Source organism: Cupressus sempervirens, chromosome 9 (assembly GCF_028749045.1).
Source record: "Cupressus sempervirens isolate cs-2001-9-10 chromosome 9, ASM2874904v1, whole genome shotgun sequence".
Lineage (NCBI taxonomy): Eukaryota > Viridiplantae > Streptophyta > Pinopsida > Cupressales > Cupressaceae > Cupressus > Cupressus sempervirens.
The window spans coordinates 52,954,973-53,027,061 of NC_143126.1; the positions used below are offsets into that span (position 1 = coordinate 52,954,973).

At 34.7% G+C, this 72,089-nt stretch overlaps 1 pseudogene; it reads right to left on the bottom strand.

Annotated features, from left to right (window-relative positions):
• Positions 1-27,431: 27,431 nt before the first annotated feature.
• LOC149537585 (phospholipase A1-Igamma2, chloroplastic-like) lies at positions 27,432-34,564 on the bottom strand (annotated as a pseudogene).
• Between the last annotated feature and the right edge of the window lie 37,525 nt (positions 34,565-72,089).

The window sequence follows — 72,089 nt, forward strand, 5'->3', positions numbered from 1 at the left end:
TGTTACCCTCAAAAGATAAGGTGATTGAACTTCCATTGTAACAATCATCTCAAAAAAATTCTATATGTGTGAATCAAAAAGATTAATAAAAAGGTTGACAAATTTTTGGTGTGAATTACTTTTTGTTGCAGAGACAATTAAATGGTATTTTTTGTCAATCATTTTCTATTCTAGTAGGTATTGTATTTAGTTCATGTTTCCTTTTCATTTTACTAAGAACTAAGGAAGAATAGAGCTTCACTTCCCCTATTTCAAGGACACGAATGAATGTGATAAGTATTATTACCTTTCATTCGCCAAAAAGATTCTATTAGAATTCCCAATTTTTCAGTTACAATTTAGATTTGAATTTGTCTTAGCTTAACATTAGTTGATTATGCACAGATGGATTTATGGACTCATAAGATGTGTGGGTACATGAATCTGTTTCAGTATTGAGAAGTTTTTATCTGCCTGAGTTGGATTTCATTTAAGTCTAACTCAGTTATTCTTGTACTTTTCTCAGGTTAAGAACATACCCCAAAGTAGTTTAGGAAGAAAACAAAATTCATTGTAAATTTATTTCGAGCTGTACCTACCAATTAAGAGGAAAGCTAAATTATCCACAAAGAGCTTTCCAACTATTTGTGATCAGATATTGTTCTTGATTGGGAAATAAAGAGTAATAATCTAAAAGAAAAAATCTATTTACCAACAAAGAAAGCATGGATGTTTAATGGAGCCCACAAAGAAGTAACTAATAGTTGTAGAAAATGTTCATGTCAAGAGACACCCAAAAATAAAATTATAATAAGATTACCTATGCACATGTATTTTTAATAGTTTGTACTTATATTATTTTTCTAAAATATGTTTATTGATAATAATTTAATTTATTTACAATTCAAGGCATTTTTACATAAGTATAGATAATTTCTTCGTTTTTTCTTTTATCTTCAAATATTAATTTCCATGTGAAAGACTTTAGTTTGATGTTATCCTTGTACTTATCTTGCATCTTGAATATGGCTAAGATCAATTATTAGAGAGAAAATGAAGAATATTGATATAAATAATTAATTAATTAATTGTAAACAAAAGGGAAATAATTTCATAATTTCTTCTTAGGAAGCCTTATAACCTCTAACTATCCATGTACAAAAAAATTTGATTTTATAAGAATAAATGAATTGACAATGTCTTTATTCAATCTTCCTTTTATTAACATGAGAAAAGATAAAAAATCAATTTTTTGAGTATGCGACTCTAAATCAAATAATTCATCATATGGATTATTAGGTTTAGTATATTCAAGGGTAATGTTTTCACTATCTTCACAAAGGCCAACATGGTCCTCCTTCATAAATTTATCTCTCATGTTATGTCCGAGGGCATGTTTGACATGCATAAAATACATTTGGAAGTCTATGTTTCTTATAACAACTGATTTTCATTGGTTGAATAACATATGATCTTCAATAAATAATATGGGAAAAAGGGGGAACATTGTCTTTGCCCAATATACTAGTAACATAATTACATGGCCTTGGTATCATGCAACCATCATTTATATTAATCAACGCCTTCTCTAGATCTTTTCTACATCTATTGAATGAACCATGGCTATGAACATTGAAGTGATGTTAGTGTGAACTTTGTATCTATCTAAGTTAAAGATGAATTCTTTGCCCAAAATTTGATATGATGCCCGTGTAACCAGAAAATGTGTTGATAGTAACATATCCTTGATTGTGGTACTTGATACAAGCCCAAAAAAAGTTGTTTGAGTTGATGGTTTGCCATGTTTGATTATAGTTTCCATAAGGAATCCTAGAATCAAACGAGCCAACACAAATCTAGTAACCCATAGACTCTTTTATTGCTATGAAAAAACAGGAATATGAAAGGACAAAGGCACAAACAACCAAATTGTTTACAACGTCAAAAAATTAAGAGTCATAAAATATTAAAATGATTTATTGATATTTTTTATTGTATTGTTCTTATATTTTCCATAGGCTATACTATTGCAATCACTTGTGCCTAATTAGTGATTAATAATTTTGATTTCAACCAATTATATGCAACTATTTTCATGTTTTGTTGTCACTTTGCATTTTTATAAAGCAGATATGTAATTTTTTTAAGCTTTTAAATCATTCAAATTATTTTAATCCATTTTTATTTGCTAATACATTTGAGTGTTATACGAGAGAATTTCTAGGAAACACTACACATATTATGATGCAATATTTTACACTGCTATATTAAAATATATCTATACTTTCTTTTTTAGGTTAATTATTTCTCTTCTATTTATAAGTTTAGCCACCTTAATCTATATTTTTATATTCAACTATTTTAGAGACTTAAAGGTTTTTTTTTCTACAAATAACACACTAATTTATTTATTTTAGTAATTATATTTTATTTATTTATAAAAATACATAAATATTTTGAATACAATATTATGTGTTGCTCTTAGACTAATTTAATTATTTCACATTTTATATTTTAATATTATATAATTATTTTATTTAAATGAATTATTTCATCAAAGTTTTATTACTTATATTCTACTTCTATTTATTAATTTTATTTAATAATTTAATAAACTTTCAATTGTTATAACTTGTGACAAATATAAGCCACTATGTGGCACTTGTTTAAGAATGAATGATTATATTAGTAACATAATAAATCTACTACATACTAAACTAGTAGCATTTATAAATCTTATTTTAATGAGTAGTTTCATCCATAATTAATTGGAACACCCAAAATCTATATTGGAAAGAGAAGAGGGAACTAGCCCAAAACCTAAGATATAAACACTAACTAATTAGAAATCTTCAGGAAAATATCTAAGCCAAAAGAAAAGAAAAAGTAGATGATAAAATCATAAAACAACTAAAAGATCAACACTAATAAAAGAGAAACAAAGGAATTAAAGGGGAAGAAAAAGAGGAAAGATGTTTTAGGGGACAGTGTAATGTTTGAAAAATGCATTCTTGAACATACAATGTCCTATAAAATATTCTTCCAAACAAAAGGCTTAGGAACCAAAGCCATGAAATGTTAGATTTATTTGTAGCAAATAAAGAACATCCTTCAGTAATATGATTTCTCTTATGAATTCTACTTGCTTCATCAAATTAAAAAAAACTTATTATTTCTAGGCTAGGATTCATTTTGTTCAAGACAATATGATCAAAACTTGAAGACATGCTACTAAGTAGGATTGCTTTGGCATCATCATCATATGCAACCCATCCTTATCTTATTCCTGATAAAAAATAAATCACAGTATATTCATTGACTCATAGGCTAGAAAATATAAAATCTACCCAATACATCTCAAACCTCTCTTTACTAAAAAAATTGTAGAAGATCTCCTCTGTAGAAGTTAGGGTCTGGTCATCCAAAATCTATTAGAAGCACTTATATCCTCATCGATCAACCTACTTTGATACCAAATGAAAGTGCTAAATATAAAAAATTTGGGTATTATAGATTCAAATTTTCATTGGATACATTCAGATACAAACTTAATAAATCATATTGATATTTGAATAGCTTTATATAGCTTTATTTTCCCTTTTTAAAACTACTTACGAAAATAACTTCCTAGCAACTAAATTTTTGACTAATTTATTTCTATAATCTAAACTTAGAAACTAACCTAACTAATGTAATAAATCTAATAGAAAAATCAAAAGACTAACCAATTGGACAAAGACAAATGAACCATAGAAGCACAAATTGGAATATAATAGAAAAAACAAAAAAATAAATTACTCATTTAATATTGGACTTTGTTTTTTGTGTGACCTCATAGATGAGAACAATGATTGAAGTTTGGAAAATCACCTAGCTTTCTCTTATTTTTGAAATTTTGAGTCTAGTTATTATTAACGAAGCCAAGTAGTTCAAAAAATATAAGAGAAGTTTTAAAGGAAAAGACAATGTTAGTCTAGAATGTCCATGACCATGAATCGATTAAAATGAGGTTTTCAAATCAGGCCATAAACAAACTTTTTTTTTTTCGATGAATAGTCCTTTTCAATTAATAAAATTTACTAAGAATAAAATTCACAAAAAAGGGGCCGGGGGATACAAGATCACCCCGCGAATGAGTTCAAACGGCCGAAGCTAGAATAAACATGGCCTCAGCCAGAAACTATAAACTATTCATAAAAAAAAAACATTTTTAAGCTGCCAAGGCAGTACTAGCAGAGGGAGGAGGATCATCTTTATCAGGAAATCCCCATGCATCGATGGGATTGTGAGGTGGATTGGGAATAGTCCAGCCATCAGCAGCATCAACAGGGTCTGGGGTAGTCGCAGTCTCCGCATCCATCTTGTCTAGCCGCGGAGGAGAAATTGCCAAGGCCAGCCGAGGAAACTTGCCAAAGTGTGCCCATCAAGGGGGACGAACCAGAGACCGGCAAGAAGCCCACCCAAGGGGGAGCCGAGGACCAGCTAGAACCACCACATGGTGGGGAAGCGGAGCGGCACCTCCAACCGCCATGACCACCGCTGGGAGAGCGATGGTGAGGACCCTGGGAGTGCAGCATGTGTGAATGGTGGCCAAAGCACTGGCTTCAGGAATGATGACCACGAGATGAGGAGGCATCAACCGAGGCATCCAGAGGCACTCTGGCAATGGTGCAAGGAGCATTGCCCCAATGATTTAACAATTCCTGTAAGTGTGCAACCTCTAGCGAAACTTTATTATCTTGCACTTGTATCTGCATAATGACATTGTTACAAATGCATACCTTAGTGTATATTTCAATGTTAACATCCAAAAAAATGTGAGTGAATAAAACTGCATTCCTATCATTCCATAGAGAAAATAAAATTTCCATCTTGAAAGTATGCCAAATCTGGGAGAACTTCTAAGTAAATTTGGGGGAATCAGGTCTAGCAGGATCATGTGCCATGAAAAAGGTTCAGGCCTAAAAGGCTTGAAAAAAGCATGAATCCAGTGCCAATAATTTTGAGCACGCTTGCAAAACCAAAAAATATGCAAAGAGGACTCAGGTTGGCCATAGAAGGGGCATTTGGGATTAGGAACCCCAATGTGCTTGAGCCGAGGCCCCAGGGGAAGACCTTGGAAGGCAAGGCACCAAGCAAAGTGTGCAATCTAAGGTTCTGTAATGGCACTCCAAATGGTGTCGAACCATTTTCTCCATTGAGAAAGCGAAGAGTGCAAATGCCATCATTGATTAAGTGTGTCCACCATCGAAAGGTGGGGCGAAAGCCATCTGTATCCCATATTGGGCTTATAATTTGTAAATGGAGTGGTAGAAAACCACTTCCAATCATACCACCAAGGACGAATAGACTGAATCTCCACTTTATGGAGTAAGTGCATAGGGATGGAAGACAACAGAAGGTCATAAGTCTGGCAATCAGCACGAACAAGGTGGTATTGAACTTTCATATCCTTCCATGACCTAAAATTCATGGTGACTCTTGAAAAAATGTCCTTGGTAGTGTGGATGCCACGTTTAAAGAAACATAAAGCACTAGCACCTTGAGTCTTGGCAAGAGGAGTACCCTAGAAGGAAAACAGGGGAGACTACAAAATGTTATGTTGATTTAAGGAAAACCCATTGTGAAACTCATCAGTAGCCCAACGAAGCCAAGGTTTAATAGCTTCTCAGGCTTTCCAGATGCTCTTAATAACAAAAGAGCCCTTTATGACCACTGGTTCACGCATAGTGAGAAGGGTCTGAAAACCAATCCCCTTCCACGTCGGTCTGTTAGCAGGGAAGCCTGAAGAGATGCAATGCCTAACAAGAATTTTCTAGGCTTCATCTCCAGAAATAGCTCTGATAATCCATTTAGCATAGAGGGCAAGGCCTTGCTTCCGAGTGGAAAGCAGGCCGAGACCCCCAGATTCCCTTGGGAGACAACGAAAATCCCAAGCAACTTTGTGAAAACCATGATGGTCAGAACTAGAGGCCCAAAGAAAATCTCTAAGAAAACGTTCTAATTTGAGATAGGAAGCTTTGGAGGGAGCCCAAAAAGAAGAATAATACACATGGGTGGCAGCCAAAATCTTAGAACAAATCTGGAATTTACCAGCAAGAGAAAGCGGCTTAGTGATCCAATAATCAAGTTTTTTTTAATCTTTGTAAGCACAGCATTCCAAAGTTCCATAGGGGAAGCCTGGAAAGCAAAAGGAATGCCAAGAAAGTGGAAGGTTTCTCCATGAGTAACCCATTTCTATTGGAATTGTCTGAACCAAGGTGGAGCTGGCAAAAAAGACTGTCGGTAGCAGAGCGTTTTATGCCATTGAATGGTAGAGCCAGAGGCTTGACAAAAAGTGTCCAGACAAATTAAAGCATTTTTGATGTTTTCTTCGTCTTCAAGAAGAGTAAGAAAAGAATCATCATCAAAATGCCCATTGACTAACTGGGAGGAAGAATCAGGCAAGGAAATGCCCCGGACCAGTCCTAAAGACACAGAGTGAGCAAGTAAATAACCAAAACCTTCAACAGCAAGGACATAAAGTGCTGGAGCTAGCGAACAACCTTGTCTGATGGAATGAAAAAGTCCAACAGCTTTAGATTGTGAATTATTGATGGTGATGCAAGCATTAGCGTCACCAAAGAGCATCTCCACAGACTGAAGAAAATTGGGACGAAAACCCAGAGCCTAAGGCATAGCCAAAATGAAAGGCCATTCAATGCGATCATAGACTTTAGCAAAATCTATCTTTAAAAAGATAGCCTACTGCTTGGACTTACGAGCCCATTCCATACCTTCCCAGACAGCAATGATGTTATCAAGAATATACCTGGATTTGATGAAGCCAGTTTGTTCAGGCTGCACAATTAGAGGAAGCATATGGAAGATTTTGAGAGAGAGAACGCCTTAGCAATGATCTTATAAGACACATTCATGAGGGTGATGGGCCTCCAGTTACAGATGTCCTCACGATCACCAGCTTTAGGTATGAATTTAATATTGCCTTTATTTACGATCGCTCCTAAGCTTTTAGAATGGTATGCTTCAAGATAGACTTTGTGCAGATCAAGACCAATTTGCTCCCAAATATGTTTGTAAAATTCACAGGGAAATCCATCACACCCAGGGGATTTGTCATCCGCCATGGAGTAAACTGCCTCTTTAAGGTCTCAAAGGGAAATAAGTTGCTCACAGAAAGCGCATTTCTCAACCGTGAGGTGGTTTGGAGTAACAGTAATAAACTTTCTGAGAGCCTCCTCCTGAGCAATCGAATGGCCCTGTGAAGCAAAGAAGTTCTCATAGTGAAGAACAAAAGCTTGTAGGATGTCAGGCAGACTAGAAAGAACATTAGTTCCCTGTTTTATCTTTTTAATCCCAACACTGGTATGATGGGCTCGAAGAGCTTGGAAGAACTCCTTCGAGGCTTTGTTGCCAACCTCCAACCAGTGGAGACGGGCTTTGATTTGAGCTCCTCAGGTAGCATAGTTATCAGCAATTTTCTTTCCATGGCGAAGCTTGGCAAGCTAAATTTGAAGATCCACATGAAAGGGGTTGAAGGTGAGAGCTTCATAGGCTTTTTTGAGGGCAAGGGTGTTGGCTTCATAAGACCGTTTTCTAAAAATTGCTAGCTAACGCCCGTAGATGCGCAAAAATTGAGCCATTCTAGTAATGGCATCATTCCACCATTGAATCCAACCTCGATGGGAATATGGACGTGGTTCTAAATTTTAGACACATTGTATGTGGGAGATGGTGGAAGCATGCACCAACACAGATGTGTTGAGGAAGAATTGAGACTTGGCCACTTTGGGGACAACTATTTGCCAAAAAATGCCAAAAAAAATGGGATAGTGGTTTGACAATGTCACATCTGTCAAGGGAATGACAGGTAGATCACGATCTTCAGAAAAGGAAAAAAAAGATTGCATCGAGATCATAGCATGATCAAGACGTTTCAATATGCGTTTAGGACTGGCTCAAAAATTGGACCAAGTGTGCCAGGCCCCACTATCATGATGGCGGCTAGTATTGGGATCAAAAGGCCCAATTTATGATGCATGTAAAACCAGGCTTCTCTTTCCCTAGTTGTCCAATGGAAAGGCAGAATGCTATCTTTGTCAGAGGCCACTTCAACCATATTAAAGTTGAAATGTCCCTTTTCTGATTTTTCATGATATTTCCAACCTCTAATCAGATCTTTAAAATCAAACAACTGCTATCACAAAGATCCACCAAATTCCTTAAGAAACCCCAAATCGGGTATGTTGAAAATAGTGCTAAAAGCTTCACAACTTCACAAATTATTAATGAATCTGAAAATGGAAATTTTTACAGAACTTTCAGCAGCATAACAGCCTACAAATTGATATTTCTAGATCCGTATAGCCTTTACACAACAACTCGAAAATGTAGGACCAAAACTATGCTCATCGGGCTCCCGAAATAGCACAAAATATGCTCGGAAACACCACAAGAACACTAATAATCTATCTCAGAAGTTTAATCACGTCCCAATATATATATTCAGCTCTATTTTAACAGCTTAAAGTATAAAATACAGCAGCAACCAAAACTGATATGAAATACTCAACCGGAAACACCAAACTCTTACAAAAATACACCCGGAAACTCACAAATCTGCACTGTTCAGCACAAAGGCAAACTCTGTATGAGCATGCACATGGAATGGCTTCAAAATCTCGTCCTTAGCCTTCCTGGAAACCTGCAAACTCCCGTTCTTGGGTCTCCCTGGAAACCTGCAAACTCCCGTTCTTGGGTCTCCTTCTCCACAGGTTTGGCAGCCTCTGAAGAATAACAAAGAATGAGTGAAAATCAAGTCTGGAATCCCCCCAAAATGCCTCCAAACCTCTTTAAAAAGGGCATAACTGTAACTCACGTCCAAGAGAGGTTAATGAAACATATTTTAATAATAATTATCATTTATTAGTCCAACGGTTTCCAAAGATTAACTCCCTTTTTCCGAAACTTCACTTTCTTGGGCCTGCCTGTCTTAGCAAAGATTATTATTTTTTTAATTATTTGAAAAGGGGACATGACAAGTCCTCCCCTCCCAAACATTGCTTGTCCTCAAGCAATGGCTGAACAATAAACCAATCAATCCTCCTGGATCCCAAATGTAGTCATGAACTATACTACTACCAATTAACACAGACTCCTGCAAGATCCTCTGCAATATGACCAAGAGGAATCCATAATCAAACTGGCAATTATAGCTCAACCAAACTCCAAAATCACCATTACCACAGTCAAAAAACCATGAGATACAAACTCTTAGAATATCAAAACCCAAGTAAAGTGGACTACCAACATAGTAAATACCATCAATGCATTCCACTGGCCTATATGGAATGTACAATCCAACTCTGCAACAATGGTGAATTCTCTCAAATGAAACTATACCAAGTATGGAGAATCCACACACTATACAACTCCTGCAGTCAACACAACTCTGTAGATCATTGGCCACTGTCTCATAACCATAACTCCCATGCACCCCTGATGGTGAAAAGCCATCACAAGATAAACAACAAGAAATGGAACCCAAACCAATTTTTCCTACCATCAACTCCTCAGCATAAGGATCAATTGTTAACTGATGTACATACCTTGCAATATATTGTTGATTAAAAAAACCAACCTCAGTCAACAACTCACCATGAACAAGTGATACAACCCACTGTGACTGATCACTAGCTAAGTCAGGAGATGTCATAGCCAAAGGAGTAGAATCAATAACAACACTTGCTGAAGCATCACTCCAAAACTCCTGCTCTAAGTCATGTATTATCAAGCTATCAACTACAAAACCTATCGCCATGTCGTGCCCATCACAACTCTCATCTCGAGGCATCAAACTATTCCATAATTGATGATAAGCACTAGGAACCAAAGTACATCTCTGTATCATAATCTCATCAACATGGTCATCAAAGGTAAATTGATGAGCGTACCTCACAGTGTAATGCCGATAGAATGCGCCAATCTCAGTCAGTGGCTCAGACTGTAATCCAGATGAAACTAACTGCAATTGATCATCAACCATGTTGGAACTGACTACTACCTCCAAAGATATCACCAAGGGAGTAGTATTACTATCAGGAACCATGCCAACTGTCGACTCACCAACATCACACATGACCTTTGATACATCTCTAGTCTCTGTACCTTCAGTACTAGAGGCCACCACCCTGTCAGGCATACAATAATCTGCTACAATACCCAACTCAACTAAACCTGACTCTAGTGGGAATGAACCTGATATGCCAATGTTAGTATCAAGGATGGATGCATCCCCATCTCCATTGTCTCTGACAATCTCAGTCATGGACATCCTCGAATTACCAAACACCATAGCTTGTGACTGTATAGAATCAGATAAAGACTGTAGTCACTCTAACTCCATGGTCACCTTAGCCAAATGAAATTGTGACTCCTTGAAAGCCAATTGTGTACTCTCAAGAATCTCAAAAGTCACCTCAAGCTGCTCAGTAAGCTCACTCACCTCATCTTCCTTGGCCAACAATGCATCATATGTTGTACTACCCCACTCCATAAGATAATCTCTATCAGCTACCAACTGCATATAATTCTGTCTCAAAATCTGAATAGCCTCCCATAAAGAGTGGATCTTTGTCAAGGAAAGATAACTTCCTTCCTGCTCATTACTAGTAGGAGAACCCCATCCATAAACTGCTAATAATTGACGAGCAGCATCAAAATGTTGGCAAGTGATAGCAATGTCTCGGTCACTAACTCTCAACTGATTAGACACATGATGGCATTGGCTTGACTGTCTCCTACAAACCTCCTTTGATGCACTGTCTAAAGGAGTATCCTCAAAGTTACTAGTCTCTAGAGTATTACCATCCATGTCCTGTGAATCAACTCTAAAGCTCATATCAACATACAGAGTATCAAAATTTGTAGCACTGCTGTCCAACTCCTCTGTACCCAAAGAAACTAAGTCTTCAAAATTGCCCACTACATCCTCCTGGATGTCATCGATGCCAATATGATCCTGGGACTCATCTGTACACACTGCCAAATATGAAAGATCATCAACACATTCCAGCAAGTATGGTCGACTGGATATATGAACAAAGCCCAACACCGGTGTATAAAAACTAATACCAACATCAGACAAGATACTGGCACAAGAAAAGACAACACCGTGTAATCTGCTAATCAAATCCATGATAGCACCCAAACAAACACTGCGACCAAAAAGTGTTAAAGATCTCCAGTCAACTGAATCCCAAACACCAATATAACAATCTCGTGTCCATATCCGTAAACTAGAATCAACTGGTAACTCAAGCAAACTCCTCACCTGAGTAATATGACCAATACCAACTAACTCCACATACCTGTCATGATAAGGTAATGAAGTCACAATACTATCTTCACTCACCTTCAGCTGGCGGGATAAATCATGTGAAGTACTACCTGCCTCAACCTCATGTGATGAAGCATCTAACTGCGCCTGGTACTCTTTCTCAGCAAATTCATGAATGCTCAATGTCTGCTCATCTCTACTAGGTATCTCACCATCCTGCACAACAACATCCTCATAATCATCATCTGAACCCACTACACTGTAGTCACTGCCTGTTGTAACTATACCATCCTGAATACCTGTGGCATCACCCTTTGACAACCTGTAAACAATTGTCTCAATTTGAGTATCAAGTTGACTGTTACTATCAATCTGTGTAATATCCTTTCCCACCACCTCCTGTGGCAAGGTAGAATCTGAGACCACTACCTAGCTATCAGCTAGTTTCTCAAACTCCTCATGCAAGTTCTTGGGAATTGTGTCATCTGTCTTGTGAGAAAATCTGCCAAATAGAAATCCAGTCAACTTATCCACCTTAGCCGGGTCAGATAACATGTCATTTATACGGTGGTGCTCAACCAACTGTTTAGACATGTCATGGCTTATTTTCATAAGTTTATCTCGAATGTCTAAATAACCATCCTTTCTACTATTTTGACTCTGGCTATCAATTGTCCAAGATCGTTCCCTCTGAGACTCTGTACTATACCTGTCCATTCTGGATAAAGTAGAGTGTAACCCCAATAGGATATAACTTCTTCAAGCACCAAGAACTAACATGCAAATTATTAGAAGTAGCATGCAACCATAGATTTGGACATGCAATTGATTAGAAGCAACATGCAACCACCAAATTATGACATGCAAGATCTGGGTAGTTGTCAAAACTGACATGCAAACTTCTACAACCGCCAAATTCACCAAGAACTAATAGGCAAATGATTAGAAGTAGCATGAAACCATAGATTTGGACATGCAACTGATTAGAAGCAACATGCAACCACCAAATTATGACATGCAAGATCTGGGTAGTTGTCAAAACTGACATGGAAGATCTGGGTACTTGTCAAAACTGAAATGCAAACTTCTACAACCACCAAATTCACCAAGAACTAACATGAAAATGATTAGAAGTAGCATGCAACCATAAATTTTTACATGCAGCTGATTAGAAGCAACATGCAATCATAAATTATGACATGCAAGATTTGGGTAGTTCTCAAAACTGAAATGCAATATCTGGGTAGTTGTCAAAACTGACCTGCAACTTCTACAAACCCTCAGGCTGGCAAGATCATGGCTCTGATACCACTGAAATGTCCCTTTTCTGATTTTTCATGATATTTCCAACCTCTAATCAGATCTTTAAAATCAAACAACTGCTATCACAAAGATCCACCAAATTCCTTAAGAAACCCCAAATCGGGTATGTTGAAAATAGTGCTAAAAGCTTCACAACTTCACAAATTATTAATGAATCTGAAAATGGAAATTTTTACAGAACTTTCAGCAGCATAACAGCCTACAAATTGATATTTCTAGATCCGTATAGCCTTTACACAATAGCTCGAAAATGTAGGACCAAAACTATGCTCATCGGGCTCCCGAAATAGCACAAAATATGCTCGGAAACACCACAAGAACACTAATAATCTATCTCAGAAGTTTAATCACGTCCCAATATATATATTCAGCTCTATTTTAACAGCTTAAAGTATAAAATACAGCAGCAACCAAAACTGATATGAAATACTCAACCGGAAACACCAAACTCTTACAAAAATACACCCGGAAACTCACAAATCTGCACTGTTCAGCACAAAGGCAAACTCTGTATGAGCATGCACATGGAATGGCTTCAAACTCCCGTCCTTAGCCTTCCTGGAAACCTGCAAACTCCCGTTCTTGGGTCTCCCTGGAAACCTGCAAACTCCCGTTCTTGGGTCTCCTTCTCCACAGGTTTGGCAGCCTCTGAAGAATAACAAAGAATGAGTGAAAATCAAGTCTGGAATCCCCCCAAAATGCCTCCAAACCTCTTTAAAAAGGGCATAACTGTAACTCACATCCAAGAGAGGTTAATGAAACATATTTTAATAATAATTATCATTTATTAGTCCAACGGTTTCCAAAGATTAACTCCCTTTTTCCGAAACTTCACTTTCTTGGGCCTGCCTGTCTTAGCAAAGATTATTATTTTTTTAATTATTTGAAAAGGGGACATGACAAAAGTCCCCACATAGGACCCAAGTAGCTGGTGGCAAGTTGTCAGCAAGCCAAACCCACATTTGTGCCCTTTCCACAACATCATTGGAAGCATAAACATTAATGACTCCAAAAGAATGATTGTTAATGGAAAGAAAAAGCCAAATAATATGGTGAGTGGGGTCAGAACCATGCGAGATAATAGCAGAATGAAGGTGAGGTGATAGGAGAGTAACTACACCACCTCGGCCAGTTTCATGGTGAGAAGAAAACATGATGCTATCCTGCCAAATGACACGGCATGCAGCAGAAAGCATGAAACTAGAAATCTTAACTTCTTGCAGGCAAAGAAAATCTAAATTCCCAAGTCTATGATGGGTATCCCAGACATAGTACTTTCTGGGGAGGTCTGTAAGACCTCAAACATTCCAAGAGAGGAAGTTCATGAGAACTCTTCCATACCATCCTTGTCCTCTAGAGAGGAGTAACTATTCTGCAAAAAGGTAGAAACCGAGTGGAAGTCAGACGGAAAATCCTCTGAACTTATAGCCTGCCATTTTATCCCTGATATCTCTGGACGTCCAGGAGGACTGCGAGAATGCCTTGTTGCTAGTGGTACTATGGAAGAGATTGCAAGAGGAGAATGAGCCCCAGCCAAGGTTGAGGCCCTGGCGGCTACCTTAATCCCCTACGAACTAGCAGGGTTTGAAACCTGCGAAATCGGAACAAGTGTAATGGAAGCCGCTGGCGTCTCCACGCTAGCAGGCGCAGACACTTTGATGGAAACATGAGGAATCATGGTAACTGACGCATAGGATGGCTTGGGGGCCAAAGGATTCAAGGCAGGCTTGCCCTTGCGCCCAACAGTAACCCATTCTTCTTTTTTTCCTTTGACCTATTTGACAGGCGTCGCTTTAGGCTGGAGTTTGACCCTAGGGGTAGCCAAAGGGCAATCCCTGATCTTTTGTTCTGCAGACTGGCACCTATAACAAGTGTTAGGTAGGTTCAAGTAAAGCACCTTCTGTGAGAAGGTTTGAGCACCAATCTAGATTTTCACAGAATCCTTGAGATCTTTAGAAAGATCAACTTCAATGCAAACACGCCGCTGAGGGTGAGCATTAAAAAAATTCTCTGGCTCCTTGGTAACAACTTTGCCAAGGGCTTGGGCAATAGACTTAATAAAAGGCTAGTAGGGCAAGGGTAGACCTAGGAATTCGACCCAAACAAGAACCCTAAAATTTTTATCATTCGAGATAGAGAAGTCTCGGGACCATTTTTGAAAAAAAAAGCAGAGAGGAACGCACAAACCAAGGGCTGTTGGTAAAAACTGCGTCTGCTTGCAACGGGTTAGCAAAGCGAAATAAAAAAAAACCTTTGGTAAGGTTTTGCGCAGCGTCAAGGTGGACTCCATGAGGAGTCTAGCTTTTGTTGACCCATTCTCTGAGCATAGCTTCAGGGGGAGTCCTACCAAAAAAATACCCTATCAATATGTTGTTCTAAACAGTCACATGCAACATCAAATTCTTGCAAAGGAAGGACAATATCAGGATTACCTCATGGAAGACCTTCGGGACAAACTTGCGCGGGCGTTTGTTCAGTGGCGGCGCCATGGCAGTCCGAAGCAGCAGCGTGAATACTAGAAACAATTGGTTCACCGCAGGCCAGAGCCATTATATCCTAACCTAAAGCTTACGTAGTAAATGTGGTATGACAAGTGCCAACAGAAGGGGAGTGCAAGCGAAGGGCTGTACGCAAAAAACTAAAAGTTTGCATGAAGCAAGAAAACCCTAGCAGAGCGAGAAAAATCCATCATTTCCTACTTCTAAACAAACATTTCAATATTAATCACATAGTAGATTCTGTTCTACACTCAACTTTTTTAACATTTGTACAAATTAAAAATATGTTAATATTTTGACCCTCCATTGGTCATTGACAAAAGAGTTTTTTGAAAATTTTAAGCATTCAATATGTCATTAGACTGAATACTATTTTACGGTGGAGACAGAGATCACAATAAATTAATTTGCTAAGTTCATGATATATGGAAACTTTGTACATTTTAAACATTATTTTGGGGAAAGAATTACGTTTGAAATATTATTTTGGGGAAAGAATCATGGGACAGTTGTAAGCAGATGGATTTCTTATGATTTATATTAAGAAGTAATATTGTATTAAATCAATCTTGTTTATTAGAGATGAATTTGTTTGAAAGTAGATGGATTTTTTTTTTAGTTTATATTATGAAGTTATATTGTTTAAAATCAATCTTGTTTTTTAGAGATCAATTTGTCTGAATTATTTTTTATGAATATAGATCAATGAAATTGATTTTAAAATTATATGTGAATTTTAATAAAATATTATAATTATATATACTACAAAAATATATCATTAGATTAAATGAATAAAGGACCTTCTTCAATGAATGATTTATAAGATATAATAACATTAAAAGTTTTACAAATAAATGAAAAACTTCATGAATAAGTTTGTTTAAAATAGAACAATATTAGATTGAGAGATCTTTCAAAAAGGCTCAATGTTGAAGATATATTCATTAATAAAGATAGCCATTTTAAAACTCATTTTGATGACACTCCAACCTAAGCAAAATTCATAAATAAAGAAAACCATCTCATTTTCCAATTTCTCTTATAATTGTCAATCCATGTCATTTGAATTGTCGTACATGTTGTCGGCTTGGTTGTTTGAAATGCATAACAATCCATGCCATCCCTAGATATTAATTATTAAATATTAATTATTACACCTAGGCTGCATGGAGGTATTCTAAATCATTGAGAAGAGTAATCAATTCAATAAAATGATGAAGGTCTTGTTTGATTCAACGACCTAAATAAGATGTATAATTTAAGTGGAAATTAAATGTCGTATTCATTTTTAAAGAATGTGCATTACGAAGGAGTTATATTTATGTGTACGTACTATTATTCAAATAACAAGATAAGTATTAAATATTGTTTAAATAGTTTATTATAATTAAAAGTTCACTTATAAGTCATATAAATTGATTTTTTCAATTAATAATTAAATTAATTTATTTGATCAAAATCTATAACAATACAATTTCAACTTCATGTTTTTTATATATTATAAATCTTCTATTTATCAATCAACTTTTTAAAAATTATCCATTTTCAATCGAACTAAAATTATTTGGAAAATAATTAATTGAATAAATATATTAGATTAAAAAAATTAAGTGTCCATAACTTAAGAAAATCAAATATCTAATCTACCTTAACTTCGTACTCTTAAAAAATTTACTCTATAAATTCTATCAAAGATAAATTCCAAAGATTAATAGTTCCTATCTCGTGCATGTACCATTTAGTTGTTTTTCCCCCTTTGAAAAGTCCTCAAGATATGGGCCACATTGAGATGGTCTCAAATGCCATTTTAAAATAAGAATTTACGCTTTGTTTGTTTGCATAATTTTTTTTTTTGAAAAATGGCAAATTCAATGTCAGGACTAACGTTAACCTGCTTTGCACGCCTACATTTAGTTATAAATGGAATCTTGTCTTCTTGAAATGATAATAGCACTACGGTGAAGGCATGCACATTTCTATAGATTCGTTTGAATTATATGTAGGTAGTTTTGTTTTTGTCAGCAAAATATTTTATTCAATTTTTTTATAGCTTTTTTATTATAATAGAAAACTTAAGAATATGAATTCTAATGGTTTCTTTTACAGAATATGTTTATTTACATGTAATATTGATATTTTATATATAGATTTTTACTTTCGAGAATGATTATGTCTGATTATTTTTATTTATATCTGATAATTATCTTAAAAATTTTAATATAGAAAATTAGAAGGAATGTGAAACTCAAGATATAAGTAACATTTAATCTTAGATAATAGTTCTTGTTAATGATTATAAGAGATTTTTTCTTGAAGTTTTTTAATATTGTTCACTGTGAGACAAATTGATATTATCTTCTACTGAATTATATATTAAACTTTATAATAATTTCTTTTAGTAGTATAGATTTGTTCAGTATGTAATCAATATTAAAATGCTTACAAGATTCCAAGTACTTCCTTGAAAATGACTCCAACTTTTACTAAATTACATTCATATTACATTATAATTAGACAATTTTTAACAAGTGAAATGACAATTATACATTATGGAAAATTAACTAGTGTAGGTAATTTCTAATACAATTTTTTTTCTATTAGATATAGAGAGATCAAAAAAGGTTACACAGAACTTCGAGCGCTACAAAAGAGGCAAAGCCTCAAACCAGAGTCAAGGTAACAAAAGATCAGCTAAAGAACATAAAAGAGCAACAAAAGCCGAACAACACAAGGCTAGTACAAGATATCACAATAAAGATCAACCCAAGTGGTCCAACCGAGAGGGCCTTCCATCCAAACAATAGTTTTTTGTTCCTGAATCTGGGACAACATATAGATATCCTCCTTCTTGGCATTATGGTTCCTCTTAATAGCTTGGACCAGCTTCCAACATGTGTGCTCAAACATTCGCAGATTATCCATATTCCTTCGCCACTGATAGCCATACTTAAGATCCTGAACAAAGAAAGAAGCCTGCCCATCTTTGTAATATGCCCTCCTTCTACAATTACTAGTGATTATTTTGTAGGCTCTATTAAACATGCATTCTTTATTATGTTTTGAGTGATTTACATGGGTGTTTTTAATAATTAACATAGAGATTTAAAAAAGTGTACATTTTTATAATTTTTATATTTTATTTTAGTTAGTAAATTAAAAAAAATTCTTTAAATCATTTTTTGACCAAAGGATCAACTAAATTCATTACCACTTAAAATGATAGTAATATGTTGAAGTTAGAACATTCACCAAACATGTAAGTGGAAAATTCATGGCAAATTCATTATACTAATCAGATCCTAATGATGTTATTGTGAAAATGAAAATATTATGATAAAAAAAATTTGTGTTCATTCCAGCACAACTTAGCATAATAAATAACTTCACCTTAGAATTAGAATGCAATTTTTATTTGTACAAAAAATCTATTATGCAGCTAAGCTTATCAAGATTACTACAACATTCATGAAATATGATTGGTGTGCTCTATTCTTATTTATAATTAATATATTTGCTTCCTATAATATGCATGCAGTACCTATTTCTCTTAGTAGTGATATGTTGTTTAATCTACTTTTAAAAATTTGGACACTTTACTTTGAATGGATTTTTGAAACTCCAATAAAATATACTAGCACTTGCACCTTTTAAGGGTGCAAGGGTTGTGCTGATAGTCTTATATATCAAATGTTGCCACTATAGTACATTGAAAATTTTCTTATAAAATTTCGTGTGTAGAATAAGAAATTAGTATATCTCTAAGAAATTTTGTTAGGGAAAAATCACCCAAGATCAAGAAGCTCAAGTACTAGTACAATATGGACTAGTAAAGTATGATCAGAATAATAATATGAGAATGAATTGATGTCATACATACACAATAGGAATGCCTATATATAAAGGCCTCTAGAATGACTAGGAGTCAGTAAAGTGATAAGCCTCACAACTAAGCACATGTCCACCAAGAGTGGATTATCCTCCATTGAGCACAAAAGTTAGTGCGATGATGAGAGGATAAGCTTACATAGGTGTGTCATGTAAAAAGATGTTGTAGACTCCATGTATTTAATTAGAGTGCGAGAAAATGTGTTGTCTACATCACAACTTAGATAAATATACAAACTCATGTGTTGTCAACAAGACAACTCATACAAGCACACATACTCCTAGGTGTCTAAGTAATAAATAATAAAATAATACATTAACCTAAGTAAACTTAAGTAAAGTGTAATAATTAATTATTTACACAAATACCCCCCCTTAAGTGAAACTCAGGGGAATGTACTTAAGCTTACAAAAGCTAGAATGAAAATGCATGATGGTTCCCGACTACTAGTCCATGTTACGTACCCATGTACAAATGCAATGCAATCTCTCTAAAAATAGAGAAAGAGGGAAAACCACATGGGAAAAACCCTCCCTCAAAAAGAGAGATGAGAAAATAAGATGCATGGATGGATGGAGTAATTAAGACACCCAATTACAACATACAACATGTATATACAATAGAGAAGTATGAGAAGGAAAAAATCCCATAAGAGGGAAAAGTCCCCCCCATAAGAGAGAAGAAGAAGAAGAAGAAGAAAGGAGACAAGGGTGTCTCCTCTCCCCAATGTAGAATGTCGATCAGTGATAGCTGCTCCAAGATTAATGTGGAAGCTAATCCACGATTGCTAAATAATGTTCCTCCCCTTAGGAAGAAACAATGTCATAGGTGCATATGAGATGCTTCCCAAATTTGTACAAAAAATCTTGAAGATGAATGGTATCTTTGAAACCTGCTCAGTTGTCCTTGTGTTAATACTGACAGTTGCACCTTCCAATTTTGCTAAAAAGAACATGTTCAAATCTAGGAAGGATTGATGTGGAACATAGTCGAAAGAACCAACTATCTTCTCAATTGATGAAGAGAGCTCCAACAACTATTTTACATAAGGATCCATAATCATATCAGCCATGTAAGACTAATCATCTAGAGAATGGACAAGAGGTCGGAGTGTTCCCTCACAACAATTGAACAAGGATCTTCTTCAACAAAGAGAAGATGTATATCATCAATAATATCTCCTAGATCTACTATGTTGGACTCAACAAATAAACCTAGAATATCTATCATGTAGTCATCCACTGATGCTACAACTAGAAGACAAGGTGTACCCAACTGCACTAAATTACATGGACCTATCACTATAGCAATGTATGCATGTGGAATGTGCTGATGCTATGACCTTGTTCTACATCTATCAATAGGATCCCCATATCTGAACCTGTTGAGTCACTATCAGTTTCCACAATGTATGAAGTATGGAGAGGATTAGACGATAAGCTAGGTGAACTTTCCTCAAAGTGAACATTCCTCTCTATAAATATCTCATGAGTCTCAGGATCCACAATTCTATATGCCTTAAAACTTTCTTTATATCCAATGAAAGTACAAGGCCTTGGTGGTAGAGCCTTGCATTCCCTTGTAGATATGTGTGCTCATGTTGGACAACCAGATACTCTAAAGTGTTTTGCAACTAGTTTTCTTTCGCACCATGCCTCTAAAGTATCATTCCATCTAAGACATTATGAGGAGATCTATTCAGGATGTGATTGGCTCTACTTATGGCTTCTACCTCAAGTGATGGATCAAGAGACTTAGCTTGAATCACACAACTTGCCATTGCTGCAACTTGCCATTGACTTAAGAGTTCTAATCCTTATTACTGCTACACTTGTCTTTTGTGGACTAAATGCTATAGGATTCTAAAGATCAACACCCTCAAGTTTACAAAAGTCTCTAAGTCTTGAGTTCACATATCTACTTTCATTGTCCATATGAAGAACCTTGATGGCTTGACTTGATTTTTTCTCAACATGACTCTTGAAGGCTAGAAACTTATCGAACACTTCATTCTTGTAATTAAGAAAGTAGACCCATGTGTAGCATGAAAAGTCATCAATGAAAGTGAGGACATAGCAACCCTTGCTAACTGATGTCACTGAAAAAGGGACTGCTAGAATAGTGTAAACCAATTCAAGGACAATTGATGCTCTCCAAGACTTCCCTTTGTCAAACTTCTCTTCTAGATGCATATACATTGCACAAGTTGAACATTCAACTATAGAAAAGTTTATTGTAGGTAGACCTTTGACCATATTTTTGGAACTAAGTTGATGAGGATAGCAGAAGGCAAGATGTCCATACTGCTCATGCCATAATTTACTTTGTTATTATGAATGTGTCAACAAGGCATGTGAAGGAGTCTTAGGCATAAAGTTGGAGAAAGAATAAAGCCTTGTGCCATGATTAACTTTACACACTATAACCAATGAATCATCCTTAAGATTGAGTGATTAATTGCCACCTCCATAGTGAGTGATTTGGTAAATTGAAAGGAGATTAGTGCTAAGCTTAGGATCATAGAGAACATCTTCAAACTCTCCATTTTCCATCTCAACTTGTCCTTTCCCTTCAACTTCCACTTGTGTATCATTCCCTACAAAGATGTGAGGTACCTTAGACTACTCCAATGAAGAAAAGTGTCCTTTTGAAGAACCCATATGTTGTGAGGCACCCAAGTCAAGAATCTATTTCCCTAAAGAACTTGAACTTTCCATAAATGCTTTCCCTTTTCTCGATGAAGTGGATAGATTTGAATCCTTGGAAGCATTTGGCATATTGATTTTGTTCTTTGTAAGTAAATTTTCCAACTCATCTATTCTCTTAGTCTTGCAATGATGCTCATCATGATTAGGTTCCTTGCAATATGCACACAATAGTTTTTCCTTCTTTTTGTTGTTTCCCTTATTGTTTGAAGAAGAATTGCCTTGTTGTGAGGAGGAAGATTGTTGTATCTCTGATTTTCATTTTGGCTTCCATTGCTTTTTCGTATTTTTGGTGAAACTATTTCCACCTCAATTTGTTTGGTTCTCATTACTAGCCACCAATATTGTAGACTTGAATGACTTGAGAGTTCTTATATCTATCAACTTAGATTGTTCCAACATCAACATTTCTAAAAATGCATCAAATGAAGGCTTAGTGAAGGCACTTCCCATGGTCACCTTGTAAGTTTTGTAGCTCAAAACAAAAGATGCATAATTTGAAGGTAGCCTCTTCAATATGTGATGAATAAAGCTATCCTCCTTCATTGAATTATGACAATCCTTAAGCAATGCTCTCAATTCGTTGGCTTTGTTGACATAGTCTTGAATTGTATCAAAATTCTTAGAATCCAATAGAAGTAGGTCATCCTCAATTTGGAATCCCTTTTCCTCATCCACCTTACCATACAACCCTTCAAGTTTCTCCCAAGCACCCTTGGCATCCTTAAAGCTAGAAATATAGAAGAAGAGATCTCTATGAACACAATTCCTAATAATTCCTAAAGCCTGGTTGTCTTTAACTTGCCAATCAACTTGTGTATCAACATCAGTGGGTTTTATAATTGTACCATTAATATATAGATTTAAACCTTTTTCCATTAGTCTGCTCCATACAATATATTTCCATGTAGTATAATTGTGTGAAGTTAAAAGTGGAGTTTTAGGCGAACCCATGATGCAAATTTAAAAAAAAAAAAACACAAGAGAGAAAGAGAGACACAAGAACACAAGACACCCCCTCCCCATTCACTCAATCAACAAACACCCCAAAAAGTGATGCGTTTGGAACTTTATATGTAGTGCATTTATACTAGGCCACTTGTTAAAATAGATAGAAACAACCTTTTGATTTTTCTATTTAGAACCTCCTTCTGGAGTTCAAATCTAGTAATAAGAAATGTAGCTCAGATATTCAACAATTTTGAAGTCTAATGAAAGGAATACAATGCAAAAAAGGACTTATTTCTGAAAGTGGGATTTTTGTCCACACAAGCCTATAATTTGATTGCAAATCTAGAAAGTAGACAAAAAAATGCACGTTCAAAAAAAATTGGAACTTGAAAATGTGTCCAGTGGAGCTCGAACGAGGTATTTGAAGTTGCATAATACAGAATTAGACAAGTAAAGTCACCAAAGACTAAAATTTCTAAAAAATGCATCCACCAAAACAAGGAAAAAATAGCACCACTAAAAAATTTAGGAAATTGTAGCCAAAAAAAAAAATTTGCACGTAATTTGGATACTGAATGACTAAAATATGGCCTCCCAAAATTATACTGTCAAATCAAAACTGCATATGGTGAGGGGTCTAATCAACAAAACACTATGTTAAATTTGACATCTAAATGACCATCGTGATAGTGCAATCTAGCTTGCTAGTGATGGTCAAATGATCGTCAATTTTAAGAAGGTAAAATATTGACATTAGCAAAAAAAAGGCTAGTCCTGATGGTGTGGCAATCTGTATGGTATGACTAATGATGTTAGTTGATGATGTGGATTGTACAAAATTGTACAGACGCATTGATAGGGTAGTGATGTGTCTATTGATGAGGTGTCTGCATGTTCAGTTGATGTGGTTGAGGACTTGTCAAATGATGTCGGACCTAACTGGGATGCTAATTGTACTAGATCATGGATCTGACATGGCACTAGGTGGGTCTACATTACATGGCCACTACATTGATACTGAGATGGTGGTGCCATGTGTCGCTTCTTTGGTGGGTTTTGTGGCACCAAAGTAGAGCCATGTGGGTCAACAATGACTATGATGTCTCCACGGATGTGGTAGTGGAGGTGCCTACTATCATAGTGCTAGAGGTCCAATGTGGCACTAATGGAGAGGGTTCTTTGCTAGCATTTGAAAAGGTAAAGGACCGGTGATGAAAAATGGGCTGGTAGAAGTAGTGGAGTGGTCGGTGGAAGATTGCTTGTGGGGGAGTTAAAAAGTTGATAGGAGTTTGAAGTGGGTTTTAGTCCTACATGCAACACATTTGTTCCTAATTTTTTTTGAAAATTGCCAATTGTAAGAATTTGGTATAGCATTAATACCATGTAAGAATTTTCCTTACGGAAAAATCACCCAAGATCAAGAAGCTCAAGCACTAGCACAATATGGACCAATAAAGTATGATTAGAATAAGAATATGAGAGTGAATTGATGTTGTACATACACACTAGGAGTGCCTATGTATAAAGGCCTCTAGAATCACTAGGAGTTAGCAAAGTGATAAGCCTCACAACTAAGCACATGTCCACCAAGAGTGGATTATCCTCCATTGAGCACAAAAGTTAGTGCGATGATAAGAGGATAAGCTTACATGGGTGTGTCATGTAAAAAGATGTTGTAGAAACCATGTGCTTAATTAGAGTGAAAACAATTGTGTTGTCTACATGACAACTCAGATAAATACGCAAACTCCTATGTTGTCAACAAGACAACTCATATGAGTACGCATACTCTTAGGTATCTAACTAATAAATAATAAAATAATGCATTAACCTAAGTAAACTTAAGTAAAGTGTAATAATAATTAATTATTTAAACTAACAATATCTTTACTATTTTATCATCCTTGGTACCCACGGAATGCACCTTCTTAGGCTTTTCCTTCCTCATGGTTCATCTTGTCTTTTAAAGAATGTATATTCTTTGCATTTGCCAATATCTTTGCACCATGTTTCATTTTTATTGAACTTTATGGGCTCGTGTTTAGAGTGGATTGTGCTTTGATAATCTTCCAACAAAAGAATGAGTGCTACATGAACATTGACATTGTTTTTAAAGAAGTACAAACTATTATAGTGGTTTCTATAATGATATGCAATATGGAGTGTACGAGTATCTAAGCTATCAACATTGCAGATATGGGATACTTGGCTCTTCAAGTATTGCACATGAATGTTAGTTTGGATGACCATGGAGACTGCATAAATCTCACAATGGTTTATCCAAACTCAATCTTCTCCTATTTTATCATAGTAATCTTTAAAATTCATTTCATGTTTTTGAGAAAAGAAAGGCCCAAAGTGTGAATGATGCTCCATAATGTACTTCATTAAAATACCATGATACTTAGAGTGTCTGTCCATGTACATGTAGTGATGAATAAGCACTAAGGCCAATCAAAATGGTGGCTACTATAAAATCAACTTGTGATAATTGTTTATTATTATTTTTATGATTATTTAATCATTGGTTGGCGAAGAAACATGTATACAAAAAAGAGAAATTCTAGGGTCAAATAGTAATGATTCTTCAACCCCCTTAAGAGCCCTCATACATGACACTCCTAGTAAACAAGATCAATTCCTCCCACTTAAATCCTAATCTCCTAAAAATTTAGACACAAAGCTTGCTAAGTGCAAATAATAGATCAAAATGAACTCAAAAACTTTAATTGAGAATTGTGCACCCACTTAATATTTTGATTCACCCACCTAATATTTCATTTTGGATTTGTGAATGCACTTTCTATTTCAATCTTACCCACCAAACCAAATGCTCTAGTCAACTCACTTATCCATATAAAATACATAAATAGCACTTGTGTGGGTATGAAGAAAAATAAGTTTCAAATTCCACTTTCAATGGAAGATGACATTTATTTGTATGGATTAAAGCTCGCTTATCTTACAATATGATTGAATAGTTCCATATATATGCTATTCATTAAGTCTTCCATTTTGCAAAGAATATTTAAATTATTCAAGCACATTGAAGTAACAACTGGGTGTATGATATGTCTTAGTGTATTTTAGATATTGGAGTAAGTTGCATGAATTGATTGTTGCAAAAGTAAATATCATGAGTAGTGTATAGGGAGGTGGGCTCAAAGAAGAGGACAAACATGTTCCATCTATCACACATCCTATTTAAGTGGGTATCACTTGATTAAGAGAAAAGTGTTCATGTAAATAAACTTAGGCCTTTGAATCATGTGTACTTTCCACCAACAATGACTATCCAACCATATCATTCGATATGGATGGATGCATCCCAAAAATCCCATCTCTAGCAACTATCCTCCTAAAAATCTATGAACAAACATGGTACATTTTCTTATGTCTAAGAAATCTCATTTACTTTTAAACAATAGAGAATATTTTTTACATTTCAAACCTTTTACACTTATATTGCATATTTATGGAATTTCATGTAACATAGTTTCTTTATTTTATTTTTTTCCATTTCTTATTTATTATTTCAATTATATTTTCTATGTCATTCAAGAAAATATACTTGTTTATTTTTCTTATAAATGTATCATAAAAATATTATCTTTCAAAAATTAGTGCATTTTAATTTTCATTATTAAAATTCTCATATAAATTAGTGATTTAAGTTTTTTATTACTTAAGTTTTAAAAATACAAAAATAATATTAAGTTTTTGAAGTATAATTATCTATATATTTAAATAAAGATATATATAATCATTTTTGGTCTTCCATTCATTTTTTTTTTACTATCACTTTTAGAAGATAAAGATGTATTTAAGGTGGATAATTTTACTTGAGTGCTTTGTGTCATTCTACTTGATTAGTCCTAGGTAACTCAAATAAAAATAGATATTTTAATAGAATGTCCCATAATTCCAATTCTAAGAAATCAAAACATTTATCAAATCTTCACCAACTCTATCACATGTATACTAGTATTTACATCCAATCCAATCCTCAATACTAAGCTTCAATGTCTATTTCTTAATAGCCATATTCGCCCATTTATAAAGCCCATTTAGTTCCCTTCCCATATGAACACATATGTAGTCCAGATGGTACTACTGACCACAAAAATGAATCGTGAAGTACATAAAATCAAAATCCTTATTGGGCCATTGTGTTTTTTTCACATTTTGAGAGAATAGGCTTCACACGACATAATGAAAACCATGATCTCAAGTGTTTACTAAAGTTATGGCTAAGCCAAACAAATGCTTGATCCATGATTGCACTCAAGCAGCCACATCACATATCATTAGAGTTTTACCCGAGCCATTGCCTATAATCCATGCTCCCATCTATCAGTCCTATTCAAAGTGCATTTGTATCACTCTAAAAATGGTGACGTTGAAGGCACTTCTTGTACCAACATGACATTGACAATTGTTTGGACACTGCTTCAATATTGGCCAACGTAAGACTGCCAGATTATTCAAACAATCTGACCATTATTTTAGAAGTCGCCTATTAGCATAATAAAGACATTCATAAACTGGTGCCTTATTTATGTCATGACAAAGTATTATTTATAAAATTTGAATTGTATTGTAAGGCTTCGTAATTAGGGCCTTATTTCAGCTGACTTAATTAATTAATAATAACTATCTAAAATAAACCTGGACACAAATAATGGCATTCTCTGTGATGGAAAAAGAAAGGAAGTGACAATGAAATTGAATGGAAGTGATTAGAGGGGAATCTATGAAAGAGGGGCTAGGGTTAGAGTTGTTGGAGAATATACTAATGTACCATCTATATATCTCACCACTTCTTTATTTCTCCTTAGCCTCCACTTTTGAGGGATCTGGAAGCTCTCAATTAATATATCATAATGTTTATTTACTAGAGCGAGATATCTTCCTAAAGGCTTAAAGAGCAACTTGTGGTTCCCTTGAAACCCATCAATCATGTGCAAATAAACCCCCAAGTTGTGGAAATTCGTAGGATTGTACATCTGCTTTAGAAAAGGTGATCTACTACTATATAAACTGATCTCTACTCCAACATGAACAGACACCCATGGAAACCACCATAGAAGCTTTGTCAAGAATCCCATCTTTTCATTGAAAACAATAATTTTTGGAACCAAGTCTTTGTGGTTTGCCACACACAACACTTTGATGCCAGTCTCCTCGATATGTTGGGAAATTGAAGAAAAGAAGAAAAAACAAGATTTTGAAAACAATCTTTTCTCTATTTTAGAAAAAGAACAATTTTTTTCTTCAAAAGGAAACTTTAACTTTTTGAGGAATAATAGAGTTTTATTCTATGTTGAGAATATTTTCTCTTATCTTCAAGAGGTCATATATCTTACTTCTTTGTGAAGATATAATAAATGTCTGAATAGAAATATTGCAGCAATGGTTCTGTGAAGTTGGAGATGTAATGAATTTCTTCTGACCAATAAGAATATCAATACTTGCCCCATGGATGTTTCCCTTACATATTGTCAAGGTTTTACCATGTATATCTATGTATTATCATTTCTCTTGTTATTGATATTTATTTCTCTTAATATTTCTTTGTATCTAATTTCTCTTAATATTTCTTGTTCAACATCCATAACAAGTGGTATAAGAGCAATTTCTTTTTATAGCAGCTATGTTAGAATTTGGTGTTGAGTTTTTTTGCAGCATTAAATGATAGAGACATCAAATGCAAGATTTGAGGTGGAGACATTTAATGGTAAAAATAAATTTGAGCTATGGAAGCTCAAGAGATGTGATTTGTTAGTGCAGTAGGGATTGTAGAAGGCATTAGCTAGAAAGTCAAAGAAATTGATAACTATGATAGATGATGATTGTGAAGATTTGGATATGAAAGCCCTAAGCATAATCCAGTTGTGTTTTGAAAATGAGGTTATTTTTAATATTTTTGAAGAAGAAAAAAACTATAGGTTTATGGGGTAGAATGGAGAGTATTTATATGAAAAAATCCTTGACAAATTGAATCTACTTGAAGAGGCAAATATATAATCTATGAATGAAGGAAGGTATAAAAATTATTGATCATTTAAATGTTTTCAATACTCTAATTTGTCAATTGGGTAGTATGGATGTAAAAATCAAAGATGAAGACAAAACAATACTCTATTATGTTCTTTTCCTAAATCTTGGAATCACTTAGTTCCTTCTATTATTTTAGTACAATTGACTCCTTTGAATTTGATTCTATTGTGGGAGCTTTGTTTTTTGAAGAGGTGTGAAGGAAGTTTAATATAGAAGCCTCTACACCAGAAGAAATGGTGGCTAGAGGTCATTCCACAGAAAAAGGGAAAGGTTTGAGAGATAAATCTAGATCCAAGTCAAGAGGCAAAAGGAGTAAGGGAAAATGTTGGTATTGCAATAAAGCAGGGCATCTCAAGAAAGATTGTTAGAAAAGAAAAGAGGAGATTGATGAATCCAAAAAGGAAGCAAGTCTAGCTGAGGCAAATTTAGGTATGGTTGGTGAAGTGTCATTTGTTTGTAATATCTTACAAAATCAAAATAAATGGATTTTAGATTCTAGTGCTTCTGATCATAAGTGTCTACATAGGAGTTGGTTTTCTTCTTACCAACCTATTGATGGAGGTGTTGTTTTAATGGGAAAAAATGCTTCTTGTAAGATTGTTGGGATTGGGAATATTAGAATCAAGATGTTTGATGGTATTGTAAAGACACTAACAAGGGTAAGATATGTACCAGAACTAAAAAATAATTTAATTTCCTTGGGTGTTTTGCATTTTGGTGGTTATAAATTATCTTGTCAAGGTGGAGTTCCTAAATTGTCTAGGGAAATTTTAGTAGTGATGAAGGCTACAAAAGTTGAAAACCTTTATAGGCTGGAAGGAAGTACAGATGTAAATCATGCAATAGTGGTACGTAAAGAAAGTGATGAATTATGGCATCAGCGATTGGGTCATATGAGTGAGAAAGGGCTTAAGGTACTGGTAAATCGTAAGTTGCTTCCAAACTTAAAATATTTGAATTTGAATTTTTCCAAGCATTGTATCTTTGGAAGCAATGTAGACATAAGTTTAAATCTGGTAGTCATACAAGAAAAAATAGACGACTACTCAAGAAAAGTATGGGTCTTTTTTTATCAAAATTAAAGCTAATGTGTTTGGTGTATTCAAACAATTTAGAGTTTTTTTTTGAAAAGAGTATAGGAAGATCAATCAGGTATTTGAGAAAAAATAATGGAGGTGAGTTCACATCTTTAGAGTTTGAGAACTATCACAAAGAAGTTGGGATCATAAGACATAAAACCACAGTTTACAATCTTCAAAAAAATAGTGTTACTGAACACATGAATATGACTCTTCTAGAGAGAGCAAGAACTATACTCAGTAATGCCAAATTGTAGCAAGAGTTGTGGTTAGAAGTAGTTAATACAACATGTTATCTAGTAAATTTGTCACCATCAATTGCAATAGATTGCAAGATTCCTGAAATGTTATGAATAGGTCATTCGTGTGATTTTTCAAATCTGAAAATGTTTGACTATGATGCTTATGCTCTTGTTTCTAAAAATCAGTGTTCTAAGTTAGACCCTAAATCCAAAAAATACTCCTTTTTTGGCTATGCTGATAGAGTTAAGGGATATTGATTGTGGGATCCTACTACCCATGAATCATCATTAGCAGAGATGTAGCATTTGATGAATCCTCTTTAACAAAATTGAATTTTGTAGAAAATAATTTGGAACAGAAGGAAGTACCACAATATCAACAAGTTTAGTTGGAAACTTATCCATTTACAAAAGAAAAAGAGCAAGAAGATCTCTTCAAAGAAGTTGTAGATTTAGAAAATATACAGGAAACTATGGAAGTACCACAACCATCTCTTAGAAGATCTACACGAGTTAAGATTCCTCCTAAAAGCTATGATGATTTCATTTCATTACTTTCTCTGATTTCTAACGATGGGGAACCAAGTTGTTATCAGGAAGAAATGAGTAATACTAAATGGAAAATAGAAATGAAAGAGGAAATGGATGCCTTAGAGAAGAATAAGACATGGGACTTGGTAGAACTTCCAAAGGGTAGAAAGATTTTTGGCTGCAAGTGGGTCTCCAAACTGAAGAAGGGTGTTGATGATAAAATTGAATGGTACAAAGCAAGGCTAGTAGCAATACGATATTCTAAAATAGAAGCTATTGATTTTCATGAGGTTTTTTCACCAGTTGTTATGCTAGTTTCTATTCAAATTGTATTAGCATTAGTTGCATTACTTAATCTTGAGTTAAAGCAAATAGATGTTAAAAAGGCATTTCTACATTGAGATTTGGATGAGGATATATATATCTAGTACAACAGGAAGGGTTTGTTCAAGATCACAATAGAATTTTTTTTGCAAACTCAAGAAATCATTGTATGGCTTCAGGCAGTCACCCATGCAACGGTGCAAGAAGTTTTATTCCCTCGTGGTCAGCCAAAACTTTGTAATAAGTGAGTATGACCATTCTGTTTACTTTAAAAGTTTAGAAAATGGCTTATTCATTATCTTGGTATATTATGATGATGATATGCTTGTAGCAAGTAAAAGCATGGCTGAAATTAATAAGTTGAAAGCTTAGTTAGCTAGCATGTTTGATATGAAGTATTTAGGACCAACAGAGAAAATTTTGGGTATAGAGATATATAGAGACGGGGAACATTGTAAGCATTGATTATCACAGAAGAAATATGTGGAGAAGATTCTCATCAAATTTGGTATGCAAAATGATCCCTTTGGCTTCCCATTTTAATATTTCTTCAATTTTATGTCCAAGCACTAAGGAAGAAAAGGATTATATGTCTTATGTACCTTATGCAAATGCACTAGGAAGTTCAATGTATGTGATGGTATGTATAAGACTAGATATTTCACATGTAGTGGGTGTTTTTAGTAGATACATGGAAAATTTAGGTAAAGAGCATTAGGTAGCAGTGAAATGGGTGCTTTGGTATCTTAGAGGCACAAGTAATTATGGTATAATGTATAATAGTTGTAGAAATTCAATGTGTGGTTATGTTGATTCTGATTTGTAGGTGATTTGGACAAAAGGAGATCTACATCAAGTTATGTCTTTACTCTTGTAGGTGGAGCAATTATTCAGATGTCAAAACTCCAAGCAATGGTTGCTCAATCTACAACTAAGGTAGAATATATGGATGTCTCACATGCATGTAACGAGACAATTTGGTTGAAGGATTTTTCGGGTGAGTTTGGAAAAGAACAGGATAATGTGATTATATTTTGTGATAGTCAAAGTGCTATCCATTTGGCTAAAAATCCAGCTTATCATAGTAAAACTAAGTATATTGATATTAAGTACCATTTGGTAAGATAGTTTATTGAAGAAGGTGGAGTTTCTCTTGGAAAGGTCCATACACCTAAAAATTGTGCAGATATTTTTACTAAACCAATGTTGGTAGAGAAGCTAAAATGGAGTGTGGCTTCTCTTGGTTTGCAAAAAGGGTGATATATGGGCTTGGGAAAGTATTAGGTAAGTTGCTGTCAATGTGGAGATTGTTAGATAATGACAACAATTGAAGAAAAGAAGAAAAAACAAGATTGCGAAAATAATATCTTTTTCTATTTAGAAAAAAGAATAAATTTTATTTTCAAAAGGAAACTTTAAGTTTTTGAGGAATAAATCGAGTTTTGTTCTATGTTGAGAAGTTTTTCTCTTATTTTCAAGACATCATATAACTTTCTTCTTTGTGAAGGCATGATAAATGTCTAAATAGTAATATTGCAGCAGCAACTATGAAGTTGGAGGTGCAATTAGTTTCTTCTTAGCAATAAGAATACCAATACTTGCTCCGTGGATGTTTCCTAACATATTGTCAAAGTTTTACCATGTATATCTGTGTATTATCATTTCTCTTGTTATTGCTATTTATTTATCTTATTATTTCTTTGTATCTAATTTATGTTGTAAGTATATTGTTTATGGTTAATGCTTTGCATCTATAATAGAGGAGACGCGAAGGAAAACACCATGACGGGGTTTGAACTCCAACCGTATTTATTCATCATGGTTTCCTTTACATCGTATGCGCTCAGTGTTGCTTGTGCAGCTCCCAAGCTGTGTCCAGTGAAAGTTATGCTAAATTCTTCTTCTCCTTGCTCCTTGTACTGCTTCACTAATCTAGTTATCGCCCCCGTCACAATTTCCCTTGCACTAAGCATGCATCTAACACAGTCTTCGTCGGTGGACATATAGCAACCTAGAAAACCCTTCTCTATCCTCACATCTGGATTTGAGATCGTCTGAATGTTGGAACATGTTGTCACCTTTGAAGTCATAATGGGAACCATTCATAATGTCTCTTAGATTTTGCATCCATTCGAAGGTAGTTTGGGTGCCTCTCCATGCAACAACCATGTCACGTCTTCCCAGTCTCTTTATCTCAACTGGTTCACTCCAAACCACAATATAACCCATCCAGGTGATGCCCGCACTTGATTCCTTTACAAAAATGGAGTCCAAAAGACTCTAATTGGCATATATGTATTTGGTGACTTCATATCCACGCCCACAATTTAGCAATTCCTGTCGCTGCTCAAGATTGCTTTTGCTGCGCGTATAATTCCCATAATATGTGGAAGATGGGGTGATGTCAAATGAATCTTAGCATTGCTGTGCAAAATCACCATATTTGAGTATCTTTGCTTTTAGAAAGGAGTTAATGGGATTGAGCATACCGTTCCAGTTATTTATACCCTGGATATCTCGCCACATATCAGAAACCTTTAATTTATGGTTTGTTTGGTCTTCTACATCTCCATTAGTTTTATTGTCTACAGATATGACCCACAACTAAATGAGACAACACCATACTCTCGATGAAGCTTATGCTTATAATTAGAAAGACTTATAGCTCTGGATAAAAATAAATAAAATTCTCTACTTTTAGTTAATACATAGATCTCGTTTTCGTGTTCTGATTCACAAATTTCCTTCATTGCAAAAGTTCCAGCGCAGTTGATATAAATAGAGAGTGGAACATGGGATAAGGAGGATGGGGAAGAATTTGAATAGACTCGGCATTCCGTTGACCTGGCCTCGATTGCTGTGTCAAAGTAAAATGAAAGTAAAATCGAGAATTTGTTGGTCAAAGTAATTGAACTGAATTGCCATACGAGCGTTTACCTCATGGAGCACAGTATCTTGGAAAAGTATAATCCCAAAATAATGGCTGAAATTATCGGTATCTTGATCACCAAGGCGGAAAAAAGATTTATTGTATTCGTAACTTCAAATTTTTGCGTCAAAAATTTGAAGATGAAAATTATTTTGACTTCCTATTTGGTGAATATGGATAGTGATGATAAGCTTGATGATAAATTGTCCATGTGGGGATGAGAGTGTACCTTCAATTCTATTTTTAAAATAGATTTAATATCTTCCTCAATTGTCTATACAACCAGACAACTTTGACTATATTTAATATATCTATTTCAAAAATTCTATTAAAATGTAACTCATTTGTGTATGAAATAAAATATGTTATTGACCATATTTATTAATTACTTTGGAATTCTATGAAAATGTGAAGATTTTATATTAATTAATTTGAAATCATATAAAATTCAATTTTTTAATAAATGAACAGTGTTCAATTTTAAATGTGTGGATCAGAACGCTTGGAACCATTTTTGGAGTTTTTTTGTTCTGCTAGGGTTTTCTTGCTTCATGCGAACTCTTAATTTTTTTTTGCGTATGGCCCTTCGCCTGCACTCCCCTTTTGTCGGCACTTGTCATACCGCATTTGATGTGGGAGCTTTAGGTTAGGATATAATGGCTCTGGCCAGTTGTGAACCAGTTGTTTCTGGTGTTCACGCTGCTGCTTCGGACTGCCATGGCGCCACCATCGAACAAATGCCCGCGCAAGTTTGTTCCGAAGGTTTTCCACAAGGTAATCTTGATATTATCCTTCTCTTGCAAGAATTTGATGCTGCATGTGACTGGTTAGAACAACATACCTTGATAGGGTATTTTGTTGGTAGGAGTCCTCCTGAAGCTATGCTCAGAGAAAGGGTCAACAAAAGCTGGACTCCTCATGGAGTCTGACTTGACGCTATGCAAAACCTTACCACAGGTTTTTTTTAATTTTGCTTTGCTAACCCGTCGCAAGCAGACGCGGTATTTACCAATGGCCCTTGGTCTATGTGTTCCTCTTTGCTTTTTTTGCATAAATGGTCCTGAGACTTCACTGTCTCGGATGATAAAAAGATTAAGGTTCCTATATGGGTTGAATTCCCAGGTCTACCCTTGCCCTGCTGGCCTTTTCTTGAGTCTATTGCCCAAGCCCTTGGAAAAGTTGTTACCAAGGAGCCTGAGAAATTTTTTAATGCTCGCCCTCAGCGGCGTGTTTGCGTTGAAGTTGATCTTTCCAAAGATCTCAAGGATTCTGTGGAAATCTAGATTGGCGCTCAAACCTTCTCACAGAAAGTGCTTTACGTGAACCTACCTAACACCTGTTATAGGTGCTAGTCTGCAGAACACAACATAAGGGATTGACCTTTGGCTACGCCTAGCATCAAACCCCAGCCTAAAGCGGCACCTGTCAAATAGGCCGAAGCAAAAAAGGAAGAATGGGTTACTGTTGGGCGCAAGGGCAAGCCTGCCTTGAATCCCTTGGCCCCTAAGCCATCCTATGCGGTGGTTACCATGATTCCTCTTGCTTCCACCGAAGTGTCAATGCCTGCTAGGGTGGAGACGCCAGCAGCTTGCATTGCACTTGCTTTGATTTTGCAGGTTTCAAACCCTGCTGGTTCGCAGGGGATTAAGGCAGCTGCCAGGGCCTCGTCCTTGGTTGGGGCTCATTCTCCTCTTACAATCTCTTCCATAGTACCACCAGCAACAAGGCGTTCTTGCAGTCCTCCTGGACGTGCGGAGATATCAGGGGTAAAATGGTAGGCTATAAGTCCGGAGGATTTCTCGTCTGACTTCCACCTGATTTCTACCTTTTTGCATAATAGCTACTCCTCTCTGGAGGACGAGGATGGTATGGAAGAGTTCTCATGAACTTCCTCTCTTGGAATGTTCGAGGTCTTATAGACCTCCCCAGAAAGTTCTATGTCCGGGATACCCATCATAGACTTGGGAATTTAGATTTTCTTTGCCTGCAAGAAGTTAAGATTTCTGGTTTCATGCTTTTTGCTACATGCCACATCATTTGGCAGGATAGCATTATGTTTTCTTCTAAGGATGAAGCTGGCCGATGTGCTGTAGTTACTCTCCTGTCACCTCGCCTTCATTCTGCTATTATCTCGCACGGTTCTGACCCCACAGACTGTATTGTTTGGCTTTTGCTTTCCATTAACAATCATTATTTTAGAGTCATTAATGTTTATGCCTCCAATGATGCTGTGGAAAGGGCACAAATGTGGGTTTGGCTTGCTGGCAACTTGCCGCCAGCTACTTGAGTCCTATGTGGGGACTTCAATATGGTTGAAGTGGCCTCTGACAAAGATGGCATTCTGCCTTTCTGTTGGATAGCTAGGGAAAGAGAAGCCTGGTTTTACATGCGTCATAAATTGGGCCTTTTTGATCTCAATACTAACCACCGCCATGATAGTGGGGCCTGGCACACTTGGTCCAATTTTTGAGCCGGTCCTGATTGCATATTGAAACGTCTTGATCATGATATGATCTTGACACAATCTTTTTTCTCCCTTTTTGAAGATCGTGATTTACCTATCATTCCCCTGACAGATGTGACATTTTCAAACCACTATCCCATTTATTTTAGCATTTCTTAGCAAATAGTTGTCCCCAAAGTGGCCAAGTCTCAATTCTTTCTCAACATGTCTGTGCTATTGCATACTTCCACCATCTCCCACATACAACGTGTCTGGAATTTGGAACCACGTCCATGTTCCCATCGAGGTTGGATTCAATGGTGGAATGATGCCATTACTAGAACGGCTCGATTTTTGTGCATCTATAGGCATCAGTTGGCAATCTTCAGAAAACAATCTTATGAAGCCAACACCCTTGCCCTCAAAAAAGCCTCTGAAGCTCTCACCTTCAACCCCTTTGATGTGGATTTATAAATTCAGCTTGCCAAGCTTCGCCATGATAAGTAAATTGTTGATAACTATGATGCCTGAGGAGCCCAAATCAAAGCCCATCTCCACTGGTTGGAGGTTGGCAACAAAGCCTTGAAGGAGTTCTTCCAAGCTCTCCGAGCCCATCATACCAATGTTGGGATTAAAAAGATAAAATAGGGAACTGATGTTCTTTCCAGTCTACCTGACATCCTACAAGCATTTGTTCTTCATTATGAGAACGTCTTTGCTTCGTAGGGCCATTCGATTGCTCAGGAGTAGGCTCTCAAAAAGTGTATTACTGTTACTCCAATTTCCTCGCGGTTGAGCAATGCACTTTCTGTGAGCAACTTCTTTCCCTCCGAGACCTTAAAGAGGCAGTTTACTCCATGGTGGATGACAAATCCCTTGGGTATGATGGATTTCCTTGTGAATTTTACAAACATCTTTGGGAGAAAATTGGTCTTGATTTGCACAAAGTCTATCTTGAAGCATATGATTCTAAAAGCTTTGGAGTGATCATAAATAAAGGCAATATTAAATTCATACCTAACGCTGGTGATCTTGAGGACATTTGCAACTGGAGGCCCATCACCCTCCTGAATGTGTCTTATAAGTTCATTGCCAAGGCCCTCTCTCTCAAAATCTTCCATATGCTTCCTCTAATTGTGCGGCCTGAACAAACTGGCTTCATCAAATCTAGGTATATTCTTGACAACATCATTGCTATCTGGGAAGGTATGGAATGGGCCCGTAAGCCCAAGCAGCAGGCTATCTTTTTAAAGATAGATTTTGCTAAAGCCTATGATCGCATTGAATGGCCTTTCAGTTTGGCTATGCTTCAGGCTCTGGGTTTTGGTCCCAATTTCTTTTAGTCCATGGAGATGCTCTTTGGTGATGCTAATGCTTGCATCACCATCAATAATTTGCAATCTGAATCTTTTGAAATTTTTCATTCCATCAAACAAGGTTGTCCACTAGCTCCAGCACTTTATGTCCTTGCTGTTGAAGGTTTTGGTTATTTACTTGCTCACTCTGTGTCTTTAGGACTGGTCCATGGCATTTCCTTGCTTGATTCTTCCTCCTAGTTAGTCAATAGTCATTTTGCTGATGATTCTTTTCTTACTCTTCTTGAAAATGAAGAAAACATCAAAAATACTTTAAATTGTCTGGACACTTTTTGTTAAGCCTCTGGCTCTGCCATTCAATGGCATAATACGCTCTGTTATTGACAGTCTTTTTTGCCAGCTCCACCTTGGCTCAGCTAGTTCCAATGGAAATGGGTTACTAATGGAGAAATCTTCCACTTTCTTAGCATTCCCTTCGCTTTCTAGGCTTCCCCTATGGAACTTTGGAATGCTGTGCTTACAAAGATTAGCAAAAAGCTTGATTATTGGATCACTAAGACGCTTTCTCTTGCTAGTAAATTCCAGATTTGTTCTAAGATTCGGGCTACCACCCATGTGTACTATTCTTCTTGTTGGGCTCCCTTCAAAGCTTCCTATCTCAAATTAGAACGTTTGCTCAAAGATTTTCTTTGGGCCTTTGGTTCTGACCATCATGGTTTTCACAGAGTTGCTTGGGATTTCTGTTGTCTCCCAAGGGAATTTGGGGGTCTTGGCCTGCTTTCCACTCAGAAGCAAGGCCTTGCCCTCTGTGCTAAATGGATTATTAGAGCTATTTTCGAAGATGAAGCCTGGAAAATTCTTGTTAGACATTGCATCTCTTCTAGCTTCCCTGCTAACAGACTGACGTGGAAGGGAATTGGTTTTCAGACCCTTCTCACTATGCGTGAACCAGTGGTCATACAGGGCTCTTTTGTTATAAAGAGCATCTGAAAAGCCTAGAAAGTTGTTAAACCTTGGTTTCATTGGGCTGGTGATGAGTTTTGCAATGGGCTGTCCTTAAATCAACAGAGCATTTGCTGGTCTCCCTTGTTTGCCATCTAGCGTACTCCTCTTGCCAAGACTCAAGGTGCCAGTGCTCTGTGTTTCTTTTAATGTGGCATCTGCACTACCAAGGATATTTTTTCAAGAGTCACCATGAATTTCAGGTCATGGAAGGATATGCAAGTTCAATACCACCTTTTTTGTGCTGATCGCCAGACTTATGACCTTCTGTTGTCTTCCATCCCTGTGCACTTACTTCATAAAGTGGGGATTCAGACTGTTTGTCCTTGGTGTTATGATTGGAAATGGTATCTTGTCACTCCATTTACCAATTATAAGCCCAATATGGGATACAGATGGCTTTCGCCCCACCTTTCAATGGTGGACACGCTTAATCAATGGTGGCATTTGCATTCTTCGCTTTCTCAATGGAGAAAACGGTTCGACACTATTTGGAGTGCCATTACAGAACCTAAGATTGCCCACTTTTCTTGGTGCCTTGCCTTCAAAGGTCTTCCCCTGGGGCCTTGGCTCAAGCACATTGGGGTTCCTTATCCTAGATGCCTTTTCTGTGGCCAACCTGATTCCTTTTTGCATATTTTTTGGTTTTGCAAGCGTGCTCAGAATTATTGGCACTAGATTCATGATTTTTTCAAGCCTTTCAGGCCCGGACCTTTTTCATTGCACATGATCCTACTGGGTGATTCCCCCAGAATTCCTCGAAAGTTCTCCCAGATTTGGCATACCTTCAGGATGGAAATTTTTTTTTCTCTATTGAAAGGTAGGAATGCAATTTTATTCACTCACAGTTTTTTGGATGTTAACATTGCAATGTACACTAAGGCATGCATTTGTAACAATGTCATTATGTAGATACTGGTGCAAGCTAATAAAGTTGCCCTGAAAGTTGCACACTTACAGGAATTGTTAAATCATTGAGGCAATGCTCCATGCACCATTGCAAGAGTGCCTTTGAATGCCTCGATCGATGCTTCTTCGTCTCGCGGTTGCCATTCTCGATGCCAGTCCTTTGGCCGCCATTCACACACGCCGTGCTCCCAGGGTCCCCGCCACCACTCTCCTAGTGGTGGTCATGGCAGTTGGAGGCACCACTCCGCTTCCCCACCGTGTGTTGGTTCTAGTTGGTCCCCAGCTCCCCCCCTGGGTAGGCTTCTGGCTAGTCTCCAGCTCCTCCCCTTGGACGGGCGCACTCTGGCAAGTTTCCTCGGCTAGCCTTGGCAATTTCTCCTTCGTGGCCAAACAAGAAGGATGCAGAGGCTGCGACTACCCCAGATCCTGCTGATGCTGCTGATGGCTGGACTATTCCTAGTCCACCCCACAATCCCACTGATGTGTGGGGATTTCCTAATAAAGATGATCCTCCTCCCTTTGCTGGTACTGTCTTGGCAACTTGAGGTTGTTAAAAGTATTTTTTTTTTGTATGAATAGTTAATAGTTTCTGGCTGAGGCCATGTTGTTTATTCCAGCTTTGGTCGTATGAACTCATTTGCAGGGTGATCCTATATCCCTCGGACCCTTTTTTGTGAATTGTAATCTTAGTAAATTTTATTAATTGAAAAGAACTATTCATTAAAAAAAATTAAAAAAAATTTAAATGTGTTTATTAATTAATTAAAAAAATATATAAAAATGTGAATTTTTATACAAGGGAAAATGTATCATTTATCACATGTATCAGTTGATTTGTAATGATAATATATCCCTTTTTCTTCTTGTATTAAAAATGTGTTCAAAGTGTATTTTGTTCTTACATAGATCTCACTTCATGATAGTAACTTACGCAAGAGGAGATATAATGAAATTTGGTTTATAAAGAATGTTTGATTTGATCTCTTTCAAACAACAATTTGTTTGTCTTTTTTATTTAATTTATTCATTCATTTTATTCAATATAAATTAGAAACTAATGATAAGCTTGACAATTAATTGTCTCTATGCTAACAGGAATGCACATTTTCTTTTTTTAATACATTTAATAATATATAGAATGTCAATTGTTTATGTTCTCATACAATTTTGGCTATATTTATTAATCAATTAAAATAATATAAAATATAAATATTCTATGTATGAAACATGAGATGTGCCATCATGAATGTATTTAATTGAAGATTTTATGTAAAATGCTAACTTAAAAAGATGTATCAACAATACCATCAAAACAAAGAGGGTTTACATGAAGCATTGTAATCTGTCTAGGATTTGTGGGAGTAGATGTAGATGAAGTGTTGTTGAATATACTTCTGGTGATCATAATGGCAATAAGGACAACGACCTCTCCCTTTTTCCCTTTCCGGGTTGGAGGAAGAGTTTCTTCCTTAGTGTTCCTTTGGTTACCCTGAACTAGGCTGAGATTCATCTTCTTTTTGGTTCTAGATCCATTTTCCTCCCTATGGTTAGATCAGGGTTGGGTTAGTGATTTCTAAGTATATATTTTTGTGTGACTCTATTTCTAGTCTATCCTTTGGTTGCAATATGGCCAGGGTCATGATTCTCCATGGACTTCTTTGCCCTCTATGTAGTAGGATGGTTGGGTGTTGGTAGATCCTTTGTTACTATCCTTTTCATGTCAGAGGAGACTCTTGGCATGGAGGTGTCTCTATTATAGTTATAGATATAAATGAAGGATTTTTCCTCCTATGCTCCATCTATGCTATTTTAATGTTGCCTTTGATGCTTGAAGACGACATTGGCAAGGATATTTTCTTGGCATGCATTAGGTTTTAGTTGTGTATTGAGGTTAAGTGTATACCCTATGGCCTACTTTTCTCCCTCTCTTTGATTCCTTCTTCCAGGTTTCTTCAGGCCCCTCTCTCTCATCATTATGTGAGAAGCTCTAGGCTAGGGCAAGGATGTAGTTACTTGGCTACCTTTCTTTCTTTCCTTCTAGTCATAGTGGTTTTTTTCCTTGTGGTGTGAGATGTGGTTTGTTCATCTTGGATCCATAGAGATGTCTACTTCCTTTATGTGGAAGGCTATGCTTTCTCTCTGTCATGGTGGTTTCTCTTTGTTTCCCTACTTGAGGTGAGCTTCCCTCTTTGTGATATGGGGTTTCTTAGTGGGTATCTAATTAGTGTTTAATACTTGGAGTTTCTTGATCATCTTGCTAATCCTATGAAGATTGTAACAATCACTTTTGATGTGTATATTTATAGTGTTGAAAAGACAACTAATTGTGCTTTGAGGAAAATTGTAGTTGTTTGCATGCTTGAAGAGGTTGTGCTCCCTATGTTGATCTAGTGTTAGTTGATTGACCCTTTTAAGGAAGACCTCTTTTGGATTGATGTGGGAAGATTTGTTGATAATGACCTAAACTCTGGCCTACTTAAATCCCAATATTAAAGGGGGAGCCATGTGCTCCCCACATGTTCAATAGGCTCTTTGAAGATCTTTTAGACAAGGTAGTTTTTCATGAGGGTTACGGGTCCCATAGTAAAACCTAGAAACGTGGTCAAGAGATCCCTCAATCTTCTTATGAGGGTCTTCCTTACTCTCTTAGTCTATCCTATAATAATAGAAAAAAAATCTATTGGATTGTTGAAAGGAGTTGTTGGACAGGGGTGTGAGTCTTACCCACTCTTCTAGTTTTGGGCTCTTCTTTAAAGCCATTTAAAAAAAATAAAAAATAATTTATATTTTTTATTAAAGAAAGCAACAAGAGGCTTTTGACCTATGTAATGAACATCATTCACTGGACACTATTAAACAATATTTTAATAGCACCTAGTGCCATACAAGAAGAAAAATATCAACTAAAGTCTACTTCTGTCAAAAATAAATGTCTATATAAATAAAGATTAGCATGGGATAAGCCCCCATACTAGATACATTCATGAACCAAAAGCACAACCAAAAGGCCATGGTGAGCCCTTTAAAACCAACATCAGCCACCTAGTTATAGGAAGAAAATAATGAAAGAGGAGGAGACAAATACATCCTTGTGAAAACCAATAACCAACCTCAGGAAATGCACAACCTATTATTCTTTTACCATTGTAACCAAAGGTCCACAACCAACATGATCACTAGTTTAGGTCACTAGTCCCAAAAATATTTTTCCCCTTAGAAAAATCCCTTCTCCCCTTAATAGAAAAGCGATCTACCTCAATAGAAGAAAGAAGAAAAAAGACCACTAAACCAATGCTAGGGAAGAGAGACTTCTAAGTACTCATGTTATCACAAATGGTAGCTCAACTACCTTTGAATTACATATAGCTTACCAAAGCCATTAAAATCAAAAGATTCAGCTCCATCTCTATTGGAGCCAATCTCCCCTCCAAAAAGATCCAAGAAGAAGCATCTGACCAACTCTAAGTCCACCACTTGGGTGGACTCAAAAACTCACTTGGCCACTCCTCGATATATCACACCACCTAAAATAGAGAGTCACCAAGACAATTGAGTACAATAGGACCTTACCCACCAATGAAATGGTGGCATCAACATCACATCTAGTCCCATCAATCTTAGCCCCAGATAAATTCCCCACCTCAATAGTAGTAGGTTTCACCTCCATAGAAGCCAAACAAAAGGGGTCACAACCTTGAACCAAATAGGTCTAGAAGATCAAGGGAAAAAGATAGGCCACTTAATGTAATAGCAAATAGGACTAAAGAAAAGAGATTCACCTCTAAAACCCATACAAGAAGAAGCTTCTACATCAACATAGGGTAAAACCCCCTCCACTCAACCACCCTTAAGAAAAGTATCTCCCACACCACTAGGGGGTAAATCCACCCCATTATGCCCCCTTACATATAAGAAAATGGCCTCCAATTTCCCTTTGAATCAGATACAACACATTCCCCTTATCCACTACTAGATAACAAAAGTGAGCCCCCTCTCAAAAAAAAAAAAAAAAAACTCAGAGGTTGGTTCTAAGGGAGGGAAACCAAATCACCCACAAAAAATGGCTTCAAAACCCCACCAATATTATAGGGTAGGGAAGACCACCCCTACCATTAGAAAATACATCAACTAACTTTTTAATATCCAAAATATTAGAGGATAACTTCCCTAAGTGGCGCCACTCTAGATCTCCAACAAAGACACACATCTGCCTGACTCTAGATTAATGAAGCCCACAACCACCACTACTCCAAGCCTTATAGAAACATAGATGAATTCTAGTTGTAGGATATAAAAATATCTCCCAAGCCTTCTCTCTATGAGGGAAGCCACCAAATCTCCAAACCCAAGCATGTCTCTGCCCAACACAACCTAAGTCCAAAACTCCATCACAGATATGCACAAACAAGACCCAATACTACTCTGTCTAGATTAATCCAAGACCTTAAAAGGGAGATTTAGATATTCCCTATCATCATCATCTTCATTATCCTCTCCTTGGCTACCAACGCTTTCAATTGAAACCCTAACACCACTCACTTTTCTCACCATCATCACACATTGATTAAAGTAACTTGTTTTTCAATGTTTTTGTTCAAACAATTTATAATAATTTTAAAGTGTCCATTCTAGTGCTTGGATATTTTTTATTTCTATTTTGGCTTTTTTTGGGCTCGTCTTATCTTTGGTGTGAGTCTAGTTCCTCTTATTTCATATGTATAGTGGGATTCTCATAGTTTTGTTTGTTGGTTCGAGGAGGCATATTTTTTAGAGGTATGGTTTGGGGATCCTAAGAAGCCAAATAATCACTCTAAAATAAAGTCTTTTTCTTTGGTTTAAGGCCAACTTTGGTTGTTGGATTCTTTCTGGAAATGGGTGTTTGTCTAGATTATTCATTCTTGGTTTCTATTCTTCTATCTTCTTTGTGTTGCTAGACCAATAATTTGTTTTTTGGTGGTAAATATTCATGTTGTTGGGCTTCTAAATCCCCTTCAATATCAATTTATAATGTCCCCACAAAACCTACTTTAACTATAATAAAAAACATGACATATACCACTTAATCTATTTATTAATTACTTTGTAATCATACAAAACTGTGAAGTTTCTATGGATATCACAAAATGCACTTTTGTTTAATTTGAAATCATATGAAATATATTTTTTCTATGGAGAGAAAATAAATTGCTTATGACCATATGTATGAATTTCTTTAAAGTTGAATAAAAAAATGAATTCAATTTGCAACTAAAAAAATGCATCATTAACTATATTTATCAAATAATTTGAAAGAATAATACAAGTACTTTTTGTTTATTAATTAAAAAAATTGTTCAAATTTTCATTTTGTCCTTGCATAGACATCACTACATAATAATAGAAACTTTTGTAATTGGGCATGTTGAGAAATTTAGAAAATTAAAAAGAATACTATATTTTTTGGTTGGGTTGTTAACAAGCTGAAGAGATAAGAGTCATTATCAAAGATAATTGGATCATTTGAATATAATTTCATGGTTTTTGTGAAATTCTAACTTAAAATCAAGATGTGGCTCTCAATCATTTTATCTAACTATTGACATATTAGTTCATCCAAATATTAAATCAACACTTGCAGATAGCTTTATGTGGCTTCCATTCATGATTATAATACCTATATTATCACTTCCTACAGAACACAATGTGCATCTCCAACTTGGATAGTAATAATGGTATTATTATAGTGGGAAAATAAGATGCACTATTATTTATTTCATTTCTTTTATTTTAATTAAGTGTAGTAGATACTATGTTGTGGATCAATTTCAAGCTAAGTTTAGTATCTACTTCATTAGATAATTCTTTGTTGTTTACTAATCTTTACAATAGTAAATCCTATTGAGGGTGGACCCTAATAGGTTTTTTGTATTAAATCCCTTATAGGGGTAACACATGAGCTTGTGTTCAGAAGTCATTTAAGAAAGATGCTTCTAACATGAAAAATCTTTAATAGATCTCATTAAAGTCCCTTAATTGGACAACAATTGATAACATCTTTGTAATATTTTAATAGAGCTAAGCTCTTGATTTGGTAAACTTTAGGAATGTGTAAGCTTTGTAAGGATTGACTTGCACACTATGGTTTTTACCCTAGTCAAGTTTCCTCAAGATAAATAACATATTATGTTTTGCTCTGATAATGTTCTTTATTTTTTCTTAATCCCAACCAATTAAGTTGTAGGTAGCACAAACCTATAGACTAGTGTAGAGTGTGGTAGAGAGTGAAAAGGAGAAACTAATGAGAATACTAATTCACCCCCCAACCCCTCCCATCTCAATATAATGACTTGTGTTTGGACCAACAACATCTCCTTCCACTCATACAATCCTTAATTAGTTCTAAATTATATATTTCATTCATCCCTTTACCTAATTCTATTTAGTGGTAACCATTAATTAGATCAATTTTAGAAAAGTATCTTGCACCTGCAAAATAGTTAATTAAATATGCTATAATGGGCATGGAAAATCTATACCTTATGGTGTTATTTTTAAGTATGGTGTTATTTTTAAGTGTTCTAGAATTAGTTCAAAGTCACCAAGTTTATTATTTCTTGGGCACTAGTACTACAAGTATTGCACATGGGCTTAGGCTCTATACAATCAAACTGACTTCAAGAAATTCTTGATTTTTTTCATTTCCTCATGTTCTATTGTGATCTAATCTTGTATACAACCTTTTTGAGTGTTGTAGATCCTAGATTAAGCTCTATATAATGACTTCTTTTTCTCATAAGAGGTAGGTTTCTAGGAATTCCATCAACTATGACACCTTTGTGCTTGTCAAGAATTTTCTTAACTTCTTCCTGAGCCATAATTGGCCCCTTCATTTTGTTAGCCTTTACCTTCAATCATGAACCTTTAGCTTCTAATTTGTATACTTCCTTCATCTAATCCACAATACTTTTGTGGATTTTATCTTTTGTGAATGGACCTAATGTAAAAAGTGGGCATTTATTCTCGTTAATCTCTTTTAGGAACTCCTTCTTACCCATCAACATGACATTATCTTCTTTCAGTTTGATTTATTCTTGACTTAGTTCAATTAAAGGTTGTGATTCAATGACCTTTTCATTCTTTGTGATAGTATACATGTTTTTGAATCCATCATGTTGTGCTTTTAGGTCATAATATCATAGCTTACCATGTTGATCTCTATGCCTAAGTTTCCTATTTGTGTCCAAACATTTAGTCATTTCCTAGGCAAGGTTAAATGGTCATCACTATAACCTAGTCATCTAGTAAAGGTCGAGTACATCAAGACTTGTTTATATTGCATTACATGCTAAGCAAGTCAAAGATTTTTGAGCACCTCAATTGAGACCAAGTGCATATATAAGTCAACATTGCACAGTTGGGACCGAGTGAACACAATAGATCAAGTACGTAGAAGCTAAGTGCCAACATGAATATTAGTTATGATTGAGTATCAGAACATTTAGATGCTAAAAGATTAGTTTTTTCATGTGAGTTTGTAATCACATAGAAACATATGTAAACCATTTTTGGTTGACTTCTATACAACATTTAATGATTGTAGAGAAAGTTAAGATGGATTTTACACATCCTTATAGAAGTTATCTATCCCAAGGAAAGTAGATCAACAAATCATAAAATTAGAAGGGAAAAAAAGCAAAAGGGATGAATTGTGAATCATTCACTATGATCCAGAATTTTTGAAGATTATATATTTAACAAGGGTTCTAAACCTAGGATCATATGATAAAATGAATGAGTAACAAATGGGTGAATGTGCAAATGAAGGAGTGAACACAGATAAAATAAAGAAAGAAAGACTAAGTTTGAAAGGATATTAGATAGAGAAATCTAAGTAGTGAAGGATAGATCAAAGATATTAGATCAAGATTTCATAATGAGACATTGAATAGAGGAGATCTGAAATCATCTTTTAGAGAAAACAAAGTTTCAAGTTTTGAATCAGTCTTAACATATTGATCCTAACATATCTATTTGGAGTCTCCTAACATAGTGCTTACTTGATTGTAAGTGTAAAATATTTTGACAAGGTAAGACCTAATAGTCTTTAATATTTTAATAGGGTAGACCCCTCACAGGGTCAATCATCTATTATGATCAACATTGTAACCCTAATAGGTTAACTTTATTGTTGTAACAATGAATATTTGTGAGTTTCATCCCCACCCCAATTTTGTCTTCACATTGAAGTATTTCTAGGTAGCTAAATCATTTGTGTTATGTGTTGAAACTTTTCATGGATTTTATGTTTTAATTTTAGCATTATAATTTTCATGTTACATCTAAGATATGAGATGAATTAGGTATGAAATTAATAATTTTTTATTGCATGTAAAAGTTTAAGACCCTGATTCACCTCCCCACCTCCCCCCCACTCTCAGTATCTTGTTTCTCATCAAACCCTTCCAACAATTAGTTTCAGAGTGCAGTTCTATTCGAAGAATTATAGCAACTGGAGAGGATAAAATCTTGGAGATGGAGGAATATAAGATGGGAAAAAAAATTGAGAACTAGATGATTGATATCCATATCATATCACAAAAACTTGAATGAGAAAAAGAAGAGTTAAGAAAATTCTAGGGAAAAAAGGAATGAAACATGGCAATTCAACAAAATGACACACTATATAAGGAAATTGATACATAAGAACTACTTGATAGTAGAGAAATTAGTGATAGTGATGAAACAATAGTATAACTATTAGAGAAGAACAAAAATTTGAGAAAAGAGGTAAAAGGACTTGAGAGAGAATAGGAAACCCAATTAGCAAGACTATGTGAAGTGATAGAGAAAAAGAAGAAACTAGAAGAAGACAAAATCATGGCTGAAGAAGATAAAAGGTAGATGGCAACTAGACTTGAAGAAAGATTATTTGAAGTACAAAAGCTCAAAAAAAATCAATTGGATATGATGAATCAGTTGATAATTGCAACTTAAGAAGTAAACATGAAGGACATGGCAATCATAAGTTTAAGGTCACTAAATGAGAAACAAAGAAATGAGTTGAGGACTAAAAAGAAACTTCTAGAAAGAGTGGATAAAGAATGTGAAGTTGTTAAATATTTTGAAGAACTAATGAGATTAACAATAGACACTTCTGGACTAAGATACAACTAGCACTTTTCATCTACTAAAGAAGGAGAATCATCAAAGAGTGGAGAACAAAGAAATGCAAAATCTAAAGGAAATCCTACATGTCATTATTGTGGTAAACTTGGACACACAACCAACATCTATAGAAGCAAGAATGGTATGGAAATTTCCAAACCTAAGTCTATTGGTAATTTCTTCAATTAGAATAAAGTAGGACACCAAGCACATGAATGCATATCAAAGAAAGTTGAATCACCCATAAAGCCTAGATTTGAAGGACATTACTATAATTGTCATAGATATGGACATAATCTAGCATGACATCTAACTAGAGCTCATGAGTGTAGATCCAAGACAAAATCTAACTAGACATCTATAAAATAAGTACATGCACCAAGAAAAGGTAACTCTCGCAATTAAGATTAAAATACATGGTATAAATTTTATCATTATTGTGGAGAGCATGGGCACATTCCAGAGAATTGCATCAAGACACATTTAAGAGGAAATTACAAGAAGTGGATGAATGGAAAACTAGTTTGTTTTAGTTGTCTAAAAGTTGTGCATGTTAGGAGAAACTATAAATCTAGAGAACACACACTAAAAAATGGAAATTTCAAAGGTAAAGAAAAGGTTGAGGTAAAGAAAACATGGAAAGAGGTACTGAAAGTTGGAAGCAGTGGAGAAAGTGAAGTTGATATCATCGAATCGAATGGATCGGGTCATCACTATTAGTTCATGTTTTTCAGTGTCGCCATTTTTACTCATTATTTTTGGTTCACTCTTTTTTTCATTTTTTTAGTTTGAACCATTGGTTATGTCCATTGTCAAACTAAAAAATCAAGTTGTATTGACGTTTTCATATCTATTCAACTTTGATTTTGACCAATCTCCCCCTCAAGCTAAATTGTTGACCAAGTCCTCCCTTACAGCTAGCACTAACCAAATGCATTTTAAAACATCATTTTGTCATGGTTTGGAAGGTTTCTTGGTATAATAGATCATATTTCTTGTACTCTTTGAGCCTTTTGGACCCCTTGTATAAAGTTCAAATTAGAACACTAAGCCACATTGAACCTTATGTACCAAAGGAGCTAGTTCAAGGGTTCAAGGTTTCTTTCATTCCTCAAAGTAGCTTTCCTTGGGACAAACACTTGACATGCCATATGCACACATGGCACATGAGACACATTATAGCTAGTTGCCTCATCATGATTAGCATGGTTGTAGGTGATGTCATGATCTGAAAAGTGAGTACATGAAATCAATGGTCAAGTAAAATTGTCATTAATAGTCACACCAAAGTTTTGATTTAAGGGTGTGCAAGAAAAGATTTGGAACATGTAAAGAGGAGGAATCATTTAAAGTGCTTGCCCCCTAATTTAATGCCATTACCCATTTCACCCTATCACTTTCCTTTATGACATGACAAAAACTACTTCCATCCTCTATGTAATTAATGATCATGTCCTCCTTTTCAAAATGCATTTAAAGTAAGGTTTTCTAGTTTAAAAAGAAAGACATTAAGTTTCTTTTTCTCCTCAAAACAAGTAGTGGTAGGAAAGAAATGAAAAAAACTAGCCTTGTTTTATAGTTGAAATGGTCATCATCTTCTACATAATCCTTCCATCTTCTAGTTGTTTTTTCATCTCGCCCATGGGGTGAATCATATTTGTGGTTGTTTCCTTGCTTTTGCATTCAAAATAGAGCTCTTAAAATCATGAAGTCTACATTACACATGTTTGGAAACACTGCTAGTCTACAATGTAGGTCCCCCATTATAATTGATATAGACTTGTTAGGGGATTATTTGGGAGGGGTCTTAGAAAGATTGTGTGAAAGAATAGCCCAATCATTTTTCACTAAAGTATTAAACAAAAACTTTCTCAAGGCTTCCACTTTCCCTTTAGGTTATCCTTTCCTAGAGTTAATTCAGGATTGCATACATACGTAAAATGTATCTAAGGGAAATATATTCAGCAAAAATGGAAGTAATCTATTAAATGTCGATAAAGAGATGGTGTCCAGCTTGTTTCACGTAGAAGAGAAAGAATTTGCTAATCTTACCCCGGTCTTATCTATGACTAGATTTTCTAAAAAGGAAAGTGAATATAAGAATTTCATAGCAAAATGTTGGATGCAAGCCTTCTATAAGGGTGGTTCAAGGTTACCTAAATCTTTGAAGAAAAGCTCGATGACTACTTAGGTTCAAGATATAATGGTTCTTTTACATAGAATTTGTGGTTTCCTTGATGTCTCTATTTTTGAAAATTGGATATACTTCTATATTCAAATTGTGTTAACATTTTTGCAATTTCTATATTGGGTGGAATTAATTGTTAGTTCTCTCAGAGATCAGTTGAAAGGTGCCCTAAATCTACAGAAAGATTTATTCATATTATCTTACTTAATGTACATGCTAGCTATCACTCAAACTTTGCAACATTTTCTTCATGAACCTTGGACTAAGGATATCACCATATATAGTTATTTTCCTTTGCTACATAAAGATAAAGTTTTAGATGATTTTAGAAGGGTTCATGATGTTTACTTTGGGAAATTGTTTTTTGAGATGAAAAGTTCTTCGCAACATAGATTTTCACCCAAGTCTCAAAACATCCAATCTTTTGGTAGCCTACATATTCAATTCCCAAGGTTTAATTATTTGAGAATAGGAGGCTTTGATGGAGAACCTATACATCTTCCCAAGTTTTCCTTTGATAGTTTCATCTTGGTAGTAGTAGCATGCCAATTAATCTCTATGACAAATAAATTCTCAGCTAAAGAAGCTTGTGATATTATTTTCCTACTTAAATTAGGAAAAATAACATGTGCAAGCATGGAAGTTGCATAATGTATAAGCTATAATCTATTTAAGTTTGGTTTTGGTACTTATTAAAATAGGCCAAACTCTGATAACAAAAGAATCATTCATAGCTTGTTTGATTCTCAAGCGAAAATTGCTCATGTATCCAGTGTGGAAGATTTCTTAGAAGGTTGTTTGGATGAATTAGAAGTAAGAGGAGAGGGTTATCTAGGTTTACCATTCCCCAAATTACCCTCTTTGAATTGGAATTGGATATAGATATTACAAACATAGAAGAGAATGTGACCGACATTCCAACTTCCCAAGAAATTGAACCTATAAACCTTGTCATAGATTTGGATTCTAAGGAGGAAGATGATATTCTTGAAAAAATGACAAATGTGATTAAAAGGACAAAGTATTGGTTTAAATTGAAAAAGGGGACCCATGCTAATGGCAAGGTTGATTATTTTTCTAAACTTGGTCTCCCCATTGCAGGTAGCAGAAGGTTGTCAAGAATTTTCGAGAAAAAGGTTCACAACCCTCCCCTTGTGCATAAAACTCATTCTAGTAGGAAGACTAAAATGTTGACTCTAGCAAGCCCTCACAATGTTATTCAAGTTGATAGTGAACAAGATAAAGACTAAGGTGGAGAACTCATTGATAATAGCCAGAGAGTTCAAATGACCATGGGTTCATCTCCTCCAAGGGTACCAACTATAGCTACTCTAGAAGGGGATACTAGATCACAATGGGGTACTATCACTCCTAACTAGCTTGTGGCCTCAATAAATAGGAAAAGGAGTTCGGTTCCAGTTTCTTTCCCTATTGATGATATTGTGAGTAAATACACTAATAAAGCTCTCAAATCCAAAAGGACCAAAAGCACTTCTAGGATAACTTTTGATAGTGCAACTAGGACGAGCATTGCCAAAGTGGCCACTTATAACCATAAAGAGGGAGCTGACAAATTGGACTTGAGTAATTTTGAAATTACACACATATATTTAGGGGTAATGAACCATGAGAAAAAAGAACACTAGGTAGAGGCATCCACAAAAAAAATTGTGTTGCAATCATAGAAAGGTGAAATCGAAAAGAAAAGGCTAAACGCTAAAAATAATGCAATGGCTAAACACATTAATTAATTGAAAGAACAAAACTCAGTTCCAAGGAATCAGTCACAAACTACCTTTGATTCTAGTGCCCCTGAAAATTAGTAGCTATTAGAAGATTTCAAAAAAGGAAAAATGATGATGTTCATAGTATCTAGTTGGATCAACCTGGTAACAAGTCAAGTTCCCAAACTCATGTAGAATTTGTAAGATTATTTCTCTAGCAAGGATTTTTCTTGATGAATCCCATGTTCAATCTAGGACATGGAAAATAGAAGTTGAAAAACTATCAGCCATGGTCTCTCAACTAGTGAAAGTAGAAGAGTTCAGAACAGAAAAATTCCTCCAAGAGAAACCATTGCAACATGTAGATGCAGGTCTAATTCAAGTTCTAAGGAAAAGCATAGCCTAGAGAATGTCCAACTATACTTTTGCAATTTTAAGAATGCATTCATGTGAAAGGGATTTCAAGGTGTTACTAGAGTAGGTAGGGAGGGACTTCTAGTGCATCTATTCACCTTTGCCTAATCCCCTTAAAGAAGGGGCTTTGATGTAGAGATAATGGTCAAGAAACATGAAGAACGCATGTAGTCTGTAAAATAAAAAATTGATCTCACATCGTTTGACTTCTCCAAAGTGGCCAAGAGTGAAGTGATGTCAAGAACATGCACCCTATGACTACAAAGTTACCTAGACACTGTAAACAAAATGAAGTTGGACAAGGACATGTGGAAAAAGCACCTTCAAAGCATCAAGAATCTGAACATGACTATCATGACTAAATTCATGAATGCATTTAGGACATGGAAGTTGGCATGTGGACAAGGTGACACTGAAGATACTGAAGATTAGGAGGAGGAGGAAACCACTTGACCAATAAGTGAATATTTATTTTTTCTATTAAATTGCTTGAAAATATTTTTAATTATGGTTTTTAAAAGTTAAACTCTGGGTCTGCATACCCTATTTTAATGTTGGTTTTCATAACTACTTCTAACTATTTGAGAATCAAGTTTTCAAGGACATTCTTAGATATCTTCCTATTTAAGTTTGAAAGTCAATAGTACTAGGGAGATGGATATCATGCTATGACTATTTTATCTAAGACTTACGTTTATGCAAATTTTCTAATTTTTTTCCAGTATTGTATCTGAATAGTATTGTTCTTTTCAGATGGAAATGGTTGAATGTTCAAAGACTTATGCTTTGAATTCATTCATTATTGATTTAGTATTAAATCAGTGAATTGAATTGTTGAGGTTCCTTATGTGTTGGATATTTCTTTTCCTATGGTGATTATCTTTCAAGTTTGTTTATTTTGTGGAACATGGTCAATAGAGAAATTGTGTGTTCTCTCCTTTGTATGAATTTATTTTTATTATATTGTTATTAATTAGATTGTTCTCCCTATCAAGGAATAGATGGGAAGCCTTATTACTTTTGGGTTAAAAGTTATCTTCTTTTGGAAAGTGGTTTTGATTGAAAATCTAATAAGGAAGCTAAACCTTACTAAAATTTAGAGAGGAATTGTGAATGTGAAAATTCTTCAATTATTGGGAAATTATATTTTTCTTATGAGCTTGTGCATAGAATCTTTTTTTTTCTTTAATTTAAAAGACAAATTTGTACACCAATTGATTTTTGGCAACTCTGCTAGGGAGTTGATTCGAGCTAGTATTTTACTATATAAAAAGTTGATATTATCCTCCAGTATGGTACTTCCTCATTATGATATTTTCCCTATCTTGCAATTCAATCTTGGATTTAACAACACCCAAGAAGATATCATATTTGATCTTAATGTAGTAGCCTGGAGAGAGAGAGAATGCAATTAGAAATATTTTCAAGTAGGCCAAGTTCTTGAAAGGGAAGGAGATATTGGTGAATAGCTGAGAGGAGTTCTTGTGATTCAAGAAGCCATAGTAATAAATAGATTGGCCCAAAGACTAGAGTAAAAATGAATAAAGGGACCACAAAAGTTGGCTAAAAAGAGATTCAAAAGAGTTGATAGAGAAAGAGGTCTTATTAATGATGAATTCAAAGCTCTTGAATTAATTGATTTTAAAACTGACCATACTCACAAGGGGAAAAAAAAAGTATGGTTAGTTAGTGGACCTACTTCCTGACCACCATCACAGCCTCCCCTATCTCTACAAGATCTTGATATTCCTAATATCGTTATATCTACTATTTTCAATATCCAACCTCTAAATATCATCCTTCTTGCTATGGCCTTCTAGGGTTAAAAAAATACACCACTCCAACTTGGAGTGAATCCTGGGGCTATGCTCAATGGTGGTAAAGATCTTTTAGCTAAATTTAGTGGAGATGGAAAAGTTCATGTTGAAGATCATGTAAGCTCCTTCAAAGCAGCTTGTTGTATTGTGGATGTCCCTACTAAAGATGTCATAGTTTGACTCTTTGTTCAAACGTTTACTGATGTCAGTATTGATTGGCTTAACAACCTCCCCCATGCCTCTATAACCAATTGGGATACCTTGACTCATTCCTTTGAAGCACATTTCAAAACCTCCAGCTATGGGAATTCTCTCCTAATCCAAGTGTGTCAACTTAAGAAAGAAATGCATGAGCCCATGAGAGAATTCATGGCTAAATATAATAAACTTCTAGAAAGGATTCTTGTAGCCTCAAGACCCAATGCAAAAAATCAAAAGGGATTATTTATAGGAGCAATGCCTCTACACATTTATTTTTGTATGAGAATAAATATACAGATTAATTTTTTCGCTACCCAAAGGTTAGCCATTGAACTAGAAGATGATCTAATAATATTAGGAAAATGGAGAAGATATGTACAAAATTCCAATCCTCAAACTTCCACAAGCATAGATCCTATGGTCTAAAGATTAGGTAATGATGTTATAACATTAAATGTAGTGCCTGCCCCTAGTTTGCATTTTGTTATCGTTGCTAAACTCTTTTAGAGCTAGTTTTATGTTATTGGTTAGCAGCATTCTTTTGAGATTATCAGATATTGTGCTCTGGATTCAGTTTATTATGTGATGGGATCACTTAGACTTTATATTTCATGTATGCATGATGATCATTACATTGCTTTCAGTTATTGATGGTTATTAGCTAGATGGTTTATTATCATATGTGCTTTCTTATGGATACTTACCCCATACTTGCATGTGTATGGTGTGCGTGTTTTCTTTGCATGTTTGCTTTTGTATGATGTGTCTGATGTGGTTAAGGAAGGGAGTCGTAGTCACCTGCTAGTCGGGAACTACACGATGCACCACTTCCTACCATTGCTTGTTTAGTTTAGTATATATTGTGCTTGTACATGCATGTTTTTTATGTAGGTTGCAAGTACCAGGTATCAACTTCCCTAAATTGTCAGGATGAGCGTACCCTATCACATTATCTCAATGATAAGAGAGGGGAGATAAATTCTCAAGTCCAAATCCCAACCCTTTAAGCCATTTGGTCTAATTGGAAAAGTAGGACAAGTATCTGAGTTGAGTACCCTCTGAATGCATCAGATGATGTAATTCATGATATTAGCCCTTGGTTTGATTTTGTATGTATTTTGGCTATGATGAGTTTTCATATTTTTACCTTATGAGTCTTTGATGTATTTTCTATTAATTAATCCTAATTAAAAGATTTAATTAATGGTTTAATTAAATATAAAATTAATATGGTATTTTAATATTTATTTTATTTAATTAATTGGAAAATTAATTAAATAAAATAATTAAATTTGAAAATAAAAGTTGGAATATGACAATATTTATTTAATACTAATATATTTGGAGTTCATTTTTAAATAAATGACTAAATAATATTATTATTAAAGCTAATAAATAATTTAGCAATAAAGTTTTGGAAAATGAAATTTAAAAGTGGAAAATATATTTTAAAATTATTAAAAGATTCTAGATTTCATGTGATTAAAATATAAATATATTAAGATTGAAAAGAGGAATTATTAAAGTTTGTGCATGAGATTTAATAAATAAATAAATTAAATTGACAAGAATAAATTAAATATTATATTAGTTAATGTGCATTATATTTATATTTTCTCACATAGGAGTTGGCAAATTCTTGAGAGTTGTCATGTAGACAACATAGGGGTTTGTACTCTAAGAATGCACAAGTTGTCTACACTTAGAAGTTAGCATTTTATTTGAGCACATGGTGTCTACAACCTTAAGACTCATCTAGAAGGTTAGAGAAGACTCATGCTTTGTTGTCATGCATATCTTCTAGTTGTTTCTAGAGACACTCTAAATGCATCTTAGAGGCCTTTAAATATAGGCTCTCCTAGTGTGTTTGGACAAGCTTAATGGAAGCTGAATGGAAGCTACAAGCTACAAGCTTAAAATGGAAGCTTCAAATCTTACATGCATTGGAGAAGATTCATATGCTCATATTGCTTCTATGCTCCTTCTAGCACTTCTAGTCACATGGAAATTTTTGTTGGCTTTGATCTTGGACAAATTGCGTATGAGAAGAAGGAAGGGACTTTCTATGAACTTCTGAGACATGGAAAATTAGCATCAGTGTCCAGGTGCACTCATGATATTCCCATATTCTCTTTGAACTATTTCTCTTCCTATCTTCATCATGTTTTTTATATGTGTCTGAATACTCTCTGTGATTGAATCTACAATTTGAAATTGGAATCTAGATATGTATGGTTGCAAAGAAAACAATAGAAAAACCCTAGATCCAATCAAGGAGGAAATTAGATTTGAATCGGGTCTGGGTTCGAATTTGAGTCAACTTGAGAAAGATGATTTTAAATTTATATTCAAACCTATTGGATAGATTAATGGATATGTTTAGAAAAACAATGACTTAAAAGGAAAAAAATAAATTCTTGTTTAGAAAAGGTCTTTAAATCTAAGTATATATTCTGTTTTGTAAATCTGCATTTATATATATAAATGTATATTTTAATACAGTGATAAATGATAACAAATTTTGTATATATATATATATATACATACATACATACATATATATATATATATATACATACATATACGTATATACATATATATACATATATATGTATATATTTGTGTATATTAAAGTGAGAAACTTATTTAGTAAATCTGAAATCGCATTTAAAATGCGAATCACGAAACATTATTAAAAAAAAATGTTATTTGAACCGTTTTATGAATAAAAATATGTATATATTATTGGGGAGGGTGGATTACCCCCCCCATACCCATTCTCTCAGTGGCGGAGTACCTGCGCAGGTCGCAGAGTACCCGCGAGTACGCAGGGTACCTGCGACCCGCAGGCTGCACGGCTCGTATGTTTGATGCAACGATTAAATTGCGTAGCCTCCCATGTGCTTTTTTCCCCCCCTTTTTATATGATTCGTTTATGTGTTGAAAGATGGCATTGTTAAAAGATTTTATACTTATGGGTTTATATAATGATTGGTTATAATAATATTTCAAATTTGAAATAATCATTATATTGAAATGTTTTTATATATATCTCCAGTTTTAAACTCTAACATTGTTATTTTATAAGTGTATATGTTGATAATTGTTATATATGAGATGTCGATTTAATTAACTTGTTAATCAGCAAGAGATATTGAACTATTAATTTGAATATTCAGGGATTAGAAATGGTTGACTTTTATTTTAATGTATTATTAAATAATTAAGAAAGGATAATCTATATTATGTTGATTTGAATTAAGAGGCTTTAATGATATTGGATTAGGGCGTACTTGACAAGGAGTCATTATTACATTATAACACCATTATAACATTGCTATGTTTGAATTTTTATGTTATTGTTAATACGTTTGAATTATTAGATAACTTATTGTTATACCTTAATCGTGCTAAGAATCGGTTAAATATTAACCAATGAAGTTTGTAAGGTTTCTTTAAGATCAATTAATAAGAGTTTTGATGAGTTTATTATTTATTAATATTTTTTGGGTCTAACAAACTATTAATAAATAATGGTGTAAATAGTTCGATTAGATTTAATCTAGTGAAGATTATTTAATGATTAAAGTTTTGTAAAGATATTAGTATGATGATTGTGGTCATTATGGATAAGATTTCGTTATTAAATTAGTATTATTGAAATATTAATATTTGTATTGAAGTTGACTTTCTATGACCAAACTATTGTAGGTCAACTGATATTCTTTAGGTTGATGGTATGGTTGTGCAATTATTAATTAAATCAATTAACTAGAATTGATTGGATTTAATTAATAATTATGTAATAGAGATTTAATTGATATAATTCTTTTAATGAGATTGTAGAAATATTGATATCAAGTTGATAGGTCTTATTCTTATGACTTGAATTATGACTTTAGATATTATATAGTTGTCAACGATGATGACGATTAAATTAAAAGACTCAAACATTAGTAATACTTAATTAAGTTTTTGATTGAAAACTAATAAGATGTAATAGGTCATGGAATTGTGTACCTATGTTAATTGATTGATTTAATTGATCATTTTAATAAAGTTATAAACTTCTTACTCAAAGATTGATAATTGGCTTTCTTATAATTTAATGAATAATGATTCTTTGATTACGTTGAAAGTTGAAGTAACATTAAGGAAGAGTTATTCAACTAGTAATCTCAGTAAAATAAAGTGAATGGTTTTATTAAGAGACAAATGATTTAATGAGTAAATATCCTTAAGTTATTCTTAATGTAATTCTTAAAAATGGAAGGATAATGCTATCGGGGAACAAATGGGTTGACTTGTAGGTCAAATGATGAAACTTAAGACATTTGAAAGTTTACTTGCAAATAAAAAATAGGAAACCTCTACACTTGATTCAGCTATGTGAATTTAGTAAACCAAAACATGTGTTTGTATCGTGTATTCTATATGCTTCTTGTTTTGGGTTTTGGGTTGACTAGTGTTGACCAGTCCTAGATTGTTACCAGAGGCTCGGGGGTTATGAGATGTGATGGCATGTTGATCTTAATTGGTCTCGATCTTTATAAGCCCAACCATGGTTATGTGATCGTATTCTCTATGAAATGTTTGTAATTACTGATTTCTTTAGTTGAGATTCTTATGTATGAGACTCTTGAGCTAATCATTTTTGAGTCATCGATCAGTTATCCTTGGATTATTTTCTAGTCGCCATGATGGGACTAAAATGTGGATTTTGTCTTGATGATGTCATGTTGTGACATGTTTGACTCAACCATTTTGTAGTCTTCGATCAATATGATTTTGAGATATTCTTGGTTGCTTGTTGAGAACCAATGGATATTGTGATTTATTTTGAGATATATTTTTGTTATTGAGAACCAATGGATACATATGATTATTAGTGATGCCTTCAGTTGCCAATAGAGAATTGTTTTGGTCATGATTTTCTATGGATGCTTTTCGGATGCTCATGGAGATTTGATGATTCTTGTCTTGGTGATTTGATGATTCTTATTATGGATATTTGATGCTTATATTGTGGATATTTGATGATTCTTTTTATGGATTATCTTTTGGATTTTCTTTACAGTCGCTTGTATAGGACTGTGGTGATTTTATGATTCCATGAGCTTAGGGTAGGTAATCTACTTGTAGTGTCAGGAAGTGGCTTGTAATGGGGGCCGGGGCCCTAAGTGGCTGGCAGGGTAACTCATTGTAAGTTTGGTTAATAAGTGATATCATTTACACACTAAATGGGGATTAAATGAACCTAAAAAGATAATTGTTTTGATGTTCTCGCCCATGCCTTGAGCGCTTGTATAGGCTAGCATGGGAGTAGTGAGAACACATGGTTGCAACCTTGCATTCCATAGTATGCCTCGTTAGCAGGAGAGGATACTAGTGGCTGCATGAGATCAGTATGGACCCGTGGAGTTTAGCTAACTACCAGGGTAACTTGTATGTGATAAATGCGATGACACTTTCCCACTTGCGGAGTAAGTTTCGTACATGTCATTATGTGCCTCTGGGAATTAGATGTCAGTTTTGTGATTGGAACCTTTGAGTTAGTATACTTTTAGGATTCTTGGACTTCTAGAGATTTGTGCTATGTGTTTTGGATAGCCTATTTGGGACTTGAGATTATCTCCTCAGCACGGTGGGAGTGGACCACTTAGGTTCCATGCGGTCAGGTGGTAGTGTATTTTTTCACTCTTATCATTTGAGATTTGTCTGAGACACCGTGGCTGATGCATTCTTGGTTGGTATTTATCTTCATTATGATCTTGGAGCATTATGATAGATGATATACCTTGTGATGGATGTATTTATTGGTATGTTTCTTACATTGATGATTTGCATATGTTAGATGATGGTATCCTATGCTTTACTTTGCATGTTAGTAGGATGTTTTTAGGAGTGACATTCCTACTATGTTTATAGCCGATGATCTCTTTGGTGGTTTGGAATGTTATGCATGGAGAGATGGCTAGGATCCATGATGGTCTAATGATGCTATTTACGGTTGGGAGGAACCGTGCACTTAGTTATTTATGTTTGTGATGTATGGTTATCTCTTATGATGGATGTTTATATCTTTTGCGATGATGTATCATGTATGAGTTATGTTTTCATTATGTTATTGCATTATGGATTAGTATTGGATGATGATGTTCTTATTTATACAGATGTATGTTCTTTTAAGCCTTTCATACCTTGTATCATGTACAGTAGATGATTGAGCTAAACTAAAATATAATTACAAAAAGGACACTTGTATATGGTTTAAGAATGTTGCATGTATCATTGTTATTTCATAAGGATGTGATGTTAGATGAATAGTCAATTTAGATGTGATACAACGTTAAGGGATCTTTAAAGAATGTAACTGTTATGTTATGTGTACTTTTATTCAAATTGTCTCTATTGCTTCCGCAAGTGTTGTGAATGGTTTTACTTTCATGATTAAAAAAAATTGTTTGACAAACTTAGTGAAATTCTTTGGATCCCTTGGTGGGGCATTACATTAAAAGGTAGTAAAGAAAACCTAGTACCTACCCAAATCAATATCAAATCCAGTCTGGGTGAAACACTTTCTCCACACAACAAGGTAAAGGTGCTTATCAATTGCATGGTTCACATAATAGGTTGCAAATTGAAGCTTCTCCCAATAAAGAGGTGATGTGCTCTTTCCATCTCACCATTGATCATGATGGTGAAACTTGTACCAATTGGTTGAGACATTTGTAAATGAAAGAGACCAAAGGTAAACATGAAATTGTTACTAAAGTTAAAACAGACTCACCTGAAGCAAGTACCTCACATACTTTCTTCCTAGAATATGAATCTGATATAGATGGAAATGGAGATATTTTCTTAGGTAAAAATGACCCTACATTCTCTATGATGACCAAATGACAAAGAGCTTCCAAGTTTCATTTTGTGACAAAATCAAACCCTCAAGGTACAAAAATGAGAGATTCATCTCAACCTATTAAAGATCACATGATCAAAGGTATGGAAAATACTTCCACTAAGAAAAGTGTTGTAAATCCTAGTTCTTCTACTTCGTTTGATATAGTTCAATTTTTTAAATCTTCCACTATTACTATATCTACTACTGATTATTTTAAAATAAATCCTAAATAACTAGATATACTAGTGGATTTTCTTAAAGGCGAGTCATGTAATAATTCACAACTCATTGGGATAACCTCTAACTATATTGAGACATCTGTCTCAATCAATGAGCATATCTAAGAACAAGCTACAAACCTTAGAAAAGGTATGATCTTGGAGACTCATGGCCAAAATAGAAAACCTAATCCCTTTTATATTTCCTTATTACTCTATGGAAGGAAGCTTAGTAATTACATTATAGATTCTAGTGCATCTGATAACATAATGTCTTCCTCTATTGCAAAACCTTTGGGCCTAATTCACACTAAAAATTATGGGAAGTGCTACTCTATGGATGGTAAGTAGGTACCTTTGATAGGCCAGGTGAAAGATGCACAATTTTTTTAGCAATGTATCCTAATAAAAGGTTGAAATTGACTATATTGGTAGCATAAATACCAACAAGTTATGGGATATTACTCAATAGAACTTTTTTCTAAGATATGGTTGTTCAAATAAAGATGGATTGGTCTGAAGTAGTTACTCCTATTGGGAAGAAGAGAGTTCGCTTAACCCCTAAAGAGAAAAACAAGTATATAGTTTTTCCTTCAGATCATCTTAAGTCTCATATTTTATACCAAGAGTGCCAATTTGGTGACTACTTTATTCAATCTTAATAAGAGGTAGAACAGTTGGAAGAAAATAAAAAATGGAGTATGGAATTGGATAGAAGCTTCTCTAGTAATGGATTAGGGGTAGGTGTAGTTTAAATCTCTCCTAAAGGAGATATCTTGATACATTCTGTCAAATTAGATTTTTGCAATACTAACAATACTTTTGAGTATGCAAGCCTTCATTCTAGGAAAACATGAAGCAAAGTTGGAAGGAATAAGATCACTCATGGTGAAAAGAGATGTAGAATTAATTATGAAATAGGTAAGGGGTTTATATGCTATAAAAAATGAGTGTCTAAAACCATACAAAAATTTAGTATGGGATAGTATTGAATCCTTTAATGCATTCAATATCAAAGCAATACCAAGAAGTGAGAATTCTAAGGTGGACTCCCTCACTTTATCAGCAACTTCACTCCTTCCTCACCTATAATTTGACAAAAAATAGTATAGAATCAAAATGATTTATCAACTGAATGTGCTAGACAATGTAAACCATTGGCAAGTTTTTGACAATGATAAACAAATTGAACAATTCTAAACTTGTGTTGGATGTTTTGCTAAGTCTTATTTTTAGGGATCTTCAAAGATATTGGATGAAGGACCATTAGTTTCCCCTGATGAACAAGAACTATTTTAGTTAAAAGGGAATAGGATTCCTTGTGACCTGGTTTTTCTTGAAAATATGTTTTCAAGAAAAAATGAAGGATGTATATCGAAGAAGGGTCTAGACCTTAGAGTGAGTAGAGAATATGATAAGATTAACATTGGTGATGGTAATGACCAGAAATGGATTTCTATTAGGAAAATCTATTCTTCAAAAGAAAAGAATCAACTTAGATTATTGTTATTTGATTTTAAAGCCATTTTTTCTTGGGGTTATGATGACCTAAAAAACTTTTGGAACAGGGAATACAAACATTATATTCCTTTTAGACTTTAAACTATCCCTTTTAGACAAAATTTGAGGAGCTACAACCCTAACGTTGTAGAGGAAATTTTCAAAGAGGTAGAAAAGATGCTCAAAGTAAGGAATGTTTATCCTATTTACCATTCTACCTAGGTGGCCAACATTATATTGATGTGAAAGAAAAATGGAGAAATAAGAATTTGTGTATACTTTCACAGCCTAAATCAAGATAGCCTCAAGGATAACTATGTAGTTCCCATTATGGAAAATTTGTTACAAAAAGTAGTAGGAGTAGAAATGATGTTGATTCTTGATGGTTTTTTTGGTTGTAAACAAATTACTGTAGCTGAAGCCGATCAACACAAGATAACCTTCATAACTCCCTGGGGGACATTAGCCTATAATAGGATGACTTTTGGTCTCATTAATGTTGGTGCCACATTTTAGTGAGCAATGAAATCCTCTTTTAAGGATTTGAGAGATAAAATTATTGTGATTTATCTAAATGATTTAATTATGTTCTCTAAAAAAAGGAAAGATCATTTGAAAGATTTTTTTATGGTTCTCCAAAGATGCAAAGAACATCGGATAACCTTGAATCCTAAGAAGTCAATTTTCTTTTTTGAAGAAGGGAAGTTGTTAGTCCACATTGTGATGTAGGATGCTCCCCTTAATACCATAAACTCATAACATAAATAATGAAACAATAGCAAATGTTAGAACAAAATATGGACATCTTATTTGTGCCGCAAATGTGGAATTATAGAATTCATAAATACAATATGCTAACCTACATGGGCACCTTTAGTATAATAATTTACAAGACAAGTTGCAGACTATCACCTAGAGTTGTCCTAGACAATGTTCGGGCCTTTCTTAAATAGGCAGTTTTATGCCACCTAGGAAGGTTCTAGATGCCCAAACTTAATACTGAGGGCCAACAAACACTAACAAAACATATAGATTTGGCAAAATACATCTTTGAAAATTATTTTAGAAGTTTTTGGTACCCCAACTTTGGAAGGCCATAACTCACAAACTATTGCTCTGATTGGCTATTATAACCACTTTTTAGAAATGCCAGCTCCTAATTTGCAGGCGTGATATCGCACTAGTGCCCTTCTATCAAGTTTTCAAAACCCATATGGGCACTCTAAGGCCTCTAGCAATGAGCCTGAATATTTTTCTACAAATTGTTCCACTAAAAATCTATAATAACTTCTCTGATACTTAAGCTGGAGCAATGAAATTTTTATGGTAAGCTTATACCTATAAAATGAAATTTCCTATAGAAAATGATCACATTCTGAGCTCATACAAAAAACTTATTAAAAATAGCAAGCTCCCATAAATAGTAATCACCTTTTCTACTAGTTCTTATTAAAATAGAAAAAGACTGAAATTAAAATATTTTTGGGTGATGCAAAATTGCCTTTACACCTAAGATGCTCCTAAATCAGACACCTCAGGTAATTTAAGAAGTGACCCTCTCACATCTTAGGTGTTCAAAGGAAAACCAAGATGGTTAACCTCCTTCTTTTCTAGCCATGATGAATCCTCAACTAGCCTCCCTTTCTATTTGACCAAATATTCCTCATAAGTTCTATTTCTAGTACTTTTGCCAATACGATTGTCTAGTATCTCCTCAATCTCTTGTATACCTGAACTAGCTATTGGAATACTCCACTATGCTTCTACAAATTCATCTCCATCACCTCCTTCATAATACTCTGTTAAATCTAAAATATTAAATGCTAGTGAATTATTCAATTCACCAGGAAACTTCACTTCATATGCATTTCCATAATAATGTATTTTCACTATCTTACACGGTCGAAACTTCATCTTCAGCTTATTATATGTACCCACTAGAAAATGCTCCTTTCTCAAATGAATCGTGACTTCATCTCCAATATAAAATTCCTTATATCTCCCTTAGCCATATACTATGTATTCATTTTTATGATATTCTTCCTTACCTCCTCATGGATATTCTTCAAATGTTTAGCAAAATCTTCTACTTTAGCACTACATATCTCTCCTTTATCCAACTACCTCAATTCAGAAGCATTTTTGGGACTACTCCCATATATAATCTAGAATGGTAATTTACCAATACTCCTATTGATAGAATTATTATATGTAAATTTTGCCTATGGTAAAATCATATACCATCCTTTTGGTTTATCTCCAACCAAGCATCTCAACAAGTTTCGCAAAATTGTGATTCACAGCTTTTGTCTATCCATCAATTTGTGGATGATGTGATGAATTGAACTTCAAATATTTCTTCAACATCTTCCACAATATATGATAGAAATACCCAACAAATTTGGTATCTCAATCTAAAACTATACTTTTTGGTAGATCATGTAATCTCACCAAGTGTTCTATGAAAAACAACTCTGCTACATAAACAACATCAATAGTCTTCTTGCAAGGAATACAATGTGCCATCTTTGAAAACCTATCAACCACCAAAAAAATGGAATCATAACCATGTAATGTCCTTAGTAATTCAATAATATAATCCATGCTGACATCCTCCCATGACTTCTTTGATACAGGTAATGGCTGATACAACCTTGTATTCTGCTTCACTCCTTTTTCCATTTGACATCCTTAGAAAATTTGTATAAACTTCATCACATCTTGCTATAACTATGGCCAGTAATAATTTTTAGCAACCAAAGCTATAGTTTTATCTCTACCAAAATGTCCAACCAATCCTCCACTATGCTTCTCCTTAATGAGGTTCTCTCTCATTGAACTTTTGGGAATACACAACTAGCTTCCTTTGAATAACATACTATCCTAGATCATAAAATCCAACCACTTTGTCCTATCAAGTGTAACAGGTGCTATACAAGCCTTCCACACTTCACCAAAATCAAGATCATTTGGATATGAAGTATTGAGTTCCTTGAACCCAACCACCTCTATCTACATTTCTATCAGTAAAAGTTGTCACCTACTAAGAGCATTTGTAACTTTGTTAGAATTCCCACTCCTGTATTTCAAAACAAATGTATAACTCTAAAAAAACTCAACCCACTTTAAATGCCTTTGGTTCAATTTTCCCTAACTATTCAAATATTGCAAAGCTTGATGATTAGTATACAAAACAAACTCCTTGGGAAGAAGATAACATCTCTACTTCTTCAATGCTTGAACTATAGTATAAAATTCTTGATCATAAAAAAAATATTTCCTTTTTGCATCATTCAAATTCTCACTTAAATAAGTAACAGGTCTACCTTCTTGACTCAAAATAGCTCTTATTATAGTACCACTAGCATCACAGTCTACTTGAAACACCTTGTTAAAATTAAGAAGTGCTAAAATAGGTTGCTTAGTAACTTTTAGATTCAATAGAATAAAGCTCTTATCTACTCCTACAATCCACTCAAACTCGTTCCTATCCCCTCTCATTCTTTTAGTCAAGGGTCCAAAAATAGTGCTAAAACTTCTTACAAACTTTCTATAAAATTTAGTCAGTCCATGAAAAGATCTTACCTTTGCCGCACTCCTTGGAGTAGGCCATTCAAGGATAGCCTTCACTTTCTCGAGGTCCACTTTTAGACCTTCTCTTGAGACTAAAAATCCTAGATACACCAACTCTTTCTTTACAAAACTACGCTTCTTTAGGTTTATCAGCAACTTTTCTTCCCTCAACTTATCAAACACCTTGTGAATATGAACCAAATGCTCCTCCAATGTCTTACTAAAGATCAATATATCATCTATGTAAAAAATGGAAAACTTACATAGAAACTCCTTTAGTACCTCATTCATGAGCCTCCTAAAAGTGCTTGGTGCATTGGTTAGCCCAAAAGGCATGACTAACCACTCATACAGTTCTTCCCTTATCTTGAAAGTAGTCTTCCACTCATCACCTTCTCTAATACAAATCTGATGGTACCCACTCTTCAAATCTATCTTTGTGAAATACTGAGCTCTACTCAAACAACCAATAATATCATCCATCCTCGGCAAAGGAAATCTATACATGATAGTGATTTTGTTGATAGCATGAGAATCTATGCACATTATCCATTCTCCATTCTTCTTTGGTGCTAATAGTGCTAGTACAACACATGGACTCAGACTCTCTCAAATCAACCCCTTCTACAATAACTCATGAACTTTCCTGTTCAACTCTTCACTTTTTGCTAGTGTCATTTTTTGCTCTGCCTTGTTTGGAAAACTAGCTCTTGGAATGAAATCCATCTAGTTAATGATCTTCCTCATTAGGGGCAATCCATTAGGTACATTATATGATACAATATTAGAAAACTCTCCCAACATATCTACAACTTTTGTAGGTACCTCTTCTACTTCTTCTTTACTATCTTTAGGAATTATAGAAAAACACAAATGCTCATGCTTCATACCTTTAAGAAACTCTTTTTCATCAACAAAACATATTATTGAAGGACTATATACCTTTTATTCTTTATCCTTCAATGGATTTAACTTATTTTTCACTCCATCCTTAGAGTATAGCTATTTTCTTGCGCATCATGTACAACATACTTCTCAAACTGCCACGACCTACCCAAAAACATATGACATATGTCCATATGTATGATATCACATAGTACCTCATTCTTGTAGCTTCCAATCTTGAACTTCACTGAGCACTGCTCATTGACTATGACCTTGTGGTCATCTTCCACCCAAGAAATATGGTATGGATGTGGGTGTTTCTACCTCTTCAGCTTCAACTTGGTGACCATCATTTATGACACCAAATTGTCAGTACTTCCACCATCAATGATCACATCACAACACTTATCTTCACATCTACACCTTGCATGAAACAAGCTCCATTTTTTCTCAGGTTCATTCTCACCACTCAATAGGACTCTTTGGTTAACTAGGACTTGTCCTCTTTAAGCATCTTCAAAATGTGAGGATCTAGCATCTTTGTCAGCATGTGTAAATATGGCTTGGCCTTCTATTCTTGAATCTATCCTTCCTTGGCTCTAGATACATTCAACTGCTCTATGTGCTTCTTCTCCATAGTGAACATTTTTTCCATGGAAGCCTCCTCTTCTAGATCCTTGTCCTCTGCCTCTTCCTCTCTAATCTCTATTGTTCTAATCATGGAAATGATTGGAATTGTTTCACTTCTTGTTCTAATTGCTACTTCTAGCCTCGTCCTTATTCTTTTGATCATCATTACAACCACCATAATATCATTCACCAAATCTTCCACCATGACCTCTTCCACTATTCTTATTTTCAAAATTCTTGCTTAGTTTCTCCTTGACTCTTAGGAAAAACTATTATACCTCCTCAATACTGCTCATTTGAACCAAACTCATCTTATCCTAAATACTAGACCTTAACTAATTAAGATAATGGGCCACTTTCTCCTTATCAACTTTTACATGGCTAGTTCTAATTATGAATAGATTTTCCTTCTTGCTTCAACCCTTGCATCTTCTTCAATAGATCAAGCTCATAATCCATAGGAATGAATTGTTGCTTTAGGGAAAGTGCACCAAGGTGTGGTGCCAAAAAGATGACACACTTTATTTTTTTAGTTTTGAAAAGCACATATGCACTATAGTGCCTACACACACTTTTCAAAATTGAAAAAGTCTTATAAAGTGCATACGCACTATTAAGAATTAAATTTTAGAAGTTTTAAATAGTGCACCCGCTGTAGTGTGTATGCACTATAGCACATATGCACTTTTCAAAATAAAATAAAATTATCAAGTGTTTATGCGCTATTAATAAATAAATTTAAAAAGTTTTAAATAGCATGTGTGCACTATAGCATGTGCGCACTATAGGGCACATGCACTATTTAAAGTTTTGCATTCTACCAAGCCTAAGGTTTGGTTTTTCCTTGGGGATCCAACCTAAAGGTTTGGAGACTGTAAACTAGTTTGAGATGTGTTTTACAGTAAACATAAAAAAATGATTGATTTTTCTTGTGTGCTTTCCTTTTGGTTTCCTCATGGTTAAGCATAAATAAAATCAAGTTACATGACATTGTAGGTCTTTCTGTTAGCTATATAATGATATAATTTATTTTTAATTTGAACTATTGCAAGGCTTTCATCTATAATTTCTTTTAAATGTATGCCCATTTTTTGTGAAAAACCAACATGTACTAATTAGGTTGTAGATTTTAGCTCATTCATCAAATTTTGCAACAACTAAGGTTTTTAGAAACTAGACTCCATTCTACACACTTTGAAAAAAAGAAGTTTTGATGTTAGATTAGTTTTCAATCATTTCTAGGGGGAGCACACAGATATTTCACATTTTTGGGATGTGTCTAATTAAAAAATTTATTAAAAATAAAAATTGATTATTAAATTACCCAAAAATTTTGGGACAAACTACATAGTGTTAGGTAACTTTTGACCAAAGTGATTAAAGAATTTCAAAAAAAAAGTTCAAATTTTAGAGGGGGCCACACTTTGTACTATGTTTTTTTTTTTTGGAATAAATAGTACCACTTTTTGTGGCCCCCTTTCTTGAGGACCTAAAACTAAACCATTTTTGAAAAAAATTAGTAGTTTAGAAACTAGATTCAAAGGACTACAATTTTTTTTTTTTGTCATACCTTAAAATTTTGAGCATAACTATCTTCAAATTCTTGTTGAAGTTCTGAAATTGCTAATTTCAAAAAAAAGTATCCACTTATACCCCCATTTTGGCACCACAACTTGGTGCACTTACCCTTTAGTTTATCTTTCATCTTATCCCATTTGTTGATTGTGAGGTAGTTCTCATGAATAGTAACCACTCTTTCTACTAGTCCTTATTAAAATAGAAAAGACTAAAAATATTTTTAGGTGATGCAAGATTACCTTTACACCCAAGATGCCCCTGCATCACATTGTGTCAAAGAAAGAAACGTAGATAGACCCTGAGAGGGTAAAGGCAATTCAATAATTAAGCCTCCTGGTGAATAGAAGTGAAGTAAAGTCCTTCTTTGGTCAAGTTAAATTTCTTTGGGCTTTCATGCTAAATTTTTCTGAACTCACCAAAGACATAATCAAAATGATGAGTGAGAAAGAAATTTTAAAGTGGAATGTAGAGGGTAAGGAATTGTTTGATGAAATTAAGAAATCTAGTGCTTTGGCTCCTACCCTAGTTACTCCCAACTTTAAGAAAGAATTCATCATATATTGTTATGCATTTCAGTATACTTTGTCAAGTATCCTGACATAGAGAAACGATCAAGGTAACAAATTCCACATTGCATTTATGAGTGTACCTCTAAAGAAACATGAATTAAAATATTCTCTCATTGAGAAATAATCCTTTGTGGTGGTCAAAGCTATTAAATAATTTAGGTACTATATTCTTCATTCCCATTTAGTTGTTTATGTCCCTAAAGCTATTGCAAAAAGTGTCTTAACTCAACAAGATGTAGGGCTAAATAAAAGGGCTACTTGGGTATTTAAACTAAATGAGTATGATATTGATATAAAACTAACAAACTTGCTGAAAACATTGTTGTCACAAATAAGAAAGACAAATTGCCCTAAGTTTTTTTGGTAGGTCACATAGACCCATGGTTTTCCAAAGTAGCATACTATTTGACATATGGAGAACACCCTGAAGGAATTTCATCCAAGGAAAGAAGAGATTTGAAGCTAAAGGCTACAAAGTATGTAATTGCTTAGGGTGTGTTATATAAGAAAGGAATAGATGGAACAAATCTGAGGTATGTTGATGAAAACCAAAAAAAGAGATTACTCAAAACATTTCATGGAGAAACATGCAATGGTCACTTTTCCTCATCTATGACAACTTTTAAAATTTTGAGAAACTATCTCTATTGGCTTGGCATGGTTTGCGATTCTCATTTGTATGTCAAGGAGTGTGAAAAGTGTAAGTTGTTTACTAGTAAAACTCAGTTAGCAACACTACTCCTGAAGCCAATGGTCATTGATGAACCTTTTAAACAATGGGGTATTGATTTTATTAGACCTATAAATCCAATGTCAAGTTTAGGGCATATATTTATCTTAATAGCAACTGATTATTTTACTAAGTGGGTTGAAGCTATACCTACTAAGAGAGAAAATATTGAAGTGACCTATTATTTTCGATTAAATCATATTTTGGTAAGATTTGGGGTACCCACTAAAAATTTTGCTGACAATGCATCTTATTTTTCTTTTGAAGATATCACTTTTTTTTTTTTCAAAGAATGAAATTACCTTGACACATGTTTTAGATTATTTCTCACATAGTAACAGTCAGGTTGAGTCGAGTAATAAAAATTTGGTCTCTATCATGAAGGAATTACTGAGCAATAATTGAAAAGATTGGCATAGAAAGTTATATGATGCATTATGGGCAGACATGACTTCTCCTAAGAGGTCTATAGGTATGTCTCCTTTTGAATTGGTATATGAAA